Below are 72,089 nucleotides of genomic sequence, written 5' to 3'. Positions count from 1 at the left end.
CAACCATCAATGTCGAAAGAAAGGCAAGCATTTCAAAGGCGAGGCAGATCACCGGAAGAAGCCCGCCATGCGTACCGGTGATCACGTACTTGCTATGGTCAGTGATTTACACGTAATATTTGGAAAGGGTCCCGGCGGACTAGCTGTTCCGAATGACGCTGAGGGACACGCACCCATGTGGAAGAAGAAATCTATATTTTGGGACCTACCCTACTGGAAAGACCTAGAGGTCCGCTCTTCAATCGACGTGATGCACGTGACGAAGAACCTTTGCGTGAACCTGCTAGGCTTCTTGGGCGTGTATGGGAAGACAAAAGATACACCTGAGGCACGGGAGGACCTACAACGTTTGCACGAAAAAGACGGCATGCCTCCGAAGCAGTATGAAGGTCCTGCAAGCTACGCTCTTACGAAAGAAGAGAAAGAAATCTTCTTTGAATGCCTGCTCAGTATGAAGGTCCCGACTGGCTTCTCGTCGAATATAAAGGGAATAATAAATATGCCAGAGAAAAAGTTCCAGAACCTAAAGTCTCATGACTGCCACGTGATTATGACGCAACTGCTTCCGGTTGCGTTGAGGGGGCTTCTACCGGAAAACGTCCGATTAGCCATTTTGAAGCTATGTGCATTCCTCAATGCAATCTCTCAGAAGGTGATCGATCCAGAAATCATACCAAGGCTAAGGAGTGATGTGGCGCAATGTCTTGTCAGTTTCGAGCTGGTGTTCCCACCATCCTTCTTCAATATCATGACGCACGTCCTAGTTCATCTAGTCGACGAGATTGTCATTCTGGGGCCCGTATTTCTACACAATATGTTCCCCTTTGAGAGGTTCATGGGAGTCCTAAAGAAATATGTCCGTAACCGCGCTAGGCCAGAAGGAAGCATCTCCATGGGCCATCAAACAGAGGATGTCATTGGGTTTTGTGTTGACTTCATTCCTGGCCTTAAGAAGATAGGTCTCCCTAAATCGCGGTATGAGGGGAGACTGACTGGAAAAGGCACGCTTGGAGGGGACTCAATAATATGCAGGGACGGCTATTCTTGGTCTCAAGCACACTACACAGTTCTACAGAACTCTACCTTGGTGACCCCGTATGTCGATGAACACAAGAACAATCTGCGCTCCAAACACCCGGAGCAGTGTGACGACTGGATTACATGTGAACACATCAGGACTTTCAGCAGTTGGTTGGAAACACGTCTCAGAGGTGACACCACTGTTTGTGATGAGTTGTACTCGTTGTCCAGGGGACCATCTTCGACTGTATTGACTTACAAAGGATACGAGATAAATGGGAATACATTTTACACGATCGTCCAAGATCAAAAGAGCACCAACCAAAACAGCGGTGTCCGCTTTGATGCAGCAACCGAGAGGGGAAAGGACACATATTATGGTTACATAATGGACATATGGGAACTTGACTACGGACATGATTTTAAGGTCCCTTTGTTTAAGTGCAAATGGGTCAATCTGTCAGGAGGCGGGGTACAGGTAGACCCACAGTACGGAATGACAACAGTGGATCTGAACAATCTTGGGTACACTGACGAACCGTTTGTCCTAGCCAATGATGTGGCACAGGTTATCTATGTGAAGGACATGTCTACCAAACCGAGGAAAAGAAAAGATAAGGAAGCGAATACATCATGCGATGAGCCAAAGCGCCACATAGTTCTTTCAGGAAAAAGGGACATTGTGGGAGTGGAGGGCAAGACAGACATGTCTGAAGATTATGAAAAGTTTCATGAAATTCCTCCCTTCAAAGTCAAGGCTGACCCAAGCATCCTGATAAACGATGAAGATTATCCATGGTTACGGCGCAATAAGCAAATGACACAAGCGAAGAAAAAGTGAAGACTTTCTCCCGCAACTATTATGACGATACCATGCCAACTTTGTAATAGACGAGTATGATACCATTGTCCGTTTTGTACAAGAAGTGCATCTAGTTTTTGCCGTAACCCTCTCAACTAGCGAGGTGGGACTAAACTCACCACCACGCCGCTGTGCAAGGCCATTGGTCCCGGTTGGTGGCACGAACCGGGACCAATTCCACCCTTTGGTCCCTGTTGGTGCCACGAACCGGTACTAATGAGGCTGTGGCCCCACGAGCACCTTTAGTACCGGTTCGTGGCACGAACCGGTACTAGAGTTTCTTACTAAGCAGTTTTTTAGTCCCACCTCGCTAGCTGAGAGGCACTAGGAGCGGTTTATAAGCCCTAAGTGCAGAGACGATGAAGAAGAGGCGCAATGCTCACGTTGCTTAGCTTCAAGCCTTGAGGAATAAGGTAGACTGCATGGAGCTATGTGCAGTGCAGTCTACACTATTCTGAAAGGCTTGAAGTAAATCAACGAGCATTGCGCCTCTTTTTTATTTTTCATAACTTATTACAACTCCGGACTTCTTGTGTTCCGACAAAATAAAATAAACTTTAATAAAATTTATGAAACTAAAATTAACAAAGTATTTTCTGTTCAAAACATTATAAGAAACCTCTATTATTATTGAAACTAAAATCATATAAAATTGATGCAACTAAAATTATCGAAGTATTTTCTGTTCAAAATCATTAAAAGCAAAAAGAATTTTCATAAAGAACTTTTTTTGATAGAAACTTTAATAGAAAAAAGAATTATCATAAAGTAAAATAAATAAGTAATTAGAAACAAAATAAAATAAAATAAATAAGTTTTTGTTGTAAGTAGAAACAAAACAAAATATATAAAGCAAAAAAGAAAACAAAAAAACTAAATACAGCAAAAAGAATTTTCATAAAGAACTTTTTTTGATAGAAACTTTAATAGCAAAAAGAATTATCATAAAGTAAAATAAATAAGTAATTAGAAACAAAATAAAATAAAATAAATAAGTTTTTTGTTGTAAGTAGAAACAAAACAAAATAAATAAAGCAAAAAAGAAAAACAAAAAAACTAAATACAGCAAAAAAAATTGTTGGGGCGCTGCCCGCTGGGACCTCCAACCCTCAGGTTTGCAAATACAGGCCCAGAAGGGCTAGAGGGCTCAACGGGCAGCGCGCCAAAGTTAGGCCCAGAAGCCTGCTATAGAGAGGAGTTCGAGACAGTAGCCGCAGCGGGGCTTATAAACCACTCCGAGCCCCTCTCAACTAGCAAGGTGGGACTAAACTTTTGGCCGCGACGCGGGCAGCAAGAGGCCTTTGGTCCCGGTTGGTGCCACCAACCGGGACTAAAGGGGTGCATTGGTACCGGTTTGTGGCCGGTACCAATGCACCCCTTTAGTCCCGGTTGGTGCCACCAACCGGGACCAAAGGCCGCCGCTTCCCGCCCTTTGCGCTGCTGAAAAGGGACCTTTGGTCCCGGTTGGTGGCACCAACCGGGACTAAAGGGTGGCATTGGTCCCGGTTGGTGCCACGAACCGGGACCAATGCCCTTGCTATATAACCAGGACTTGTGAAAATTTCACATCTCCGTCGCCTCCCTCGCCAGTTGCCCCCGCCGCCAGGCTGCCCAAATCGCTCGCGCGCTCCTCGTCGTCGTCGCCGCCACCGGCCGCCATCCCCGTCTCCCCGTGCCCCTGCCCCGCGCCCGAGCCCACGCCGGCCGCCGCCCCGTGCCCCTGCCCCGTCCCCGAGCACGCACGGCCGCGCCCCTGCGCCCCGGCCCGCCCCCACCATTGTCGTCGTCGCCGGTGCCCGCCCCCACTGCCGCCCCTGCCTCGACGCCACCCCTCCTCCCCGTTCGGTCCGGCTCCGGCGACCCCCTTTCCTCCCTGTCCCCTCGATCCTCTTCATATAATTTTTTTTCATATAATTTTTTTTCATATGCATATGTTGATTATACGGATGGATGGATGATGTATATGTTCATTATATGGATGGATGGATGATGTATGCTTTTTTTCATATAATTTTTTTAGGCAGATTTTTAGAATTTTTTGTGTATGTATGTTATGTTTATATGTATGTATGTATGTATGTTCATATGTATGTATGTTTATATGCAAAGCATATGCAAAGAAAATGTATGAATGGTCATATGCAAAGAAAAATGTATGTATGGTCATATGCAAAGAAAATGTATGTATGTATGTTCATATGAAAGAAAAATGTATGTATGTATGTTCATATGCATATGCAAAGAAAATGTATGTTCATATGCATATGCAAAGAAAATGTATGTTCATATATATGATGATATGTTCATATAAAAAGGAAAATAAGAAGAGGAAGAAAGGAGAAGAAGAGGAGAGGAAGAAGAGGAGAAATAAATAATAAGAGGAAAAAAGAAGAGGAGAAGAAGAAAAAATAGAAAAAATTCTATTTTTTCTTCTTCTCTCCTCTATTCCTTTCTTCTTCTCCTCTTTTTTTTTCTTCGATCTTCTCCTCTATTCCTTTTCTTCTTCTCCTCTTTTTATTTCTTCTTCGTTTTCTTATGTTTTATCGGGTCTGTCGTCGTCGATATACCCCTCTCTCGATAACTTCAACACGAGGGGGGGTCGATATACCCCCTCCCCGCCGATAATATTATTTTCCCATGTACGTATGTCGTCGTTGTCGATATAACCCCCTCCCGATAACTTCAACACGTGGGGGGGTCGATATACCCCCTCCCCGATAACATTATTTTCCCATGTATGTATGTCGTCGTTGTCGATATATATAACTCCCTCCCAGATAACTTCGACATGATGGACGGTCGATATTTATACCCCCTCTCGACCGTGATAACTTATACCACGGGAGCACCCCCCGGCCCTCTCGCTCGACCAAAACTCTCGAGGACACCCAAACCCTAGAAAAAAACAATGTCGGTCTCCTACCCCCTCCCGCCGCGCCCCTACCCTTGAAGCGTTGCCTAGGCCACCCCAAACCCGGAATAAGCTAGGTCTACGTTTGCACTAATATATCCACCTGCTGTCATGTTTGTGTAATAATTGCCATGTTGTAATATTTGCAGAAACAATGGAGCACGGACGAGACGAGCAAGCAGAAGAGGTGTTGGGGGACATAATCTTAGCCGGAGGTGATATCTTATCGTATCTTAACGACAATGATGGTCTGGAAGAACAGGGTGAAGAAGCAGGCTACGGTGATCGAAGAGTGGAGGAGGAAAAACATGATTATGATGGCTCCGGTGACCCAATGCTGGTGCAAGAAGGAGCCCGTGGTGACGGCTCCGATGACCGAACAGAGTCCGGCCAGGTAAATATATTAGTTAAGCCTGTGCTGACTAGCTAATTGATGCATTCATTGTTTTGGTATGTACACATATTAATTAACACTCGTCTTTCTTCTTTTTTCTAGCCCTCCGGATCGAGCATAACTGCGGTAAAGAGACGAGGCCCGAAGAGAAAGTTGCGCTCGGATGAAAGGTTTGAGATCACAGCAATCGCGCGCGACGGCCAACCGATTGAACCCATCCGGACAAAGGATGCATTTGCTGCTCAGTGCGGGGTTCTAGTTAGGGACAAGATCCCGATCAGCATCCACCAATGGTATAAGCCTAAGAAGGAAGACCCTGAGGTGTCTTATGTCAATGATATGCAGAAAGATGATCTTTGGACTGAGCTGAAGGCAAATTTCACCCTACCGCCAGAGGAGGATCCGGAGAAGCCAGTTATAGAGCAATTAATCAAGTCTCATGCTCTTAAGAAGATGGCAGACCTATTCAGGAGGTGGAAGAATGAGCTGAAAACGTTTGTCGACAAAGAAGAGACACCAGAATTCATCGGCCGGTATGAGAAGATCAGAGATCACTGGCCCGCATTTGTGGCCCACAAGACATCGGAAAAGAGTAAGAAGATGTCAGCGACAAACAAGAAGAATGCTGCAAAGAAGAAGCTTCACCATCGCACGGGGTCAGGTGGCTACCTCAAAGCCCGACCTAAGTGGGCCAAGGCTGAGAATGATCTGCTTGAAAAAGGGATCGAACCACAGACAATGAACTGGACAGACCGTTGCCGGACTTGGTTCTTCGGGGCTGGCGGAACCTTGGACCCTGTATCAGGGAGGTGCGTTTGGACGAACGAGCTTTTGAGAATACCAGTCAAGAAGATTCAGCAATATATCGATGCAGCGCAGGAAGGGACGTTCGTTCCAGACAGAGAGAACGACGAGCTCACAATGGCCCTCGGGAATCCTAAGCACCCTGGACGGACACGAGGCACGCCAGGCTTCGTTCCGTGGAAGGCTGGTTTTCCGGACGCGGGCGGTTACAAAAGCCAGGAGAGGAGGAAAAAAGTGGAGCAGATCCAAATTCAGAAGCTGCACGGAAGGGTTCAAGCGCTAGAGGAACGAGACGGCAATCGACATGCCGAAACTGCCCCGAAGCTACACCGCCATCTCAGCGGAGAAGCGGTGTGGCTTCCACCGAGCTGCTTCAGCTGGAGCATGCGGCTCCTGCTAGCTACCCCGTGGATGCTATCACGGAGTCTCAACATTGCCACCTTATGGCGGAATGGCAGAACTTCAAAGTCAAGGCGGCTGTTGGCTCTGTTTTACCTCCTGAACCCGGCGCAACCTACCACTGCCGGCCGATTCCAGAAGGATATGCTAGGTTGATGGTGGATGAAATAACGGAGGGATTTGAGGAGGTCCAGCTTGACCACCCTACGGGTGAAGGGGAGACTCGGCTGGGTTCTGCTCTGAAGACTCCATGCCTATGGCGGAAGGAGCTCATCAAGCTTCCGAACTGGACGGCTCCGGCGAGTAAGGGCACTCCGCCTCCTCCTCCGGCGAGTGATCAGGGCACTCAGCCTCCTTCTCCGGCGCGTGGCGGCACTCCGCCTCCTTCTCCGCCAGCGCCGGCGCGCCAGAGCAGCCAGCCTCCTCCTTCTCCGCCTCGTCAGCAAGGGCAGAAGAGACCCGCCGCCGCTGCGGCTGCTCCGACGCGTCGTAGTCCTTCTCCTCCGCCTCGCAAGCAAGGAAAGAAGACAGCCGCAGCCGCTCCGTCTGCTCTGCCGGCGTCTAGCAGTACAGCTGCCAGAGGTGGGAGGCAATACAGATTCGGTCCTTCTCTGAAGACTCCAGAGAAGTTACCATACGAGAGGACCGAGGAGGAAACCAGGAAGATCGTGCGAGCCGAAGTGACTAACTTCTTTGAAGGGGTGAAAGCAAAGAAACATCCAGCTCCGGAGGAGAAGGTAGATCCGGTGAAAGCAAAGCGCACTCTGGCCGCCCTGACAAAACCACCAAAGTCTCCGCCGAGAGGCAACTATGAGTGCATTCTTGCAAAGACATATGCCGAAGCGGAGCGGTCGGGAAGTACTGTCAGTGATCAAAGGTTAAAAGAACGACGAGCTGGGAAAAAATTGTCCAGCTCGGTGAACAAGCGAACCAATCGTGCCCCCCGCTCAAGGTGTCAAAAGACATCATCGCTAATGATCCGAGTATGGTGCCCGGTTATAGCAATCTTGGAGATTACCTGCCCGACGATGTACATTATGAAATCATGGAGGTGGACGAACACAAATACCATTACGGGAAGCCTCTCGTCAAAGATGAAAGATCTCTAACAACGATGATGCGAAGACTACATGATTGGTACATGAAAACCTGCAGAGAGTCTGATGGGATGGATACTTTGACGCTGAGAGTTAAACCGGAGCATGACCTCGTTGGAATTGATCTGCTGAATGTTCCATTTGAGGATTTCTTCCAGTTTTACAATCAAAAGGCCCTCGATAAAACAACAATCACTTGCTACTGTCTGTAAGTAGTACTACTTCTGTCATTAAGTCTCTCTATATAGGTCAGCTCTTTCATTGCATGTATTTATAATCATCCTCACTATATTATGCAGATTGAAGATCGCCGAATTGAAGAAAAGACAAATCGGTGATATTGGGTTCATTAACACAAATCTCATATATGCATATACGGTTGGAAAACATCCCAAAGAAGCCGAGGCCAACTTGCTACAATCATTGGTATTAAATCAAAACAAAGATCTCTTTCCTTACAACTTCAAGTGAGTGTTACTGTCTTGTGCATATTCGGTTTCCCTTATTAGTCCAGGTTATGGTAATGTAATTGATGACTTATGCATGCATGCGCAGCTTCCACTATATTCTCCTAGAGATTAAGCTTGAGCAGGGAGTAGTAACCGTCTTAGACTCGAGACGAAAAGATCCCCAGGACTATGCGAACATGACTCAAATGCTCGAGAAGTAAGTTAAATCGATCATTATCCACCATATCAGCAACTTTGTTCATTTCCTGATATCAAGTAATTGTTTTCTTTGTCTGGCAGGGTTTGGAGAAGATTCACCTCAAAAGCTCCGGGACTGCCGAAGAAGCTGCAATTTAATCATCCGAAAGTAAGTACTATAGTAGCATGTTCCGCGCATCTCCTAGTGATTCAAGCGCTAGTTTCATCAATACCATTTAGCATGCTTGCTTATCAGTTTGATTGACCTCTATTTCTTGTAAAGTGGTTGTGGCAGGAACCCGAGAATAATTACTGTGGATACTACGTTTGCGAGTCCATCCGCTACACGACCTGTGAGCGGGGCTACACTGAAGAACAATATGAAGTGCGTAAGCAATAATATTCACAATTTTATTTTATTACCATCATTTGTGTTGAGTTTCATTTATTCATATATATATATGTATTGACCCCCTTCTTCAAATTAGATGTTTTGAAAGCGGGATGAACTCCTAGCACCAGATCGTATGCGAGGAATTCAAGAGGAATTGGCGGCATTCTTCCTTGACCACGTGATCGCTGAAAACGGAGAATACTATGTGGACCCTGTGTTCCTACAATTTAATTAGGAGATTGTATTGTAAGAGATAATTATTGTATATATGTAGCCGGTAGTGTCGGATAGATATACGAGAACTTGTTGTTCGACCAATATCTCGGAGAAGGAGAGGTGGTCGATATCACTTCTCTCTGTATGCATATGTTCATGACGATCTTTTTTTCCTTCATTTGATTACTAGCTAGCGTGTCTACTCCTCTCCATACGTATATAGTACGTAGCGTCGACCAAGCACGGAGATAAGAGAGGACACTTCTCTCTATTAATTAGCTAGCTAACACAATATATGAAACACCTAAATTAACCCCCCAAAACCCCTAAACCACCCCCTTTAAAAAAAACAAAAACCTCAGCTCCTGCCAGCTGCTGACGCGTGGATGCCTATTGGTCCCGGTTGGTGACACCAACCGGGACAAAAGGCCCTGCCTATTGGTCCCGGTTGGTGGCAAGGCCCCCCTGCCTGGGCTGGCAGCAGCGGCCACGTGGAGGACCTTCTGTCCCGGTTCGTGTAAGAACCGGGACTAAAGGGTTATGGCTTTAGTAACGACCCTTTAGTCCCGGTTCGAGAACCGGGACAAAAGGCCCTTACAAACCGGGGTAAAAGCCCCTTTTCCTACTAGTGGTGGCCCACCCGTCATGGATCTGCAAGATGAGGCGCCTGAGCGTGAGCCGTCTGGGAAGACTGGATGGCTCACATCACCCCCGAGAGACCCTCGAAACACGTGAGCTGACAACTTATGGCTCGGAGGCCTCTTCGCCCTCGAGCCGCCCTAGTCAGCACTTGTGGTCCACCCATCATGGACCCTCGCTACATGCTATTGCGGGACAGACGGCTCACCGACACCCGGCCCGGCCAGGCTCTTGCATGCGAGCTGGTGTGCGGCGAGCACTGCCAATGATGATGGCCCCGGACAGGCATGCGGTCCACCCGTCATGGACCTTCCAGCCGGATTGCCCATGCACTATCCAGGCAGATCGGACGACGCAGAGCCACCCCAAGAGGCTCGCGCCGCAAGCCACTCGCCAACGAACAACCAGGAGCCTTGCTTCACCCGCGGCCCAGGGAGATGGGTACTCCAACATCTTTTATAGGAGTAACGGTTAGTGGTTGCCTGGTAGAGTTACTGTCACTAGGCACATTATTCTTGGGTTTTATTTGTCGGATCGATTTTTTACGCTGTTGGATTTTGGTTTCTAAGGAAAAAAATATTTGTGTGCATCTTTTGATGAAAATTAGTCACCAGCCCTTCACTAAGTGCCGATCTCTAATAGTCTCACAACATTTGTACATGGGAGGAATACATGGAAGGAGGCTGGCAAGGTGTAGTAAACTACACAAGATTGAGAACGGCATTTTGGAGCTCGGCCTCATGGAGGCTGCTTTTTTTGAAAAATTCGAAATTCATACTTTTGGTTTCAAAAAATCTGAAAAAAATTGTTCAAGTACACAAGGATGTGATGTGTATGCGTGTAAAATTTCGGAATGAAATACCTTGAGATATGATCTGTGCAAAAAGAACAAATTTATGGACTTTTGAGATGAATAATATCATGTGTTAAAGAGCCACATATTTGTCCTTTTGCACAACCTTCATTTCAACGTATTTCGTCCTGAATATTTACACACATGTGTGTTATGCCTCCATATATGTCTGTATTTTTTTCAGGATTTTTTGAAATGTAAAAATATGGATTTTGTAGAATTTTGAATTTTTTAAAAACTGGCCTCTATGGAGGCCGAGCTCCAAAAGCAAATTTCTCAGAAGATTGCATCACATAGTTCCATGGCTTAGGTTGAAACACAGTAGATCAACATTTGACCCGAGTCTCCTCATTTTTTGAAGAAAAAAAAGGAACAAAATCCATCGCGGACCGGGCCTGGCCCAATCGGAGCCCGGGCTGCAAAGCAATCCGTGAGGGTCTCGACCCAACGAGCCATGGCCTGATCCCAGTTCCGACTTCCGACGGGAGGTAGGGTTAGCCTCCCCCCTTTATATACAGAGTCGCCGCCGCCCCCCTCCTCCTACAACAAATCCCAATCTCACTAAACTTGGCGAGGCGAGTGGATTCGGCATCAGGATCACATACGCCGATGGCCGGCAACGAGGGTTTCGCCACCAAGCGCGTGCTGGGGCGGTGCACGGCCGAAGAGATTTCCTCCGATCCCGCGCAGCAGAAGTCAGCCATCGACGGGTTCGGCACGCCGGAGCGATGCGCCACCTTACCTACGGCGGTAACCCGCGAGTATGCTCTTCTGAAAAGGAAGTCCAAGGAGGCAGATCAGGATCATGATGAAGAGCAGGAGCAGGAAAAGGAGATCAATGAGATTCTGGCCACGGCAAAACTCCCCAGACGCGCTGATGTTGTGTCTGTGGCCGCCGCCGAGCCTATGGTGGTCGACCCCTTCCTGGAGCAGGACATCGCTAAGGCAACGGTTTCTGAGCCTCAGGCTGACGCAGAGATTGAGGAGCCTGTTTCTGAGCCTCAGGCTGAGGCAGAGATTAAGGAGCATGTTTCTGAGCCTCAGGCTGATGCGGAGATTGAGGAGCCTGTTTCTGAGCCTCAGGCTGAGGCAGAGATTAAGAAGCCTGTTTCTGAGCCTCAGGCTGAGGCGGAGATTGAGGAGCCTGTTTCTGAGCCTCAGGCTGAGGCAGAGGACCAGGATGTTTATGCTGATGAGGATGCCGATTATGATTATCAAGATGGTGCTGACTATGACGGTTATTATGATGAGGATGAGGATGACTACGAGTCTGAATATGATGATGATTATGACGATGATGATTATGATGATGATGATTATGACTGGGAGTCTGAATTTGCGAAGCACCGGCCAGTGGTCAGGGAGACGTTGTTAAACTTTCCTGAGTCCGCCAATCTGGAACCTCAAGAGCTGGACGCCGCGGTAGAGAGGGTCCTGGAGCAGTCCAAGCCCGAGTACAGGGATGTGGCCGCCCCAGGCAAGGTTCGGCTGTTGAAAAATGACATAAGGCTGATCTTGGCCGAGAAGTGGGAGCCCCACGACATCCACAAGCTTCTGTCCACACTAAGCCCCGCTGAAATGATCAAGAGAAGCGAGGAGCTGGACAAGGAGCTGCCGCCGGGGAACGACAAGGAGGCCGATGACAGGTTTGCAGAGTTGCAGGCCAAGGTCCGCAAGGATCTGATCGAGAAGGGGTATGCCGAGGTTGACGAAGACTTCTATGACAACAGGGGCAAATTTTGGGAGGAGCTGAGGGAAGAGTGGAACAAGATTGACTTCAGCCGCTTCCGCTTCGCCAGCAGCGAGGACGGGATCCTCCGTTATTCCGAAGAACTTGGGGATTTTATATGATGCTGCTGAACCTAGCCGTTCAACATCGTATCTGTCCCATCTATTCAAGCTTGTATGCAGCAAAGTTGGTTGGTTTCTTATTAGCTCGTTGTGCCCATCTGCCTTATTCACCTGTCCATGCTTATTATGTTGATAGTGTGATCCATCTTATGTTGAACCTATGTTATGTGTTCGCCTGGCTCTGGTAAATTCGACGCCTAATATAACTATTGTACAACTCTCTGCTTGTGCATGTGTGTTTGGTTTACTGTTATTTGATCTGGACCACGTTTTAGGGGAATTGGGTATGATTTCCTAGTCGCGGTCGAAGATTAATCTTCTATCTACCATCTGCATCTGTATTTGGGCATATGTAAAACTCATGATCTGTATTGCCGGTTGTAATTTTATTTTTATTGCGGGTGAGCCGGTTGTAATTAAAGAAAACAAAATTTATTACATGTGATTTGACTGATATACATATATATATATATATATATATATATATGAAATATGTCATATTTACTGAACTTTTGAATACTTGGTTGGAGTTTGATCCATGTGTTGTTCTTCATGACTGGATAAGGTTTCGATTAATCTAGCATAGTGTAAAAAACGTTCTTATATTTTGGGACAGAAGGATTAGTTCTTATAGTTGCTCTGTGTACTGTGCTAGTGGTGATCCTCGATTTTTTGGTACTTCAACAACTTTTGGGAAGTTCTGGGGAGGCCTCGGTTGCATGTCGCCCTTCAATCTGTGGCGGCACAATAGTATCGCAGGTCCTGATTGCGCTCTTCTCGGTTGTCCGATTCCTTTCGAACATGCTGACGGCTTTCCTCAGCTGGCTGGTGGGCGGTCCTGTTGACTCCCCCGCCTTTGGTGCTTCGTGCTTCAGTGTTGCGTGGTTTCTTCGTGGAGCCCCTCGCTTGGCTTAGAGCATCTCCAGCCGTTGGCTCCTCATGCGGCGATTTTAAGCGCCCCCTGGGAGCGAGCCGGCGCTAAAATCGGCGTGGGGTGAGCGGGTTTCCAGTCGCTCGCCCCAGGATCGCCCCCCAGGCGCGGGTTTTTATTTTGAAAAAAACAAAATTTGGCAAAGTTCGGCTAAAATTCGGCAAACTCAACATAAATATTGGACATGTTCGGCGTTTACACAAGTTATTTAAAAAAAATAACTAAGGGACGAAGAAGTCGCTGAACACGACGAAGTCGCCTATGTCGCAGTCGTCCTCCTCGTCGGCGGCGGCCTCCTCCTTCTTGATGGCGCGGCCGCCCCTGCTGGACCCCTGCCCGGCGTCTCCAGGGCGGAACGGGGGCGGCGGCACGTCGTCTTCGTCACTGTCGTCGAGGACGACCACGCCTCCCTCGTCTCGACCCCGGCGCCGAGCTTCGAAGGCGAGGCGCTAGCGCTGCAGCTCCGTCTGCGCCCAGTCATCTCGCGCCCACTTCAGGGCCGCGTCGTCGTCGAGCTCCTCCTCCTGGACGCCACCGGCGAGTCTGGGCTCCGTCTTGACGGCGGCGAGCCCCGGCTCCATCTTTGGCTCTACGGAGCGCGGAGGAGCCGAGGAGGGGGCGCGTCTGCCACCCTCGTTGATGACGATGCCGGCGCTGCGGGTGCGCCGGCCGAGCAGCGTCTCCGCGGCGGGCTCGGCCTTGATGCGAAACAGCGCCGGCGAGCCGGAAGAGTGGGAGGAGGAGCGGGAGGACGAGGAGGAAGAGGAGGCGCCGAACCTCCTGGGCGCCCATGGCCCGGCGCTCCGGCGAGGGGGGGGGGGGTGGCGTCCGCGGCCGCGGCGACAGGGTATGCGAGCGGCGGGTCGTTGCCGCCCTCGAGGTACGCCAGCACCTCGTGGAGTGTGCGGCCGGGGACGCCCCACTAGACGCGGCGGCCGTCACTGTTCTTGAGGCCGCCCAGCACCGGCGCCCCGTTGGTGGACGCCAGCCGTTGCGCCTGCCGGCGCTGGAAGTAGTCCGCCCACGCCGCGCGGTTGTCGGCGGCGTACTGGGGGAGGGCGCGCTGCCCGTCCGTCAGGGACGAACGCACGCGGTCGACCTCGGCTGCGAAGATGCCGGGGCGCGCGTCGGCGTCGGGCAACGGGGGGATTGGGATGCCCCCGTTGCTGAGCTTCCACCCCGTTGGCCCGCGCGCGCATGTCCGGCGGTGCCGGGATGTTGGCCTCGATCAGCAGCCACGCCTCCCCCTCCTGGAGCGAGCTCGGCCATGGAGAGGAGGAAAGGGGAAGGGGAGGGAAGGGGAGACGGCAGAGCTCGGCCATGGAGAGGAGGAAAGGGGAAGGGGAGGGAAGGGGAGACGGCAGAGCTCGGCGGCGGACGGGTGGGACGGCGGCTGGTTTGGGCTCGGCGGCTCGGGCCGGTGTGGCCAGCGGCGAGGGGAAGCCTCGGGTTTTATAGCCCCAGGCCGTGTGAACGCGTGGCAGAAGGGAAGGCGTCGCCGCGCCCGCCCGCCCGTGAGGAATCAATGGCAAGGCTGACCGGCGGCAGCTTTGCCATTGATTCCCTGCGGAAAACGAGGCGTTCCAGGAAAGACGAGGCGCGTGCCGCTGACTCGGCGGGCCCGCGGCGCTTTCGCGCCAAAACCGCTCGCCCTGGCACCCCCCGGCGCCCCAGCGCCCCGGGTTCGGCCTAGGACCGTTGGCGCCGATTTCAGCCGCTTCTACATCACCAGCAGTGCCGACGGGATCGCCCGTTACTCCGAAGAACTTGGGGATTATATATGATGCTGAATCTAGCCGTCTATACAAGTTTGTATGCAGCTAAATTAGTTGGTTATATATTGATACTGATACCCATCTGCCTTATTCACTCGTCCATGTTTATTATATATTGATACTGATATATACATCTTATGTTGAACCTACGGTATGTGTTGGCCTTGCTTTTTAAATTCGACGCCTAGTATAACTGTTGTACAACTCTTTGCTTGTGCATTTGTGTTTAGTTTACTGGTATTTGATTTGGACCACGTGTTGGGGGAATTGGGTATGGTTTCCTAGTTGCGGCTGATGATTAATCTTGTTCTACCATCTGCATCTTAAAAATTCGTCGCCATGTGTTGTTTGTGGCTCGTCCCTATTGGCATTCAAGATTTGGGCATCTATAAAACTCATATCGAACGAAATTTATTATGTGATTTGACTGATTTATATAGAACCCCAACACATTGCCATTGTGTCGCGATAGAGTTGAGATGGCTGTAGGACAGTGCAGCAAGGATCATTTTGGTGTCTGTAAGTCGCAATGCTATGACTGGGTATCATTCTTTTCTGCTGAAGTTCACTTGTTCGTTACAGAAAAATCATGAACTTGTCATAATTTTTTTTTGAGGGGAATGAACTTCTCATAATATGTTATGCATGAAAAGTGTCAGATACTATTTGACTTTTGCATACTGTGTCCTTGTGGTTGGAGCTTGATCCATGTGTTGTTCTTCATCACTGAAATAAGTTTTGATTGATCTATAATGAAACATGCAACGACTGTTCACTGATTCTTGTAATTGCTCTGTGTACTGATGCGACTGCAACATGTCAGGTCTCAACACTTGTTGTATAATTGATGGTTGATGCTACTGTAACTAATTCACCTGCCTAATTCTTCCATATTTAACATACTTGCGCCCTTGGCGCAAAAAGCGAGAGCGAACCAAACACTCTCATTACTTCTGAAATGTTATATCACAAAGAACATCTTGAAAATTGTTCAAATCACACAAATATATGTCCGTCTACACACATGGGTATGCTTGTGCACACAAGGGACAGCCACAACATAATTGGAGAGGAATGAGAATACAGTGGGAACAACCTGGAAGAAAGAACATGTTCAAACCTTTAGTCAAGATGTAAGTATCAGGAATAAGAATATAACAAAGTCAGGAGAAGATGAGAAGTGAAATTAGCAAGGTGAGCTAGCTTTTCTATACTTGTTTTTATAGGAGAATTAGAAAAGATCATGACAACCTTAACAAAGTATTGAAACATTCCATATGATGAATGCGCCTTCGGCTGCTGGTTCATCAAACTCACCAACTTCTGCATGGTCCTCCACCTCGGCGGCTAGCAGGCATGCAAACACGAAGGCCGTCATGGATCGGTGCTTCGGCGGGTGCCACGTGAACCTGTTCGGCCCTTGTTTGCCACCTAATTCCATGTGTATCTCAATTATGTTTAGCACCAATGCACAATGCTTTGTTTTGATGAACTCTGTTGCTCAACCGAATTTCAGAATATATCGGGCAATCAAGAAAAAAAATTGTACTCCTATAGCATAAGTATCAGTCTGTTGGATAAAATGAATTTTAGATTTCCAATTCATGGAGCAATTATATTTTCTTGTACCATCTCATGATTGTTTTGTTACCCAAGAAACTCCAGAGTTCCATACTCAAATTGTGATTGTTGTTGTTCCATACTCTATATTGTGTTTGTTGTTGCATTTGGTAACTTGATTTTACATTAGGGGATTATCAAATTTCTTGCCGCCAATTTTTCTTCTTTTGTGTTTTGGTTGTAGCACCTCACCCGGTGTGCTCAGGGATTTATGTAGATTATTGCTGCACGACAACTGAAGTTTATTATCTCCCTGCTGCCTTGCAGAAACTGGTGTGAGTGTACCTCGATAATGACAGAGACTGGGACAGACGCAGCGAACTTTTCAAGAATTGGTTCCCTTCAATAATCGGTTTCGCTTGTTGACATATTCTTCTGGCCGTTAGTATGCTGTATGTACTGATGACCTCATATCATACTGAGAAGTAATTACTTCTGAACGGAGTTATATTTGTTAACGATCTAGTTATTGGACGAACCACTACTATAATTCGTCCTTCTTTTATTTGAGGATCACCTAATCTTTTGTCATAATCAGAATTAGTGTATATAACCCAGCCGTTTATCCTATACTACCCAGACATACCTATTTCATTTCATAAACCAAAAAAAGGGAGCTGGGATTGAATGGTTGTCTTGAAAAATAAATAAAAAGCCTCATGGTTCCTAGTGAGAACAGTCCACCAAAGATTCGAGTAAAAGAAAGGAAAACTACCAAAACCGCATATTAAACATCATGCACACCTGCTAAACAGTGCAGCGGAACAGAGGTTGCAAATCATAAAAATATAAACCAACTCCTTTCCAATCTGCTCAGACAAATTGACAAATAGCCACATTCCTCTGAAGAATTTTGCTATTCCAAATTTTATTCACATTTGCTCAGATGAATACTGTGAGGTTAGTATTGCATTCCCCAAACATGGTACAAACTCCTTAGTTGTAAGTTAAATTATTTGTACCTGTCAATCCAAACATTATATACTGTATTTCCTTTGGTGCATTACGTCCACTATTGAAGACATGCGTCTTCTTGCATTACCAAACTCTGCAAAAACATACACACAAAATCAGAAAGAATTGTCCAAGGATGCAAGGAGACATTTTGTGCTTTGGATATACACGCAATAACTGCAATATTTCTCCTTGAAAACTAAAATAAACAGACTCCTTTTGTTTCATCCTTTCTAGTACATAACCCTGAAACATGCAGCCGAAAAATTCAGATGTGGTTCCCTTTAATAACCTCAAGATGCATGGCTCCTCTGCAGTATAGTAACCTCAAAATTTTCAACATGCGCGGCTCAAAATTCAGATATAGTAAGTATGCCCACAAATAAGAACGGAATCAGCTGACAAAGGAGGGCTTCCGGCGACTGGCGCTGGGCATTGTGATTGCGTGGCCTGCAGCAAGTGTGTCCACCACAAAGCACAGTAACATGGTGCCAAGCTATACACCCGTGCCCAAGGTTAAACCCAATCAGAATCTCTACAACCAAAAGTTGACCAATGCAAAGCAACCATCCAAACACAGCGATCAGATGAGCTTTTACACAAATCCCACACCCGCGATGGCACTTCCGATCAAGGAGCCCTACCAGGATTCTACACTAATCATGCATACATGGAAAAACGACAACGAATTCGAATGTGTGCGATTCAAAGAGGAATGAATGCCCGATGGACTCACCATTGGGCTGCAGTTGCAGAGGCTGAGCACCGCAATGGAGCGCTAGTGGTCGGTGAGCATGGGCATCCCTGCAGTGACGGCCCCATCAAAAGCTGGCACGGGCGCGCAAGGTTGGATCTGACGAATCGTGCGAGGACAACGGCGCCATTGCCGGTGCTCTGCGTCGACTGCAGTGCCTCCCGTCTCCTGATGACCCGCATCTCCACCCCCACCTCAATGTTTGTATTCTCACAGCAGCAGATGACATATTAGATCCAGGAATTTATATATTCATCGGCTAATTAGCAATTGGTATGATCCCAGTGGTAGACGGAGTGGCAGACTCAAGAGTCATGAAAACAACATGTTTAAATTCATAATCAAGGCATAGATTTGCCTAAAGCTGAAAGAGCAAACATAATCAAATTCTTTTTGGGAGTAAAATCATATATAAACTGAGTTGAGCTGCAGATTCTAGAACAAATAATGAAACCGATACAAAAACAGTCAATAGAAAATAAACAAGCTGAGCGAGAAGCTGTGCCTTGTTTTTTATGCCTCTTGCAGCACATGTTTGAAAGGCTTTGCTGGTTACATCTCATTTTCTTACAGGATAACACAAGCAATGAAATGTGTAGTTCTGCATGGCACCTATGAGAATGGTGAAAAGCAATAATCAGGAGAAGGCCATAAGTCGAGTGATATATATAGACGAAACCAAATTTTTTAGGGTAAACAGAGGAGGCTAACCGTAATTTTGGATGAGATAAATGAAGGTAAAATAAACTGCCTTCACACCAACACAAACAAACTTACATAATCTGCACCTTCGTCACTTTTGAATTCTACAAACCCACGGCCCCTCATGTAGATTTGTAACTCCGTCTTTGGGGACAGACATTAACTAAAAGTGAAAGAAGGGATCATTTAGTAACCATCAAACTCACTAGTAATGTATTCAGATAATAATGAAATTTATATTTTATGATATATGAAAAAAGGGACTGGTCAAAGCAAATGGTCCACAGTTCAGCACCAAACATACAAATCGAGTATAACAAGAAGCTGGAAGATAGTTCACAACATGAACCATACTGCTAGACTTACATGTGTCACATGATAACAAAATGTACTAATATAAGATGGATCCTAAAAAAAGAATTCTTCAGAATACACTTATGCCAGAACTGATGTGATCAGCTGTTCACGTAATGCAAGAGATTTCAAAAAATGCACCGGCTTTAGGGAAAGTTCCATCAGTCATCGGTAGAGAGGGTGAGCAGAGCATGTGTAATTGTGTAGTACCTGCCACCTGGCTTCCATGGTGTTGAGGTCGTTGTCAAACGATGAGGACCCTAATCTGGGACAGATTGAACTACCTGGTTGAAGAAATCTCCACCGGCCACATGTTCAGGCTTGCCTTCACGCCATAGAATTACCCGCCAGTCATTCATCGACAGTGACAGTGGCAGAACATCAAGTTAGCCATGGACCAGATGGCAAGGACACAAATCTAAAGCCTAAACAGTTATACAATTTTGGAACACTATGGATTGGAGAATTTACCTATAACTTTGTCAACAAATTGAAGATAATGCTCAGTTTGTTAAGTAAAGGTCCAACCAACAGAACGCGATGACACTTAAAACCGAGCCATGTCTTCCTCACCCACTTCCAGTGCCAGCAATCCCATCCATCTCGGAAAGTGGATCATGCATGCCTATATATTTTGAAGATTAAAAGCATCCTATGCATTTAATTGCATTTCCCAGATCAAATACTTGATGTGCAAATTTCCCTAAATACCAACAAAAAATGGTTAAGCAACAAGAAGATCACACTTGAGTTGTTATAATTACTTAGGAATTCAGATTCTTACTTTTCTTGTAGAGGCCCAATATCCTTAATCACTCAGAGCAAATTTAACTTAAATTAAATATCTAAGAGTAAGCTCCGGTTGATATATTTTACAGAAGTGCAGTTCAGCGAAAGTACCGAAGCAAAGGCCTGAAGCTTTTAGCATTCTAAAGGCCTTATGATTGTGCAAAACTTACAGCTCCAGGAATTATGTAACCACAAACCAACAGGGGATACAAAGTAGCAAAGGCACGATAATTTTTTTTGAAGGCATTCATATTTTAAAGCATTATAACAAGAATTTCAATGCTTTGATTATGTTGATTATGTAAAGCATCAGATCGAGCGCTCAACAGTTCTATTAGCACCGCTCAAACTCTGAGTGTGCAATGTTGTGTATGTAGCTGAAACTTACCCATCAAAGACAATCTGACATTTGATTCATGACCATCGAGCTGAAAGGGACACCGATAAAGTTGAATCACCGTGAAGAGAAGCAACTAATGTGAACCTGAGGTTGTAAAACAAATAGGTTGAGTCGTGTGCTGATTGCATAAATTTATACTTCTAACCAAATGATCATGCTTCATGAATAGATGGCAATATAGCTGTGGGTGTTCATCCTATTACATGGAAATAAACTAGAAAAGGCAGGGAGCACAATGCCATAATCCATATGTGTTTATCCTAACCCATGGATCTATTAGACATCACAATAGAAAACAAACAAATAGTTGTATATCTAGGATGGTGTGGTTCAAGGCTAGGGGTGGGGAGGCAGGTTGAAGATTTTTTGTACCTAGGGACGTGCAGAGTCAGCACGAGGGGGAGCAGCAGCAGGATGAGCCCGCACGACGACGTCCCGGACGGTGAATGAATGGCAGCTGGAAAACAGCACTAAGGGGTTTATACAAAATGATGTATGGAAGGATAGCTGAATGCTTAGAAATTACAATAAACGAAAATTTGAAATTAAACCACATGTAAAAGGTAATTTTGCTTAGCACAACTTTTCATATCACACTGTTTTCACACACATTCATTTACTGTAGCCACCGGAATCACTTCTAAAACATAAATACCGACTATAGCTAACCCCTTGTAACTGTAATGGCGAAATACATAGTGTTTGAACCTTCAAAGGTCTGCTTTGGGTTTCGCTGCAGTGCAAGAAGCAATGTCACGATATCACAAGAAACATTGTACACTAAACCTTCCTTGGACATAATGTCGAGGTGAGCTCACGGCAGATGCCATGGGATGACTAAAGAGAGGAACAGGCAAGAGGCCTCCGGTGGGCTCCAAATGCGAGGTTGGTATGGGCGAGCGTGAGACGCAAGACGTACCCAGGTTCGGGGCTCTCCGGAGAGGTAACACCCCTAGTCCTGCCGAGTGTGGTTTATATGAAGATGGTACAAGCTTGCTCTTAGAGCTGTTTTGGGGAGGGAGGAAGGTAGGCCAGTGCATAGGCTGCTCCTTCTCCGAGTGGGTGGATGTGTGAGCGTGGCTGAAGAGCTAACTCGTGATTGCTTAACCCCTTTGCATGGAGGGGTACCGGGGGGTCTTATAGGCTGGCCCCCCGGGGTTACAATGGTAAAGATACATGGGCGCGGGACCCGGGATGTCAGCGTCTAGGAGCCGGCAGTGGGGGGTCGCCGGGTCTCGTCGGGTCCGTCGGGTGCGGGCCGTACCGGGCCCGCCGGGCGCGGGTACGGCCGACTGTTGGGTACTGTAGGCACGTCTTGCCGCACGTCATGGGACGGCAGCGCCGTCTTGCTACAGGGATGCACCTCCGAGACGCCGCCCGCCCCTGGCGGTGGCTTGGCCGGCACGACAGCCGCGCCCGCCGGGGCCGGCATAAAGGGAAGAGTACAGTGGCCATGCACATTTGTTGACGGAGGTTGGCTTCTTGGGACCAGCCGGCATGCACCATCCGGCTGGCCGAGTCACGGCGCCTAACCGGGTTGCGCTGGGAAGCCGACCAAGGCTGTACAGGATTGAGGGGCATCGCAAGCCCTGATGTTTTTGAAAGGATCCGGGTTCCGTTGCCTACCCGGGGTCTAACCCCCCAACAGTAGTCCCTGAAGCTGTGAAGGCCCGCTGGCTTCAAGTGGGAGGGGGGGGGCCTTCGCAGTTTCACGCCCTTGAGAAGGCGGCCGGGTTGATGAAGCTTGGGGCCGCCGGGTTGTGTGCCGGCTTCCGGAAGCCGGATCGCAGCACCCCGGTACGGGAGGGAAACCGAAGCGTCTACCGAGTCTTTGAAGGGAAAGGGGCGCGCCTACCACCGCCCGATGCAAGCACCACGTGGTGAACAGCAGCCGGAGAAGCCCTGCCAGGCCACGCGCGCGATGGGACGCATCAGCGGGCTGGGCCCCGCCACGCCGCGCCCTCGGCCCATGCGCAGGGATTTATTATGTCTGCCACAGATGGTTGCACTTCCCGGGGTATTCGTGGGGGAAACGTGCCCACATAATGTGGGGGAGTGGGATCATGGGCGCAGCCGATCCCACGCCTCGCCGTGGTTATAAAAGCGGAGGAAGGGGCGACGAAAACGCTCTCGCGCACGCCCCTCATCTTGCTCTCCATCTCCTTCTTCAACTCCCAAGCTCGCCACTTGCTGGAACGCTAGGCGCCGCTCAAAACGTTCACCGACCGCCACACCCCGCACCTTTTGACGAGCTCCGCAGATGGCACCGCCAAAGGGCTCGTGGGAGGGGTCCGAGGTCTCCGCCGCCGATATTCAATACCTCTGCGACACCAGGCGCCTGCCGTCGACGGCGGAGGTGGCCGCGCGCGTGGCCGGAGGGGAGAGGGAGCCACAACCGCAGGAGGGCGAGCGCGTGGTCTTCTTCAGCCACTTCAAGCGCGGGTTTGGCCTCCCCGCGAGCGCCTTCTTCCGCGCCTTTCTTTCCTTCTTCGGGCTGCAGCCGCACCACTTGGGCGCGAACGAGGTGCTGCAACTCTCCGGCTTCGCCACTCTGTGCGAAGGCTACCTGGGAGTGGAGCCAGACGTAGAGCTCTAGAGCCGACTCTTCTTCCTCAAGCAGCAGGGGCCGGAGGCTGGGGCCATGTCCGACTGCAGGGCCACCGTCGTCTCGATCCGGCCGAACAGGGTGTTCCCCAAGATGCCCCTGGAGGACTCTGCCAAGAAGTGGCAGAACTCGTACATGCGCGGCGTCGGCAAAGGAGCGGACGCCATCAACTTGCCCCCGTTCATCAATGAGCAGCCGCTCGCCAAGATAAACTAGGGCTATATGCCCAAGAACCCGCCGCAGGGACTGCTGAACCTATGCAGCCGGATCGCGAAGATGACGGCGCGCGAGGGGCTCAAAGGGACAGATCTTGTCGCCGCCTTCATCGTGCGCCAGGTCCTGCCATTGCAGCGCCGGGATCACCTCATCGATGAGATGACCGGCCTCCAAGACCCCACCCGGATGTCGTCCCGACGGTTGACGCGGGAGCAGATCGCCGACCGGGTCAACAACATCTCGAAGGCCGGGATGGTTGTTGACTGGTAGTTCGGGAAGGAGCCCTACAGCCAAGCGAACCCGGCACCGGCGATGAGTCCCTGGTCCCCGTACTTTGCGATGTGCCATCTTTTACCCCTGTCATGATGCGACGAGGGACGTGCTGCTGAACGCCATCCAGCAAACATGTGATGCGACGAGGGCGCAGGTACTGGCCGTCGAGCAAGCCGGCTCGGAGGGGGCGGAATCCTTCGCCGAGAACACGGAGCCAGCAGATGCGCAGCCGGCCGATACTGAAACCGGCGCGACACGACGCGCGGGCAAGTCCCCGCACCCAGGCCTCTTGCGAGACTGGTCGAACGGCGATGTGGAGATCATGACACACGCTGGTGGTGCCACGCCTGCGAGGAGAGACGGCACCGTCGAGCCCCCACGGCGGCAGAAGAAGACGACCGACGCCGGGTCGTCCCTCGGGCCGATTGCGGCAAGCCGGCCGCACGGGAAGGACGCGGTGCCGCATAAGCCGGCATCAAACGCGCGGCGGAGGTGCCGGCCGCACGTGGCAAGACGGCCACCAAGAGGTTGCGCCGTGTCATCCCGACCACGCCGGCGAGGCAGGCCATCCCGACGGCGATCGGGTGAGTATCTTCATTGATTTCTGATTGCAGCTTGGTTGCATTCTTCGCAATGCGCAGGTCGCCCCTCGACCTGGCGTTGGCGGCTACGACGGCCGCATCCAGGGGTGAGTTCTCATTCCAGAGGACCCGGAGCAGCGCCATCGACCGGGTGGAGGACCCGCCAGAGGAGGGCCTTGGCTTGGACTCAGAGGACACAGAACGCTATGCCTGGAGGGGCCGGAACAAGGCCCTTGAGGAGGAGGCGGCGACCGCCCAAGCGGCGAAGGAAGCGGAGGCCCGGGCATGGGCGAGGGCTGCCGAAGCGAGGGGGCAGACCCCTGCGGAACAGGCCTGGCCGGAGATGCCGGAGGGCACGGCTCCGGGCGAGACCGTCTTCGAGCTCCCGGCGGATGAGGGGCGCAACCCGGACGAACGGGCGGAGATGGCGGTTGACAACCGGGAGGTCGTGGAGATCGATGATGACACCCCGCCCCGGACCGACGTGGTCGAGCAGGTGGAGGTCGAAGGAGGCGGAGGAGGGGGTGAATCCGCCGCGGAAAGAACGCCGCAGGTGACGCCGGTCGGAGCACTGCAGGTGACGCCGGCCGCGGAGGAGCCGGCGGGAGGCGAGCACGCCTTGGTGATCAGGCAGCCGCCAGCCGCGCCAGGGAGCGGCCCTGCTGCCGGGTTGCGGTAGCCCCGAGCCGGAGCCGACGAGGCTGTGGTCCGGCCACGCGCGAAGGAGGAGGCGGCGATGGACGGCGTGCGCCAGCATCTCCGTGGGCGCGAGGGCCGGCTTCAAGCCTTCGTCCAGAGCATCTGGAGCGGATGCGAGAGCTGGAGCTCTCCGTGGTGGTAAGATTTTCTCTTGGTCTTCCTTTGCAGCTGGTCAGTGGGGGCGCACCCATTGGGTGTAGCCCCCGAGATTCGGGCCAACTATGAAATAGTTGGGTCGAATCTTAATGTATTTTTGTGGCCTTCGCTAATTCTTGCTTTCCTGCAGCACCTGGACGGCCTCCGGGTTGGATTCCACAACCGGCTCCTGGAGAAGCACCGCCAGGTCACGGCGCAGCTTGCCGCCCAGGAGGAAGCGCTCCGTCTTGCCGAAGGTATGTCTGCATGCTTTCAGTGGGGGCGAGCGAGCGCGCCCACTAGATGTAGCCCCCGAGATTCGGGCCAACTATGAATTAATGCATTTTTCTCTTTTTCCAGGCATCTGACTTGAAGTTTTCTCTCGCAGCCACCGCGGCCGGTGCCGGAGCTCCAAGCCCGGCTTGCCGAAGCCGGCCAGCAGCGTGACCAGCTGGCCGGTGACAAGAGCCAGCTCAAAGCCGAGGTGGAGCGGCTGAAGGCGGAGGCCGCCAAGGCGGCGGAGGCCCACCAGGCGGAGCTCGTCCGTCTGAAGGATGAGCACGAGAAGGCGGCCGCCGCCAAGGACGACGAGCTAAAGGCGGCCATTGACAAGCGCGCCAAGCTTGAGAAGGCGCTCTAAGCCCACGGCCGCGTCGGAGACTTGGAGCGGCACGGTATGTTGTGCGAGGCGCAGCACCTAGACAGGGTCTTTGCCAGTAAGTACTTCACCTGTCGTGCCGGGTTACAAACCAGCCGAGTTTTTACATGGCTGACTGCTTCCCTTGTACGCTCGCCAGAGTACTTCCCGGAGACGCAGGACACGGCGGACGAAGCCGTGCTCGCCCACCGGTCGATCCAGGCGGATGCGGGTGCTGGAGCTGACCCGCACGCTGCCTGGAGTTTTCCGGAGATCATGCACGCCGCAGAGGCCCGCCTGAAGGCCCTGGACACGCAGACGGCGAGGCTCTTCCGAGACCGGGTTGGGCATGGCGGCGGCCCTCTGGCCGGGTGCGGTTGCGCCCGACACCTTTACGAGGTTGGCACGCTGGCTTGAGGCCGGGCCAGCGCGGCTCCACACGTGGCGCGTCTCCGCGACTCATGTTGGCACAGACTTGGCGCTGCGCTTCGTCATGTCCTGGTATATCCTAGTGAGCCGGTGCAGAGGCCCAGCTGGAGGCGGGGGCGGGCCAGATTGCCGCGCGGGGCAGCTACCTCGCCTTGTTCGCCGCGCATGATGAGTTCCAGGTGGAACGGACGGAGGACGGCGCAGAGGTGCCGCCCGACAACTTTGGCCTGGCGCTCGATGACCTGGCAGGCAGCTCCGAGGAGTCGGGTGCTTACGCGGATGACGAGGTCGGGCTGGACGACACCGGCGCCTCGGCGAACCCAGGGGTCACCGTGGAGGAGCCGGCGGTCGCGCAACCTGACGCGGCCGCTTCTTGAAGTCGTTCTGCTCTTTACCTTTGTTGAATTTTGTTAACCGACAAGTCCACCCACTAGGGGTGTAATGTGAATGTAATGTACTCCGGCCGTGGGCCTTTATTTTTGTAATGTAAATATTTTCGCAAGTGTTTGCGCTTGTGCTTTCCATTCTTAGGCTTTTTCCTGCTTGCTTTTTCTTTGGGCATCCCCCTGCGAGTCGAACTACCAGGTTCCGGTCTGTGACAAGGAGTGCGGCCTTCGGAAGGAGTGCACAGTACTTAGACTTTTTCAAACGTTGAGCACTAGTGAAACACCCACTGGGCCGGCTGGCGGCAGACGACGAAGCCGGCTGGCGCGCAGCCGGTCGTGCGGCAACTTGGTGCGATGGTGCCGGATTGCCCGATCCGGCCGTTCCGGCTTAGAGGGTCTCTGCGTGCCAACGCTTTGGCCCGTGGTTCTTGCCGGCCGAACAGCCGAAGCCGGACTGTGGCTTAGGGCGAAGGGGAGGGGCCTCGGCGACTCGGACACGTTGAGAAGGACTAAGGAGACGGGATGCGGTCAAGCCGGCCAGCCCCCGAGCCGGATGAACCGACCCGGCGGTGGAGGGCGAGAAATCATAAGGGTGTACGAGAGGATGAACCGACCCGGGGGTGGAGGGCGAGAAATCATAAGGGTGAACGAGACACAATAATTTGGTAGGAAAAGGTAGCCCCCGAGTGTCGTTCGGGGGTCCTGCTGTCTTTCATTGAACATCAAAAGGTAGCGATACATACGTGCATACAGCTAACTGTAAAATGGGCGGAGGAGCTCTACATTCCAAGGCCGGCTTGTTTTTCCGTCGGCGGTGTCTCTCTTGCGCTTGTTCTGCTTGCGTGCGTCGATGAGGTAGTAGGCGTTGCGATCACACAAGGCTTTGCTGACAATGAAGGGGCCCTCCCACGGGGAGGCCAACTTGTGCTGGCCGGCTTGCTGCTGGACGAGCCGGAGTACGAGGTCGCCCTCGCGGAATGCGAGGGGCTTGATCTTCTTGCTGTGGTAGTGCCTCAGGCTTTGCTGGTAGATGGCCGGTCGGCTGAGGGCCAATAGGCGCACCTCCTCTAACAGGTTGACGCCGTCTTCGCGGGCTTCTCTGGCTTGTGCTTCTGTATACATTGTGGCTCGTGGCGAGTCGAACTCGATGTCGGTCGGGATGATGGCTTCTGCTCCATAGACGAGGAAGAACGGGGTGAACCCGGTCGACCGGTTTGGCATCGTCCGGAGACTCCAGAGGACGATCGGCAGCTCGTCAAGCCAGCTGCCGGGTGATCGGACGAGAGGCTCGACGACTCGCGGCTTGATGCTGGACAAGAGCTGGCCGTTGGCCCGCTCGACCTGGCCGTTGGACTGAGGATGAGCGAAGAAGGCCAAGTCAAGCCGGATGTCGGAGACGGAGCAGTACTGCGCCAGTGCTCCCTTGGCGAAGTTGGTGCCGTTGTCCGTGATGATGCTGTGCGAGACGCCGTAGCGAACCGCGATGTCCTCAATGAACCGGACGGCCGTCGGCACATTCAGTTTCTTGATCGGCCACGCCTCGATCCACTTGGTGAACTTGTTGACTGCCACCAGCAAGTGCGTCATGCCGCCTCGAGCGATCTTGAAGGGTCCCACCATATCGAGTCCCCAGACTGCAAAGGGCCAGGTGATCGGGATGGTTTGCAGGGCTGAAGCCGGCTGGTGGCTGCGTTTGCTGCAGCGCTGGCAGCCTTCGCACTTGAGGACCAACGACTCGGTGTCCTTGAGGGCCGTGGACCAGTAGAAGCCTTGGCCACCAGAGACCTGGAGGCGGCGTGGTGCCCGCACTCTCCCTGGTGCATGTCGAGGAGGATCTCTATGCCATTGTCTTGCTCGACGCAGCGCTGAAATACGCCGGTCGCGCTACGCTTGACGAGCTCATTGTTGATGATGTTGTAGGCGGACGCACGGCGCTGCACTTGTCGGGCCTCGGTTTCGTCCATGGGGAGCACCCCATCCTCTAGGAAAGCCAGGATTGGCTGGGCCCAAGACGGAGTCGTTACCATAGTGAAGACGGCCACCGGGGCGGTATCCGGGATGGCGGCCCCCGAGCCGGAGCCGGCAGCCCCTGGGCCGGGATCAGCAGCCCCCGAGCCGGGATCAGCAGCCCCCGAGCCGGGTTCAGCAGTTCCCGGGCCAGGATCAGCAGCCCCCGGGTTGGGGAGGGCAGCCCCCGGGACTTGGCCGGGATCTTCGGGGTTGGGCGGGGTAGCCGCGGGGTCGTCCGGGATGAAGATGGATTCGGAATCCGGAGACGGCTTGATGGACGGCTTGCGCAGGTGCTCAAGGGAGACGCCGGACGGGATGGCTTGTCGGGAAGAGCCGATCTTGGCCAGAGCGTTGGCAGATTCGTTCTCCGCGCGCGGCACGTGGAGGAACTCACAGCCTTCGAAGTTGCCGGAAAGCTGCTGCACCAAGAAGCGGTAGCTAGCCATGTTGGCGTCACACGCGTCCCACTCACCGGAAGCCTGCTACACCACCAGATCTGAGTCGCCGTAGCAGAGGACGCGCTGGATGCCGAGTTCTTTGGCTAGCCGGAGGCCATGCACGAGCGCTTCATATCCGGCGACGTTGTTGGAGGCGGCGAAGTGGATCTGCAACGCGTACCGCAGCCTGACGCCCTTGGGCGAGGACAGCACGATGCCGGGCCCCAAGCCAGACCGCATCTTGGAGTCGTCGAAGAGCATGCGCCAGTGCGTCGAGTCGGGTGGCGACGGCAGGTACTGGGTCTTCGTCCAGTCGACGAGGAAGTCGCCTGGGACTTGATGGTGGTGCGGGGCTCGTAGAGGATGGTATGACTTGCGAGCTTGATAGCCCACTTGGCTACCCGGCCGGCGGCATCCCGGCACCCCATGATCTCGCCGATAGGGCCCGTGCTGACCACGGTGATGACATGTTCTTGAAAGTACTGTCTCAGCTTCTTGGTGGTGAAGTACACGCCATAGCACATCTTCTGGTAGTGGGGGTAGTTCTGCTTGGAGGCGGAGAGCACCTCGCTCAGGTAGTACACCGGGCGCTGAACTCGCTGGGTCTTTGGGTTGACTTATACAATGTTATGTATCGAGAAAAGGACACTTTTTTTAGGTCAAGAGACCCTTTTCTGGTCGCTCGACCACCAGCACCGTGCTGACCGACTGCGAGGGTGAGTTCTCGTTCCGGAGGACCCGGAGCAGCGTCATCAACCGGGTGGAGGAACCGCCAGAGGAGGACCTTGGCCTGGACCCGGAGGACACAGAACGCTATGCCTGGAGGGACCGGAACAAGGCCCTTGAGGCGGAGGCGGCGACCGCCCAAGCGGCGGAGGAGGCCTCGGCCCAGGCATGGGCGAGGGCTGCCGAAGCGAGGGGGCAGACCCCCGCGGACCAGATGGCCGCGGAACAGGCCTGGCCGGAGATGCCGGAGGGCACGACGCCGGGCGAGACCGTCTTCGAGCCCCCGGTGGATGCGGGGCGCAACCCGGACAAACGGGCGGAGATGGCGGTTGACAACCGGGAGGTCGTGGAGATCGATGATGACACCCCGCCCCAAACCGACGTGGTCGAGCAGGTGGAGGTCGAAGGAGGCGGAGAGGCGGGTGAATCCACCGCGGAAAGAGCGCCGCAGGCGACGCCGGCCGAAGCGCCGGGGTCGACGCCGGCCGCGGAGGAGCCAGCGGGAGCCCCAAGCCGGAGCCAGCGAGGCCGTGGTCGGGCCACGCGCAAAGGAGGAGGCGGCGATGGACGCCATGCGCCAGCATCTCCGTGGGCGCGAGGGCCGGCTTCAAGCCTTCGTCCAGAGCGAGCTGGAGCTCTCCGTGGTGGTAAGTTTTTCTCTTGGTCTTCCTTTGCAGCTGGTCAGTGGGGGCGCGCTAGCGCACCCACTGGGTGTAGTCCCCGAGATTCGGGCCAACTATGAAATAGTTGGGTCGAATCTTAATGTATTTTTGTGGCCTTCGCTAATTCTTGCTTTCCTGCAGCACCTGGACGACCTCCGGGTTGGCATCCACAACCGGCTCCTGGAGAAGCACCGCCAGGTCACGGCGCAGCTTGCCTCCAAGGAGGAAGCGCTCCGTCTTGCCGAAGGTACGTCTGCATGCTTTCAGTGGGGACGCGCGAGCGCACCCACTAGGTGTAGCCTCCGAGATTCGGGCCAACTATGAAATAGTTGGATCGAATCTTAATGCATTTTTCTCTTTTTCCCGGCATCTGACTTGAATTTTTCTCTCGCGGCCGGGGTGCCGGAGCTCCAAGTCCGGCTTGCCGAAGCCGGTCAGCAACATGGCCAACTGGCAGGTGACAAGTGCCAGCTCCAAGCCGAGGTAGAGCGGCTGAAGGCGGAGGCCGCCAAGGCGGCGAAGGCCCACCAGGCGAAGCTCGTCCTCGTCCGTCTGAAGGACGAGCACGAGAAGGCGGCCGCCGCCAAGGACGACGAGCTAAAGGCGGCCATTGACAAGCGCGCCGAGCTTGAGAAGGCGCTCGAAGCCCGCGGCTGCGTCGGAGACATGGAGCGGCACGGTATGTTATGCGACGCGCAACACCTGGACAAGGTCTTCGCCAGTAAGTACTTCTTCACGTGTCGTGCCGGGTTACAAGCCGGCCGAGTTTTTATATGGCTGACTGCTTCCCTTGTACGCTCGCCAGAGTACTTCCCGGAGACGCAGGACACGGCGGACGAAGCCGTGCTCGCCCACCGGTCGACTCAGGCGGATGCGGGTGCCGGAGCTGACCCACACGCCGCCTGGAGTTTTCCGGAGATCATGCACGCCGCCGAGGCCCGCCTGAAGGCCATAGACACGCAGACGGCAAGGCTCTTCTGATGTCGGGTTGGGCATGGCGGCGGCCCTCTGGCCGGGTGCGGTTGCACCCAACACCTTTACGTGGCTGGCACACTGGCTGGAGGCCGGGCCGGCGGGGCTCCACGCATGGCGCGTCTCCGCGGCTCGTGCCAGCGCGGACTTGGCGTTGCGTTTCGTCATGTCCTGGTATCCAGCCTGAACCTGAACCAGCTAGCGGCCCAACGAGCCGGTGCAGAGGCCCAGCCATCGGGGATGGGGGAGTCGGTGACGTCGAGCACCTCGCTTGGGTACTCGTCAGTGTCGGGCGCGTCAGAAATGTGCAGCGCGTCGAAGGGGGCGATGAGCGGGCTGGCGAAGCCGGCCGGCGCCGCGCCAGGCGCAGGGACCACGCAGTGCATGATGTGCTCGCTAAAGTCGGTGGAGGGCCCCGTCTGGAACGTGTCTCAGGCCGGGACCTCAAGCTGCCTCACAATGGGCGCCAACTGTCGTGGTGAGCTCACGGCAGATGCCACGGGATGGCTAAAGAGAGGAGTAGGCAAGACGCCTCCGATGGGCTCCAGAGGCGAGGTTGGTACGAGCGAGCGTGAGACACAAGACCCGGGTTCGGGGCTCTCCGGAGAGATAACATCCCTAGTCTTGCCGAGTGTGGTTTATATAAAGATGGTACAAGCTTGCTCCTAGAGCTGTTTTGGGGAGGGAGGAAGGTAGGCCAGTGCATAGGCTACTCCTTCGAGTGGGTGGATGTGTGAGCGTGGCTGAAGAGCTAACTCGTGATTGCTTAACCCCTTTGCATGGAGGGGTGCCGGGGGTCTTATAGGCTGGCCCCCCAGGGTTACAATGGTAAAGATACATGAGCGCGGGGCCCGGGATATCAGCGTCGAGGAGCCGGCAGTGGGTCCGTCGGGTGTGGGCCGTACCGGGCCCACCGGGCACGGGTACGGCCGACTGCTGGGGACTGTAGGCACGTCGTGCCGCACGTCATGGGACGGCAGCGCCGTCTTGCTACAGGGATGTGCCTCCGAGACGCCGCCCGCCCCTTGTTGTGGCTTGGTCGGCACGACAGCCACGCCCGCCGGGGCCGGCATAAATGGGAGAGTACCGTGGCGATGCACACTTGTCGACGAAGGTTGGCTTCTTGGGACCAGCCGGCATGGGCCATCCGGCTGGCCGAGTCACGGCGCCTGGCCGGGTTGCGCTGGGAAGCCGGCCAGGGCTGTACTGGATTGTGGGGCGTCACCAGCCCTGATTTTTTTGAAAGGATCCGGGTTTCATTGCCTGCCCGGGGTCTAACCCCCGACACATAAGTTTTACGGATCTCCTTATTTTTCCACGGGCCATTTTTTTTTCTTAATTGAGGAGCCTTCGCCCCCCAATTTCATTTCATTGAAAAGAAATCAATAAAGCGATAGAAATTGTACGGTGGAGTTTTTTAGTTAATAGAGGGTTAATATAGGTGCAGCTATTGAGAATTACATAAACAAATAGGATCAATGTAATTCAAAAATAAAAAAGAAGAAGAAGGAAACAAACCTTGGTTTAAAAGTCGGGTTACAAAATGGAAGAACTTGCAGGAAGGGAACTAATTTCTGAATCTCAGCAAGTAACTCATCTTGGTTGCAATTTTAAGGGCCAGTTCCGTTGGCATTAGATTGTCAGCACCTGCAACATCCCAAGGGATCGAAATTTCAGCTTGTGTAAACCATGTCATACCACTAAACATCAATGTTGAATTTACACAACAGCACCGTCACCAACAAAGGCATGAGTGAAAGAAAAAGAATGTGGCCTATCTAACAAAAGTAGGAAGAGCAAAATAAATCCATGTTATCCCTGAAATGTGATCTATCCAATACTGCTTAACTCTCGCACTCTGAGTATTGCTTCTCCTACCACAGAAAATGGCAGGCATCAGAACACATGGTATTGCTATAAATAAACACTTGAACGACCAAGGAACCAAATGAAAAGAACACCTTTCAGATTCCTCCAAAGGCTTGGCATCATCTATTTCCACATCAGAATCAGCATGATGCTTTTCATCGGGATTCTCTTGATCTTCATCTTGTTGTACCCAACACAAATGCAACTTAGCCAATATATGATGACTGCTAGCCATCCTACTTCTAAAACTACAACTACAGTCAATGAGAATTAGTGATCGCATCTACAGTCGGTAGCAAGACAAATACGATAGCCCCTAGAAATGAACCCACTGGTCTTGGCCCAACCCAACAAATGAACAGAAGAAAAACAATGGTATAAAAATATCCGACAAAGATATATCCAACCTGGCAGGTTTTTAAAGTTGATTTAAACATCACAGATTCATTTTGCAGCAGTATACATGTCAATTACTTCAAAGACGGTCAAACTAAACAAAAGAACAAACTGTGTAAATAGTATTCATGCTGATAATACCCAGTAGGGAGTCAGCGATGCCATCACCATGGTCGATCTGGTCCGAGCCGCCTCCCTAGCTAGCATACGCTCCTCCCTGACTTCTTCGGCGATGACCCCTACTTCCCCTTGGGTCGTCCCTCTGTGTGGCTAGAAGTGATTGAGATGAGGGAGGAGGTGATCGAGGCGGAGTCAGAGTCTGATTTCCTCTCAGATCGAGAGAGAGACCTGGGAGAGAGTGCATGGGAACCGACAGAGCACGGGGCGGCCGCATCTCGGTTACCACGCAGCGCAGATGAGGCGCAGTGGAGACGAGCAGCAAGAAGGCGGTGGTGGTTCTCCTCCTCCCAGTTGGTTCGATCTGGATGGTGGGAGCGCCGAATCGCCTCCATGGTCGTCGAGGCGGCGTGGGAGAAACAGGAATCTGTGCCTTCGTGAGGAAGTTTCCTCTTTTCTCGATCGCTATTTTCGTGAAGGGAGTGTTTCTCGCAATAAGAAAACAGTGTTTCCAATCAGCACAGTAAAAAATCCGACGTGTCATACGCGAGCGAGCGCACCATGTTTCCCTATTGATGAATGTAATAATTATATGTCATATAAGTTCAGTGCATTATATCTTCACCTGCTATTCTACAACCCAAAGTGTCCTGTTACTGCATCCCTAATGAGAGGATTTATTTATGATCTCATCGCTGGTATTATATGGGATACAACTTCAATGCAATATAGCTTCACCGGATACTCTACAAGACAACCTCTACTGTTAAAATTTGAAACAACACATAAGAACATGTACTTTGTATCCTACTAGGTAATTGCCCATGTATTGCAATGGGGGCATAATTTATAGGGAGATGGCCCAAAAATGTGAGTGAGCTTTCGTCAATTTTAATTCAAATATGTGTCAGGAAAGTGCCCATGTGTTGCCATGGAGACCAAACCTTGTACTACTATGCCCACTGATGGTTGCAGTGGCTGAGAACATGGCTGTCAGAAAAAAGCAATGGCACGGCACCCTTATCCAGCTGCAGTGGAAAATACTTCTCAAAATTTAAGAATGATTAATCTGCACATTTGCCTGCACTTGTCATGTGAATCACATGGAAAGACATGTAAGATATGTCACAGGTTCCCCTGAATACTTAAAATACCTTGTCCACATTTCAATTGAAACTTTGCATGTTGCTATGTTGATAAGGTCTAATAGTTTTAAGATAGAGGCTAGATAGAAGTTCCATTTATCCTTAGAAGACGAGAGTTAGAAATTATGCATGAATAAATCTCTTCCTGTACAGTCTTAAACTTTGACTTCTATAACCTGTGTGAACCAGCCAAAAAATATTTTCAAAAATCGGTCTGGCTAACACCAAAGTGAGCTATACAAATAATACAATCAATGTGCTATTAGCACTTTAGCAGTACCTGGTAGTAGGCATCATTAGTCAAAAGACCAGAAGGTCTTGATCCCCCTGCAAAGTAAAATCATCTGAATAATTTCACTCTCAAAGCAACATGATATATTATGGTATTTGTCTACTTGAGCTTTTGGCACAATCAGACCCCACAACTACCTTTTAGTATATCTATAGATGATGCATCTCCCGCTTCATGTCCTGAGAGGATATAAACACAAAGGCTCCCATCAACGAAAAAATCTCTATTAGAAGGATGCATGTATGCCGAAAATATGGGTCTCTGTTTAAATGTATTGATGCTATAAAATTTTGAGTTCATAGTCCTGGTCGGATGACTAAAAGGCACAATTTGCTGAGAAAGGAATTAATTTCACCCTTGAAGAGGGACTGCAACAAGAAAAGGAAGACCGTGACATACATCAAATATGCCAGCTGGGGTAAATCAGTTTATATAGAAAAAATATTTGGTAAAGCTCAAAAAGTTCAGATGGAGACGCATGGAAGGATCACTGAGTTAGATAGACCAAGCAAACTACGTGGCATTGCAATCCCAGCAGAAGGCCACCGCACCAAGACTCGTCAGCAAATCTTGCAGCAGAGTTTTAATTGCAGCGGGGTACCCGCTTGATTCGGACATGGTGGTGCGGGGGGGACTCAGAAGAACAATAGGGGCAGGCAAGGAAGCGGACGAGGCTGGGGCTTTTGGTCGTTTCCTTGACGGTTCACATTCTTGTTGCATTCGGTTTTTTCTGCAGGTGCGAGTGGTGAGGGGCGGAAAAAAAATCAAGTGCGGGAGGAGGGCGGACAAAGGGGGGAGGCAGAACATGGTCAGTTGACAGGAAAAGGAACCTTACTCTTTTTTAAGTAGTAGAGAAGAGATAGAGATTTCCACGTGAAGATCCACACTATATATTCAACTACTACTCTAGAAGCAAATTGAAGTTATGTACCTATCTTATAGGCATGCACCATTTCAAATAAGACATAAAGCAACGCCGCCACATCTCTGTTTTACCATCTTACTTCTGTTTCAGTTAATGGTCACACAAATATATTAATACCAACTAACTTCCCTTTTCACACCGTACCATGCACACCACCACGTCCAGGAGCCTCCAGACTGGGTAAACGAGGTCAAGCTCTATGAACACCACGTCGACAGCCTCTATCGCATGATCGCCTACAAAGAGCCGTGCATTAAATACTATGCCTGATGATGATCTACCAATCAAGCTTGCGGACGGAGATGTTTCCGTCATCTCTCGCCTCATTCTAGGAATTGACAAAAGGCCCACCATCACAACCAACTGGTCAGACATTCCTAAACCCCGTGACGTAATTATGTACATTCTGAACATGTGCTTTTTAGGAATGCTTATCCAGTTCCTTAATGTGCGTCAGTTTTATTTGTATGCTTCAGTCCCTTCTTTGTGCACGCCTGGGAGCCGGTATGCAAGTGCATGTGCGTTGCATGACAAGTTCGACATGGCTTTCCTCTTTGTTCCTGCTGACCCAGGTACCAAGGTTTTCTTCTGCGTATAGATATTCATCATACATGTGTACAAACAGGCACTAAGCACTGCAATATTATGGTATTTAACAGTAATTCACCGTCTAAATAGGCCATGCTGATTAGTACTGACATTGAGCAAGCACTGCTTGGTACATTACTTACAAGTTTCAATTGCAAGATCTATAATGTTGGCTTAATTTTATATGGTTTTACCATTGTCGTGGATCAAAACTATATACTCCCCGCCACCGAAAAGCACCACGACGTATAGGAGAAGAAAACAGTGTCGCACACCCATTGACAAATGGGGACATGTCAACTGGGAGGTTGTGTGGGCACTCCATTTCCAAAGGATGCCATTTTTTTCTCTCTAGAAAGGTTATTTGTTCTGCTACTACTACATATGCATCTTTGGCAATTATGCATGACAATCGATCTTCTGCATGTGCTTGCTTGCTACATTTATTTGCAGGTTTTGTGAATCATTACATTCAATATTTCTTCCTTTCAAAGTATGTCTAGCGTGTATTCATTCTTTAACCGAGGAAGTTCTCTTATTTGTGCAATTTCTTCATGATTTTGTTACAAAATATAGGCCAGTTAATCAGCATCTTGGTCGGTTAATCGCTACTCGGTGGGTTACCAAATAGCCGATTAACTGATTTATCGGCTGATTAACTGGCCGATTCGCCTATTTATCCATACTCAGCACCCGACGCATATGGTACCAGTTACCAATATCCTTGTCTGATCTATGGTCTTCAACCAGAAACTTCGTACTGTTTACTCTAATATGATGTTGGTTATATATGTTATCTATTGGGACACATGCCACCGACAAAATCATGTGTTTGAAATTCAAATTTTATCATGATTGATACTGAACCACTAAAATATATAGTGCTCGTTTGAAACGGACGGGCGCTTACCTAGTACAATTATAGAAGAATAACCATGAAACGATCTAGCCACTGAAGAAAGAAACGGTCATTTCTTTTGTTCACAAAATGTCACCGATTCTGTTCAAATAGACCAACTGAAGAGCAGCGACTACGAAATTGGCCAGGAAATGAGAAGACAAGTCACCTAGTGGGGGTCCGAAGCGGAAGAAGAGGCCTTCTTCTTGCTCCAGGGGAAGAGGCCGAGCAGGTCCTTCCGTTGGCAGGCAGCCGGAGTAGTCCTCTCCGGGAGGAGCCCTCGAAGCAGATGCTGCGCCTCATGAGGGGGAGGAGCGCAGGTGGCGCGGGCTCGGCCATGAGAGGCTCCGAAACCGTGCCTAGGTTTGACTCGCCCTGGCCAGCTTGTTGTCTCTCGCCATGGTCAATGTGGCTCCGTGCTCCTTATCCTCCGGCCAGCGACCATGAACTGGTCGTCGTCGTCGTCGTCGCAGGTGATCGCGGAGAGTCGGGGGAGGCCGCGCTGGAGGCCGCGGCGGCGGCGGCGGCAGAAAATTTAGGGGAGGGAAAGGAGGGGGGCCGCTTCTGGGAGAGGGGGTTTCGCGTGATGGAAAGCTTCTCTCCGAAGGCAAGCGCTACGTTTTTTTTCTTGAGGTGCAAACCTGCCAAACTGGCCCGGTCTTAGCGTGTCGGCCCGTTACACATGTGTCTGGCCCGTCATGGACCGCCCAAATCGAATGCAGAACAGAGATGTAAGTAAAAAATTCCAAACTCATGCCCACTATGCGCTTCTGAACTAACTGAAGCCAGATAACAGCGGGTCCCGAAAAATTTAGAACAACCATAGGCACCCAATAGGATTCGTGCACTGTGAACATTTGAAATATTGCTAACGTAGTGTTTTCCAGAGTTATGGGTTGTCGCCGTGAAGATGGGGAAGTTTATAGATGGTAGGGGTTGGCCTATGGCAGCGAGGACAGAGGAGGAAATGGGCAGAGTAGGCGTACCCATGACCGGGAGTGCCGTAGGCGACGCCAAGGTCACCGATGGGAGTCGCTTGGCGAGATGTTCGTCGTCGTGGCCAATTAGCTCATGGAATCCCTCGTGCACAGCGAATAGCGACGACAGTGGCAGTGTCGTTCCACCCGAAGAGGACAAGGTCGCTCCTAGGGTCGTCGACTGAAGCGCCACGACTGAGGACTCCAGCTCGACCGGTGGGATGCTTAAACATGATGCTTTAATTCATGATGTCAAAACACTTAAGATTAAAGCTTCGCTAAAAGATGAAATGCATGAATCTCTTAAAGTTATCCAAGATGTTCTTGATAGTACTGATAGAATGATTGCCATGCTTAGAGCTAGACGGGAAAGAGAGACTACATGTGCTGAAATTTACGAGAATGGAGGTGTTGAAGAGAAAATACTTTAGGTAGTACCGAACCCCCTTTGGTGGATGAAATTTATAATTTGCTTAGAGGCATTACTTATGTTAATAAAGAAAGTGGGTTTTGAAGAGAGTCAACTTTAAGTAGAAAAGATCCCACAAGTTTGGAGAGAGATCAATCTTGTGTCAATAATAATAGAAGTGAATTTGGAGAGGTCAAAACTCTAGGTAGTATTTATCTCACTGTTATTGACAGTTATGTTTTTAATTATGATGGTTGCTCTCTTACTAAAGTTACTAAAGTCTTGCACACCATTTTCAATTCTCCTAATGTGCGAAAATAGAATAAATATTTTACCCAACATATTGTTGAAGTTGTTGTAAAAGGTAGGGAAGATAAACTTGAACAAAAAGTTTCTACACCTAGAAAATTAGAAGATGGTTGGGGACCCCTATTATTAAAATCACTATTAATAATATTATGAGTATAATGCTTTATGTGATTTAGGAGGTAGTGTTTCCACTACGCCAAAAACTTTATATTTTTTTCGAAACAGAGGCAAAGATTGCCTCATCTATTAATTAAGCAGAAGAGAATTGCCTAGTTAATTACGGAAAACCGGGCAAAAACCGGGCAAAAGCTTTAAATGATGTGCTTGGTTTAAAGCCTATGACTGAATGTTCTTTAAGTTTGCATCTTGTTGATTTTTCTATTAAGAAACCTTTCGGTAGAATAAATGATATTTCTATAATTGCTAATAGAAATTATGACCCGTTTATTTTATTATTGTGGGCATAGAAGGCAAAACTTCATGTCCTATTATATTGGGAAGACTTTTCTTTAGAATTTAGGTGTTGTCATTGACATAAAGGAAGCTAATATTAAATTCCAATTCCCTACGAGGAAAGGGTATGGAACACTTTTCAAGGAAGAAAATCAAATTACCCTATAAATCTATTGTAGAGCTACCTACTCCTTGGAAGCTATTGATGAGAAAACGTGAATTTTCCTTTATGCCTAGCTAAAAAGACGTTAAAGAAAGACGCTTGTTGGGAGGCAAACATTTTTCTTTCCCTTTGTGTGTCTACATGATTAATGCTACTGTAATAATTGTGTTTTGTATATTTTCTTTCAATAAAGTGCCAAGTTCAGCCTCTACCATGCTCAATTTACAAGTTTATGAGTTGTGTGTAAGAACAGAAAGTTTTATGTTATGTCTTGAATATTCAAAATCTAAAATTTTGACACAATAAGCATTTATAAGTTATATGTTATGTGGTAATATTGTAGAATTTTTGGAGCTACATAAGTACAAAAAATTATTCTTGCTTTTACAGGTTGTTCTCTTTTGACATATTATTATCATTGCATTATTTGCTTATGTCTGCTCCTTTAATATTTCTATTAGGTGGTGGAAGTATTAAAAATGTGTAGAAGTTTTGTGTTTAATGTTAAATTATAATCTTGATGATTTGCTGCAGTAGAGAATGTTAAAGTTTTGGATCTGATTTATACTAACATATCTCACAAGTTTTCATGTTAAGTTTTGTGTGCATGAAGTTTTAAGACCCAGGGGAGAGACTCTTAAACCTTGAAAACTTTAACTGTGCTTCATTTTCACTTTGGAGTTAGCACTTTGAAAAGCATGCTTACTTTTCACGTCACAAGTGAAATGATACATGATTTTGATATCGGTGATTAAGCATGCATGCCTACAATCATGTTAGGAAACGAAAGGGACATCATGATTATTAAAAACAAAGAGAAAGCAACAAGTCTTAAAAAATATTTAAACATTTCGAGAGCCCCTCGCAACTTGTTCGATCGAATCCCGGATGTTTTTTCACATGAGATTTTATTCTTTCGCTTAGCAATCGGTTCGCTAAAGGTGTGGAAGCCTATCTAGTAATCTTATTAGTACAAGTATGTGAGTACTTAACTTTTAAAGAGAAAACAAAGACAAATGGATAAGCTATTAAGTAGGAGGATCCAAGTATTTATTTTCATGCTAGATTAAACTTTGACACAAGGCATATAATTTTTTGTTGAAGTTCTAGTGGTATGGATATATATCAAATTACATCACCTAACTAAGTGTGTATTGTCTTATAAAATTATGCTCTATCTTGCTTATAGCTTGCGGAGAAAACAAGGAGACACCTACGGGCAACAATATTTACTGATGAGCTAGATGTATAACTTCCGTTTATCAACCTTCTTGCTTGAGGACTAGCAAGGTTTAAGCTTGAGGAAGTTGATGAGTGAATTTTTGCACACCTTTTAGAGTATCGATCTTAATGCCAAAATATCGCATATCATATCCATCTGGCGCATTTTCATGTCCACAATGCATAGTTCCGATCTTTACTAATTTTTCAAGTTCATTGCACAACTTTTAGTTTTTAATTGTTTTCTTTGTTTTCTGGTCTTTTGTAGGTGTATTGGCATGTTCACATACTTAGCACATCAAGAAGGACAAAGTCGGGGTCAAACCAGAAAAGTTCCAGGCATCATATTCGGGCCCAATGATACGTCTCCAACGTATCTATAATTTATGAAGTCTTCATGCTATTATATTATCAATCTTAGATGTTTTATATGCATTTATATGCTATTTTATATGATTTTTGGGACTAACCTATTAACCTAGAGCCCAGTGCCAGTTTTTGTTTTCTCCTTGTTTTTGAGTTTTACAGAAAAGGAATATCAAACGGAGTCCAGTTGACGTGCCAATTTTGACGATTTTTTATGGACCAAAAGAAGACCCAGGAGTAAAAGAGTTGGGCCAGGAGAGTCCCGGGGCGTCCACGAGGGTGGGGGCGCCCCCCGGCGCGTGGGCCTGCCTCGTGGACACCTCGGGCACCTCCTTGACGTGAGACCGACGCCAAAAATTCCTATAAATACAGAAACCTCGGAAAATTAACTTAGATCGGGAGTTCCGCCGCCAGAAGCCTCTGTAGCCACGAGAAATCAATCTAGGCCCTCTCCGGCACCCTGCCAGAGGGGGCCTTCATCACCGGTGGCCATGGAGGAGTATCCCGGAGAGGCCATCATCGCCATGAAGTCCAAGGATCAGAGGGAGAACCTTTCCCCATCTAGGGGGAAGGCCATGGAGGAGGAAGCACAAGGGGGAGAACCTCTCCTCCTCTCTCTTGGTGGCACCGGAGTGCCATTGAGAGGGGAATCATCGCCGTGGTGATCGTCTTCATCAACATCACCATCCTCATCTCTTTTACGCGGTCCACTCTCCCGCACCCCGTTGTAATCCCTACTTGAACATGGTGCTTTATGCCACATATTATGATCCAATGATGTGTTGCCATCCTATGATGTTTTGAGTAGATATCTTTTGTCTTTGGGTTGATTGATGATCTAGATTGGTATGAGTTGTATGTTTTACTTTGATGCTGTCCTATGGTGCCCTCCGTGTCACGCAAGCGTGAGGGGTTCCCGCTGTAGGGTGTTGCAATACGTTCATGATTCGCTTATAGTGGGTTGGTGAGTGACTGAAACACAAACCCGAGTAAGGGGGTTGTTGCGTATGGGGATAAAGAGGACTTGATGCTTTAATGCTATGGTTGAGTTTTACCTTAATGATCTTTAGTAGTTGTGGATGCTTGCTAGAGTTCCAATCATAAGTGCATATGATCCAAGTAGAGAGAGTATGTTAGCTTATGCCTCTCCCTCATATGAAACTACAATAGTGATTACCGGTCTTGTTAACGATTGCCTAGGACAATTCCGCACACTGATCCACCATTATTCCACACTCGCATTTATAATATTTAGTAATATATTCTAACTTTATGATAACATCACCTACTTTTATATTTTAGCTCTCCGATATCATACAAAGTTATCCTCTTCATACCCACAACATAGTTTTATTTCTCGTTGCTAGTTGGAAGCAAACGTTCGGTGTACGTAGAGTCGTATCAGTGGCAGATAGGGCTTGAGAGAATATTGATCTTACCTTTAGCTCCTTGTGGGTTCGACACTCCATACTTACCACTTCCACCTTTGGAAATTGCTATGATGATTCCTTGCACTTGGGGATTATCACCCAATAGAGCGTTTGTAATGTTAGAGCGTTTGATGTTTGGACATTTCCAAATTGACAAAATTGAAGTTCCAGCACCATATGTGCATCGACGTCGTTCATACGAATCCAACGAGCCGAATAATGTCAAAATCGGAGTTTGTATGAAGAAATGGTGGCCAAAATAGTAAACTAGCCTTAGCCTCCCGTAGTCTAGAACAAAATACGGACTCCCGTAGGACTAGGCCCGGTCGTACAACCCCCCATGATTGAAAGTAACGGCTCATCAGCGTGCTACTACAAATGGTTCGCCATCATGGTGTCGGTGACAACGGAGAAGCAGCCGCAAGCTAGAGGGGGCATCACAAGGTGGCATCAGCGGAGAAGTAGTGTCGCGAGGATCCGCATGCACCCTTTGAGGTTGTGGTGGCTTTTGGCCACGTGCAACACCAGCATCACCCACAAACGCATATACATACATAACATTGATAACCCACAAGTATAGGGGATCAATTGTAGCCTCTTTCGATAAGTAAGAGTGTCGAGCCCAATGAGGAGCTAAAGGTAGAACATATATTCCTTCAAGTTCTATCGACCACCGATACAACTCTGCACACGCTTAGCGTTTGCTTTACCTAGAACAAGTATGAAACTAGAAGTACTTTGTAGGTGTTGTTGGATAGGTTTGCAAGATAATAAAGAGCACGTAAATAAAAACTAGGGGCTGTTTAGATAAAACACAATAAAGTAAATATAGAGAGTGTGGAAAAGTGGTGGTAGGAGTTGTGAAATTTTCCCTAAGCAATTGACTACTTTACTAGACCGAAAGCAAGTTTTATGTGGGAGAGGCCACTGCTAGCATGTCATCCCTGACTTGGAATTCTATGCACTTATGATTGGAACTATTAGCAAGCATCCGCAACTACTAACGTTCATTAAGGTAAAACCCAACCATAGCATTAAGATATATTGGTCCCCCTTCAATCCCGTATGCATCAATTTCTATGCTAGGTTGAAACTTCTGTCACTCTTGCCCTCCAATACATAGTCCTATCAACATACAACTAACCCTATGGTGTGATCCACGCGCGCGATCATATGATGGGCACCAAAGGACAGCAACATAACCACAAGCAAATTAAATCAATCATAGCAATTCATCAACCACCGATAGGACCACGAAAATCTACTCAGACATCATAGGATGGCAACACATCATTGGATAATAATATGAAGCATAAAGCACCATGTTCAAGTAGAGGGTACAGCGGGTTGCGGGAGAGTGGACCGCTGTAGACAGAGGGGGGAAGGTGATGGAGATGTTGGTGAAGATGGCGGAGGTGTTGGTGAAGATCGTGGTGATGACGATGGTGGCCACGGCAGCGTTCCGGCGCCACCGGAAGAGAGGGGGAGAGGGGCCCCCTTCTTCTTCTTCCTTGACCTCCTCCCTGGATGGGAGAAGGGTTTCCCCTCTGGTCCTTGGCCTCCATGGCATGGGAGGGGCGAGAGCCCCTCCGAGATTGGATCTGTCTCTCTGTCTCTCTCTGTTTCCGCGTTCTGTTATTCTGCCCTTTCGCCACTTCTTATATATCCGGAGATTCGTAACTCCGATTGGATTGAAACCTTCGCCAAGATTTTTTTTCCGAAAATTAGCTTTCTTGCGGCCAAAGAAGAGCAGCAACCGCCTTACGAGGGGCCCACGAGGGTCAGGGCCGCACCCAGGGGGGCAGGCGCGCCCCCCTGCCTCGTGGCCACCTCGGGCACCGTCTCGCGTTGATTCTTCTTCCCATATTTTCCAAATATTCCAAAAATATTCTCCGTTCGTTTTTATCCCATTTGGATTTTGTTTGATATGGGGTTTCTGCGAAACATAAAACATGCAACAAACAGGAACTGGCACTGGGCACTGGATCAATATGTTAGTCCCAAAAATAGTATAAAAAGTTGCCAAAAGTATATGGAAGTTGTATAATATTGGCATGGAACAATAAAAAATTATAGATACGACGGAGACGTATCAGCATCCCCAAGCTTAATTCCTACTCGTCCTCAAGTAGGTAAATGATAAAAAAGATAATTTTTGATGTGGAATGCTACCTAGCATAATCTTGTGTTGGGGAACGCAGTAATTTCAAAAATTTCCTACGCACACGCAAGATCATGGTGATGCATAGCAACGAGAGGGGAGAGTGTGTCCACGTACCCTGGTAGACCGAAAGCGGAAGCGTTAGCACAACACGGTTGATGTAGTCGTACGTCTTCACGATCCGACCGATCCAAGTACCGAACACACGGCACCTCCGAGTTTAGCACACGTTCAGCTCGATGACGTCCCACGAACTCCGATCCAGCAGAGCTTCGAGGGAGAGTTCCGTCAGCGCGACGGCGTGATGACGGTGATGATGTTGCTACTGACGCAGGGCTTCGCCTAAGCACCGCTACGATATGATCGAGGTGGATTATGGTGGAGGGGGGCACTGCACACGGCTGGAAGATCAACAGATCAACTTGTGTGTTCAAGGGTGCCCCTGCCCCCGTATATAAAGGAGCAAGGGGGGAGGCCGGCCGGCCCCTGTAGGGCGCGCCAGGAGGAGTCCTCCTCCTAGTAGGAGGACTCCCCTTTCCTACTCCTACTAGGAGGAGGAAAGGAAGGAGGAGAAGGAGAAGGAAGGAGAGGGAAGAAAAGGAGGAAAGGGGGGCTGCCCCCTAGTCCAATTCGGTTTGGTCTAGGGGGGCCGCGCGCCCTGCCTCCTCTCTTCCACCATTCGGCCCATGAGGCCCATTACTTCTTCCTCGTATTCCCGTAACTCCCCGGTACCCCCGAAAATACCCGAATCACTCGGAACCTTTCCGATGTCCGAATATAGTCGTCCAATATATCGATCTTTACGTCTCGACCATTTTGAGACTCCTCGTCATGTCCCCGATCTCATCCAGAACTCCGAACTACCTTTGGTACATCAAATCACATAAACTCATGCGATCGTCATTGAACTTTAAGCGTGCGGACCCTACGGGTTCGAGAACTATGTGGACATGACCGAGACATGTCTCCGGTCAATAACCAATAGCGGAACCTGGATGCTTATATTGGCTCCCACATATTCTACGAAGATCTTTATCGGTCAAACCGCATAACAACATACGTTGTTCTCTTTGTCATCGGTATGTTACTTGCCCGAGATTTGATCGTCGGTATCTCAATACCTAGTTCAATCTCGTTACCGGCAAGTCTCTTTACTCGTTCTGTAATACATCATCCCGCAACTAACTCATTAGTTATAATGCTTACAAGGCTTATAGTGATGTGCATTACCGAGTGGGCCCAGAGATACCTCTCCGACAATCGGAATGACAAATCTCAATCTCGAAATACGCCAACTCAACAAGTACCTTTGGAGACACCTGTAGAGCACCTTTATAATCACCCAGTTACGTTGTGACATTTGATAGCACACAAAGTGTTCCTCCGATAAACGGGAGTTGCATAATCTCATAGTCATAGGAACATGTATAAGTCATGAAGAAAGCAATAGCAACATACTAAACGATCAAGTGCTAAGCTAACAGAATGGGTCAAATCAATCACATCATTCTCCTAATGATGTGATCCCATTAATCAAATGACAACTCATGTCTATGGCTAGGAAACATAACCATCTTTGATCAACGAGCTAGTCAAGTAGAGGCATACTAGTGACACTGTGTTTGTCTATGTATTCACACATGTATCATGTTTCCGGTTAATACAATTCTAGCATGAATAATAAACATTTATCATGATATAAGGAAATAAATAATAACTTTTATTATTGCCTCTAGGGCATATTTCCTTCAGTCTCCCACTTGCACTAGAGTCAATAATCTAGTTCACATCGCCATGTGATTTAACATCAATGGTTCACATCTTTATGTGGTTAACACCCATAGTTCACATCGACATGTGACCAACACCCAAAGGGTTTACTAGAGTCAATAATCTAGTTCACATTGTTAAAATAGGTCTAGCGTGTCATGTACACGTACCCTGTATGTATGTAACTGTATGCTGATTGTTATATATATATATATATATATAGAAAGACGTGGAGAGGCTTTGCCCCACGGAAAACCCTAAACCCTATTCTCTAACTTGGTATCCGAGCCTACCCTAGCCGCCACCGCCTCTCCTCCCGCCGCCGCAGATTCCTCGCGGCCTCCGCGATGTCCACCGCGCCGGCACCCACGATGACCCCTTCCTCTGCGCTCACGCTCACCACCCCCTCCGCGCTCGTCCCGATCACCCCCGTCATCGCCCCACCCGCCGCGACGGCTCCCACCCCCGTCCTTCCGCCCATCGCGGTCTCGCTTGACCGCAGCAACTTCATGCTCTGGAGGGCTCTTGCCCTCCCCAACTTCGCCGGAGTTCGCCTCCACGGCTTCCTCGATGGCTCGGCCACCGCGCCGGCGCCGACCGTGACGACAGGCACCGGCGAGGCCGCCCGCACCGTGTCCAGCCCCGACTACGAGCAATGGTGGACGCTGGATCAGAAGGTTCTCGGGCATCTCCTTGGTTCGATGAGCGTGGAGATCTCCGTGCAGCTCATTGGCTGCAGGTCGGCCGCCGCCGCCTGGGCGGCCGTGCACACCATGTTAGCCGCCAAGAACAGCGCCGGCGTGCGCAACCTCCGGCGCCAGATTCAGGCGCTGCGCAAGGGAGATCGTCCCGCCGGCGAGTATATGCAGAAGGTCAAGGCCCTCGCTGACTTGATGGCCGCCGCCGGCTCTCCTCTTCACGATGATGAGATCATCGACTACATGCTGACCGGGCTCGGCTCGGCGTTCAACCCCATCGCCGCCTCCATGAACTTCGCGGGCGTGCCAATCACGTTCCCCGTGTTCTACTCCAGCGTTCTCCACTACGAGGCCCTTCAGCAGCAGTAGTCCGAGCACGAGGATTGGCAGTCCTCCACCAACGCCGCGTCTCGGCCGGTCTACAACAACACTTCCGGCCGAGCCTCCGATTCTGGCCGCCCGAGCGGTGGCCGCCCCTCCGCCGGTTCCATCCCGCCCAGCTCGGGCGGCTATGGCAACAGCCAGGGCAACCCCTCTGGTCGTATAAACAACAACGGCGGCAATAGCCGCAATGGAGGAGGAAACGGAGGTGGCAATGGGGGTGGTCGCAACCGCCGCTGGCGTCAAGAATTGGGGTCATGAGGCCGGCGACTATCGCAACCGCTATGATCATGACCACCGCGCCGCCAACTCCGCGTCCACATCCTCCTCCCATGAGCCGCCGCACTGGATTCTGGACACCGGTGCGACGGACCACCTGACGAATGATCTTGATCGTCTGCACTTCCATGAGCGCTACGGCGGGAAGGATCAAGTGCAAGTGGCAAATGGTGCAGGTTTGTCTATTTCGCATATTGGTCATTCCACTATACCCGGTTCATCCCTTCATTTACGCAATATTCTTCGTCTACCACACATTCATCAACATCTTCTCTCCATTTATCGCCTCGTCCTTGATAATGATGTTTTTGTGGAATTTCATCGTTTCTTTTTCCTTGTCAAGGACACGGCCACGAAGAAAATCCTTCTTCACGGTAGATGTCATGGTGGACTCTACCCCATCCCGTTCGGTCGCGCGTCGTCATCCTCCACCCGCCAAGTGTCCCTCAGCGTCAAGACCACCCCGTCCCAGTGGCACCAGCGTCTCGGTCATACCTCGAATAATATTGTTCACAACATTGTTAGGAATAATGATTTAGTGTGTTCTTCTGAACGTCAGACTTCCGTGTGTGATGCTTGTCAGCGTGCTAAAAGTCAACAATTGCCTTATCATTTATCACATCATGTTTCCACTATGCCTCTTGAGTTAATTCATTCTGATGTTTGGGGGCCAGCTATTGCTTCTTCTGGAGGTTATAAATATTATGTGAGCTTTGTTGACGATTACTCTTGCTTCTCTTGGATTTATCTCCTTAAGCATAAGTCTGACATTGGGCAAGTATTTTATGCCTTTCAGGCTCATGTTGAGCATCTTCTCCACACTAAAATCATAGCTGTTCAGTCCGACTGGGGTGGTGAGTATCACCGGTTGCATCGTTATTTCCAACGCACTGGCATCTCTCATCGTGTGTCTTGCTCGCACACGTCTCAGCAGAACGGCATTGCTGAACGCAAACACTGTCATCTTGTTGAAACAGGCCTTGCTTTGCTGGCTCATTCTTCTCTCCCATTGCGTTTTTGGGATGAGGCATTCCTTATGGCATGCTATCTCATTAATCGCATGCCTACACCTGTTCTTCAACAAGATACACCCATATATCGTCTCCTTAAGGTGCACCCCGATTATAAGTTTCTTCGCACTTTTGGGTGCGCCTGCTGGCCTAGTTTGCGCAAATATAATGCACACAAACTTGCTTTCCGATCCACCATGTGTGTTTTCTTGGGCTATAGTCCGAGGCATAAGGGATACAAGTGTCTTGATCGTTCCACGGGACGTATCTACATCTCCCGTGATGTTGTTTTCGACGAGTCTGTTTTTCCCTATGCCACTCCTGGGGTCACTGTCGATGTCTCTTCTTTGGCTGATGTTCTCTCTTTTCCTCCCACTGAACTGGCTACGGGTGACCATATGCGCAAATACGACTTGTCCTATTTGTCTACTGACACGCCTGTCCCAGGCCCTGTTGCTTATGTGCAGGATTCTTCGGCTCCGCCCTCTCCGGCGCTCAATGTGCATGGCGCATGCACACCCTCTGCCCGCCGCCCCCACGTGGCCGTCGCGCAGCCCTCCTTGGCGATCGACGTGCATGGGACATGCACGTCTCCCCGCTCGGCTCCCGCGTCGCCCGGCTCGGTCGTCGCCTCGCCCGGCCTGGCTGGTCCATCGGCTACCGCCTCGCCCGGCTCGACCGGCCCGTCCATGGACCCAGCCGCTTCGCTCGGCCCCTCCGCGGCCTCCTTGCCGCGCGGTGACGCGGTGTCCCCCGCCCCGGTACTCGAGGATGCTGCTCCGCCATCGCCACCGCAGCTTGTGTCGCCCTCTGTCGAGGGAAGTCCAGCTCCCTCGACCACGACGCCCCCAGCTGCTCCTGCACACACCATGGTTACCCGCACCCGCGATCATACTCGCCGTGCTCTTGTTCCTACTGATGGGACTATCCGCTATGATCCCCGTCCCCGTGTGTTTCTTGCGGTGCCTGTCTCTCATCGTGATGCTCTTCGTGAGACTGTCTGGCGTACCGCGATGATTGATGAGCTCACTGCTCTGCATCACAACAAGACTTGGGTTCTTGTGCCTCGGCCGCGCGGTGTCAATGTTGTTGGGAGCAAATGGATCTTCAAGACCAAGCACCGTCCAGATGGCTCTGTTGATAAGTACAAAGCACGTCTGGTCGCCCGTGGTTTCACACAACAGCTTGGCATTGACTATGGGATACCTTCAGTCCGGTTGTCAAGCCGGCCACCGTTCGTTTGGTTCTTGCCTTGGCTGTTTCTCGCGGTTGGAGTCTTCGGTAGATTGATGTCAGCAATGCTTTCCTTCATGGGTATCTCTCCGAGGACGTCTATATGCAGCAGCCACCTGGTTTCGAGGATGCTCGTTTTCCCTCGCATGTGTGCAAGCTTCAGCGCGCACTTTATGGACTCAAGCAGTCCCCTTGTGCATGGTACGCTCGCCTCAGTGCTCGTCTTCTCGCTTTGGGTTTTGCCTCCTCCAAAAGCAGATACATCTCTGTTTTTCTTCCGCTATCGTGATGTTCAGATCTATATGCTTGTCTATGTGGATGACATTGTCATTGCCGGATCTTCTCCACGTGCGGTTGATGGTCTTGTTCATGCCCTTGCCGCCAGTTTTCCTATCAAGGACCTTGGGCCGTTGGAGTATTTTCTTGGTCTGGAAGCGTCCTATAATTCAGGGGGGTGACATTGACTCAACGGAAGTATGCCTTGGATCTTTTACACCGTGTGAGCATGGAGAATTGTAAGCCTACTTCCACACCGCTGTCTACTTCCGAGCAGCTTGCACGAGTGTCTGGACGGCCTCTCAGTACCGATGATTCTTTCCGGTATCGCAATGTTGTTGGGGACTGCAGTATTTAACACTCACCCGTCCGGATATTTCATTTGTAGTGAACAAGGTGTGTCAGTTTCTCTCACAGCCCACTGATGCTCATTGGGAAGCTGTTAAGCGGATTTTACGCTATGTGAAAGGAACGTTGCACACAGGGCTGAAATTTTGCAAGGCTGTATTTACTAGCATTAGTATCTTCACTGATGTAGATTGGGCAGGTTGTCCGGATGATCGTCGATCGACTGGAGGTTTCGCCATATTCGTTGGACCGAACCTCATTTCCTGGAGTTCGAAGAAACAACCAACAGTGTCGAGGTCGAGCACAGAGGCCGAGTACAAAGCCTTGGAGAATGGAGCTGCTGAAGCCATCTGGGTAGAGTCACTACTCAAAGAGCTTGGAGTGTCTCAGCAGCGTGTTCCGGTTCTCTGGTGTGATAACTTAGGGGCCACATATCTGACTGCCAACCCAGTTTTCCATGCACGTACCAAGCACATCGAGATTGATTTTCACTTTGTGCATGAGCGTGTTGCTTCTGGAGCTCTTGAGGTCAGATTCATTTCTTCTAACGATCAGCTAGCTGATGTGTTTACTAAACCAGCCACCAGACAGATGCTAGACCGTTTTAGTACCAATCTAAACCTTGTACAGAGTAGAAGTTCAGATTGAGGGGGAGTGTTAAAATAGGTCTAGCGTGTCATGTACACGTACCCTGTACGTATGTAATTGTATGCTGATTGTTATTTATATATATATATATATATATAGAAAGACGTGGAGAGGCTTTGCCCCACGGAAAACCCTAAACCCTATTCTCTAACTCACATCGCTATGTGATTAACACCCAAAGAGTACAGGTGTGATCATGTTTTGCTTGTGAGATAATTTTAGTCAACGGGTCTGTCACATTCAGATCCGTAAGTATTTTGCAAATTTCTATGTTTACAATGCTCTGCACGGAGCTACTCTAGCTAATAGCTCCCACTTTCAATATGTATCTAGATCGAGACTTAGAGTCATCCAGATTGGTGTCAAAGCTTGCATCGACGTAACCGTTTACGACAAACCTTTTGTCACCTCCATAATGGAGAAACATATCCTTATTCCACTAAGGATAATTTTGACCGTTGTTCAACGATCTACTCCCAGATCACTATTGTACTCCCTTGCCAAACTTAGTGTAGGGTATACAATAGATCTGGTACACAGCATGACATACTTTATAGAACCTATGGCTGAGGCATAGGGAATGACTTTCATTCTCTTTCTATCTTCTGCCGTGGTCGGGCTTTGAGTCTTACTCAATTTCACACCTTGTAACACAGGCAAGAACTCTTTCTTTGACTGTTCCATTTTGAACTACTTCAAAATCTTGTCAAGGTATGTACTCATCGAAAAAACTTATCAAGCGTCTTGATCTATCTCTATAGATCTTGATGCTCAATATGTAAGCAGCTTCACCGAGGTCTTTCTTTGAAAAACTCCTTTCAAACACTCCTTTATGCTTTGCAGAATAATTCTACATTATTTCCGATCAACAATATGTCATTCACATATACTTATCAGAAATGCTGTAGTGCTCCCACTCACTTTCTTGTAAATACGGGCTTCACCGCAAGTCTGTATAAAACTATATGCTTTGATCAACTTATCAAAGCGTATATTCCAACTCCGAGATGCTTGCACTAGTCCATAGATGGATTGCTGGAGCTTACATATTTTGTTAGCACCTTTAGGATTGACAAAATCTTCTAGTTGCATCATATACAACTCTTCTTTTATAAATCCATTAAGGAATGTAGTTTTGTTTATCCATTTGCCAGATTTCATAAAATGCGGCAATTGCTAACATGATTCGGACAGACTTAAGCATAGATACGAGTGAGAAACTCTCATCGTAGTCAACACCTTGAACTTGTCGAAAAGCTTTTGCGACAATTCTAGCTTTGTAGATAGTAACACTACTATCAGCGTCCGTCTTCCTCTTGAAGATCCATTTAATCTCAATGGCTTGCCGATCATTGGGCAAGTCAATCAAAGTCCATACATTGTTCTCATACATGGACCCCATCTCACATTTCATGGCCTCAAGCCATTTTGCGGAATCTGGGCTCATCATCGCTTCCTCATAGTTCGTAGGTTCGTCATGGTCAAGTAACATGATCTCCAGAATAGGATTACCGTACCACTCTGGTGCGGATCTTACTCTGGTTGACCTACGAGGTTCGGTAGTAACTTGATCTGAAGTTACATGATCATCATCATTAGCTTCCTCACTAATTGGTGTAGGAGTCACAGGAACAGATTTCTGTGATGAACTACTTTCTAATAAGGGAGCAGGTACAGTTACCTCATCAACTTCTACTTTCCTCCCACTCACTTCTTTCGAGAGAAACTCCTTCTCTAGAAAGGATCCATTCTTAGCAATGAATGTCTTGCCTTCGGATCTGTGATAGAAGGTGTACCAACAGTCTCCTTTGGGTATCCTATGAAGACACATTTTTCTGATTTGGGTTTGAGCTTATCAAGATGAAACTTTTTCGCATAAGCATCGCAACCCCAAACTTTAAGAAACGACAACTTTGGTTTCTTACCAAACCACAGTTCATATGGTGTCGTCTCAACGGATTTAGATGGTGCCCTATTTAACGTGAATGCAGTTGTCTCTAATGCATAACCCCAAAACGATAGTGGTAGATTGGTAAGAAACATCATAGATTGCACTATATCTTATAAAGTACGGTTATGACGTTCGGACACACCATTATGTTGTGGTGTTCCCGGTGGTCCGAATTTGTGAAACTATTCCACATTGTTTTAACTGAAGGCCAAACTCGTAACTCAAGTATTTTACCTCTGCGATCATATCGTAGAAACTTTTATTTTCTTGTTTACGATGATTCTCACCTTCACTCTGAAATTCTTTGAACTTTTCAAATGTTTCAGACTTATGTTTCATCAAGTAGATATACCCATATCTGCTCAAATCATCTGTGAAGTTCAGAAATAACGATATCCGCTGCGAGCCTCATCACTCATCGGATCGCATACATCAGTATGTATTATTTCCAATAAGTCAGTTGCTCGCTCCATGGTTCCGGAGAACGGAGTCTTAGTCATCTTGCCCATGAGGCATGGTTCGCAAGCATCAAGTGATTCCAAAAACCCATCAGCATGGAGTTTCTTCATGCGCTTTACACCAATATGACCTAAACGGCAGTGCCACAAATAAGTTGCACTATCATTATTAACTTTGCATCTTTTAGCTTCAATATTATGAATATGTGTATCACTATAATCGAGATCCAACAAACCATTTTCATTGGGTGTATGACCATAGAAGGTTTTATTCATGTAAACAGAACAACAATTATTCTTTAATTTAAATGAATAACCATATTGCAATAAACATGATTAAATCATATTCATGCTCAACGCAAACACCAAAAGACATTTATTTAGGTTCAACACTAATCTCGAAAGTATAGGGAGTGTGCAATGATGATCATATCGATCTTGGAACTGCTTCCAACACACATCGTCACTTCACTCTTAACTAGTTTCTGTTCATTCTGTAACTCCCGTTTCGAGTTACTACTCTTAGCAATTGAACTAGTATCAAATATCGCGGGGGTTGCTATAAACACTAGTAAAATACACATCAATAACATGTATATCAAATATACCTTTGTTCATTTTGCCATCTTTCTTATCCGCCAAATACTTGGGGCAGTTCCGCTTCCAGTGACTAGTCCCTTTGCAGTAGAAGCACTTAGTCTCAGGCTTAGGTCCAGACTTGGGCTTCTTCACTTGAGCAGCAACTTGCTTGCCGTTCTTCTTGAAGTTCCCCTTCTTCCCTTTGCCCTTTTCTTGAAACTAGTGGTCTTATTAACCATCAACACTTGATGTTTTTCTTGATTTCTACCTTCGTCGATTTCAGCATCACGAAGAGCTTGGGAATCGTTTCCGTTATCCCTTGCATATTATAGTTCATCACGAAGTTCTAGCAACTTGGTGATAGTGAGTAGAGAACTTTGTCAATCACTATCTTATCTGGAAGATTAACTCCCACTTGATTCAAGTTATTGTAGTACTCAGACAATCTGAGCACATGCTTACTGGTTGAGCTATTCTCCTCCATCTTGTAGGCAAAGTAATTTCAGAGGTCTCATACCTCTCGACACGGGCATGAGTATGAAATACCAATTTCAACTCTTGGAACATCTTATTTGCTCCGTGGCGTTCAAAACATTTTTGAAGTCCCGGTTCTAAGCCGTAAAGCAAGGTGCACTAAACTATCAAGTAGTTATCATACCGAGCTTTTGTGAAAACGTTCAAAATGTCTGCATCTGCTCCTGCAATAGTTCTGTCACCTAGCGGTGCATCAAGGACATAATACTTCTGTGCAGCAATGAGGATAATCCTCAGATCACGGAGCTAGTCCGCATCTTTGTTACTAACATCTTTCAACTTATTTTTCTCTAGGAACATATAAAAAATAAAAAGGGGAGCTAAACGCGAGCTATTGATCTACAACATAGACATGCTAATACTACCAGGACTAAGTTCATGATAAATTAAAGTTCAATTAATCATATTACTTAAGAACTCCCACTTAGATAGACATCCCTCTAATCATCTAAGTGATCACGTGATCCATATCAACTAAACCATGTCCGATCATCATGTGAGATGGAGTAGTTTTCAATGGTGAACATCACTATGTTGATCATATTACGATTCACGCTCGACCTTTCGGTCTCAGTGTTCTGAGGCCATATCTGCATATGCTAGGCTTGTCAAGTTTAACCTGAGTATTCCGCGTGTGCAACTATTTTGCACCCGTTGTATTTGAACGTAGAGCTTATCACACCCAATCATCACGTGGTGTCTCAGCACGAAGAACTTTCGCAACGGTGCATACTCAGGGAGAACACTTATACCTTAAAATTTAGTGAGAGATCATCTTATAATGCTACCGTCGATCTAAGCAAAATAAGATGCATAAAAGATAAACATCACATGCAATCAATATAAGTGATATGATATGGCCATCATCATCTTGTGCTTGTGATCTCCATCTCCGAAGCACCGTCATGATCACCATCATCACCGGCGCGACACCTTGATCTCCATCGTAGCATCGTTGTCGTCTCGCCAACTATTGCTTCTACGACTATCGCTACCGCTTCGTGATCAAGTAAAGCAATTACAGGGCGATTGCATTGCATACAATAAAGTGACAACCATATGGCTCCTGCCAGTTGCCGATAACTCGGTTACAAAACATGATCATCTCATACAATAAATATAGCATCATGCCTTGACCATATCACATCACAACATGCCCTGCAAAAATAAGTTAGACGTCCTCTACTTTGTTGTTGCAAGTTTTACGTGGCTGCTACGGGCTGAGCAAGAACCGTTCTTACCTACGCATCAAAACCACAATGATAGTTCATCAAGTTAGTGCTGTTTTAACCTTCTCAAGGACCGGGCGTAGCCACACTCGGTTCAACTAAAGTTGGAGAAACTGACACCCGCCAGCCACCTATGTGCAAAGCACGTCGGTAAAACCAGTCTCGCGTAAGCGTACGCGTAATGTCGGTCCGGGCCGCTTCATCCAACAATACCGCCGAACCAAAGTGTGGCATGCTGGTAAGCAGTATGACTTGTATCGCCCACAACTCACTTGTGCTCTACTCGTGCATATAACATCTACGCATAAAACCTGGCTCGGATGCCACTTTGGGGAACACAGTAATTTCAAAATTTTCCTACGCACACGCAAGATCATGGTGATGCATACGAGAGGGGAGAGTGTATCCATGTACCCTCGTAGACCGAAAGCGGAAGCGTTAGCACAACGCGGTTGATGTAGTCGTACGTCTTCACGATCCGACCGATCCAAGTACCGAATGGACGGCACCTCCAAGTTCAGCACACGTTCAGCTCGATGACGTCCCACGAACTTCGATCCAGCAGAGCTTCGAGGGAGAGTTCCATCAGCACGACGGCATGGTGACGGTGATGATGTTGCTACCGACGCAGGGCTTCGCCTAAGCACCGTACGATATGATCGAGGTGGATTATGGTGGCGGGGGGCACCGCACACGGCTGGGAGAGATCAACGAATCAACTTGTGTGTTCTAGGGTGCCCCCTGCCCCCGTATATAAAGGAGCAAGGGGGGAGGCCGGCCGGCCCCTGTAGGGCGCGCCAGGAGGAGGAGTCCTCCTCCTAGTAGGAGTAGGACTCCCCTTTCCTACTCCTACTCTTACTAGGAGGAAAGGAAGGAGGAGAAGGAGAAGGAAGGAGAGGGAGGAAAAGGAGGAAAGGGGGGCTGGCCCCCTAGTCCAATTCGGTTTGGGCTAGGGGGGCCGCGCGCCCTGCCTCCTCTCTTCCACCACTTGGCCCATGAGGCCCATTACTTCTTCCTCGTATTCCCGTAACTCCCCGATACCCCCGAAAATAACTGAATCACTCGGAACCTTTCCGATGTCTGAATATAGTCGTCCAATATATCGATCTTTACGTCTCGACCATTTCGAGACTCCTCTTCATGTCCCCGATCTCATCCGGGACTCCGAACTACCTTTGGTACATCAAATCACATAAACTCATAATACCGATCGTCACCGAACTTTAAGCGTGCGGACCCTACGGGTTCGAGAACTATGTAGACATGACCGAGACATGTCTCCGGTCAATAACCAATAGCGGAACCTGGATGCTCATATTGGCTCCCACATATTCTACGAAGATCTTTATCGGTCAAACCGCATAACAACATACGTTGTTCCCTTCGTCATCGGTATGTTACTTGCCCGAGATTTGATCGTCGGTATCTCAATACCTAGTTCAATCTCGTTACCGGCAAGTCTCTTTACTCATTCTGTAATACATCATCCCGCAACTAACTCATTAGTTACAATGCTTGCAAGGCTCATAGTGATGTGCATTACCGAGTGGGCCCAGAGATACCTCTCCGACAATCGGAGTGACAAATCCCAATCTCGAAATACGCTAACTCAACAAGTACCTTTGGAGACACCTGTAGAGCACCTTTATAATCACCCAGTTACGTTGTGACGTTTGATAGCACACAAAGTGTTCCTCCGGTAAACGGGAGTTGCATAATCTCATAGTCATAGGAACATGTATAAGTCATGAAGAAAGCACTAGCAACATACTAAACGATCAAGTGCTAAGCTAACGGAATGGGTCAAGTCAATCACATCATTCTCCTAATGATGTGATCCCATTAATCAAATGACAACTCATGTCTATGGCTAGGAAACATAACCATCTTTGATCAACGAGCTAGTCAAGTAGAGGCATACTAGTGGCACTCTGTTTGTCTATGTATTCACACATGCATCATGTTTCCGGTTAATACAATTCTAGCATGAATAATAAACATTTATCATGATGTAAGGAAATAAATAATAACTTTTATTATTGCCTCTAGGGCATATTTCCTTCATCTTGATCATGTAATGTAATCATGGCATGAATATTAAGACACGAGTGATTCAAAGCAATAGTCTATCATTTGACATTAAGACAATAATACTTCAAGCATACCAACCAAGCAATTATGTCTTATCGAAACATAGCCAAAGAAAGCTCATCCCTACAAAATCAGATAGTCTGGCTATGCTCCATCTTCACCACACAAAGCGTTCAAATCATGCACAACCCCGATGACAAGCCGAGCAATTGGTTCATACTTTTTAACGCGCTTCAGCCTTTTCAACCCTCACGCAATACATGAGCGCAATCCATGGACATAGCACTATAGGTGGAATATCATATGATGATGGATGTTGTGTGGAGAAGACAAAAAAGGGGAAAGTCTCACATTGACGCGGCTAATCAACGGGCTATGGAGATGCCCATCAATTGATGTCAATGTGAGGAGTAGGGATTGCCATGCAACGGATGCACTAAGAGCTATAAGTGTATGAAAGCTCAAACTGGAAACTAAGTGGGTGTGCATCCAACTTGCTTGCTCATGAAGACCTCGGGCATTTGAGGAAGCCCATCATCGGAATATACAAGCCAAGTTCTATAATGAAAATTTCCACTAGTATATGAAAAGTGATAACTCAAGAGACTCTCTATATGAAGAACATGGTGCTACTCTGAAGCACAAGTGTGGTAAAAGGATAGTAACATTGCCCCTTCTCTCTTTTTCTCTTTTTTTTTATTTTCTCTTTTTCCTTTTTTTCTTCTGGTGGGCTTCTTTGGCCTCTTTTTTATTTGGGCTTCTTTGGCCTCTTTTATTTATTTTTAAAATCCGGAGTCTCATCCCGACTTGTGGGGGAATCATAGTCTCCATTATCCTTTCCTCACTGGGGCAATGCTCTAATAATGATGATCATCACACTTTTATTTACTTACAACTCAATATTACAACTCGATACTAGAACAAAGATATGACTCTATATGTATGCCTCCGACGGTGTATCGGGATGTGCAATGATCTAGCGTAGCAATGACATCAAAAAAGGACAAGCCATGAAAACATCATGCTAGCTATCTTACGATCATGGAAAACAATATGACAATAAATGCTCAAGTCATGTATATGATGATGATGGAAGTTGCATGGCAATATATCTCGGAATGGCTATGGAAATGCCATGATAGGTAGGTATGGTGGCTGTTTTTAGGAAGATATAATGAGGCCTATGTGTGACAGAGCATATCATATCACGGGGTTTGGATGCACCGGTGAAGTTTGCACCAACTCTCGAGGTGAGAAAGGGTAATGCACGGTACCGAAGAGGCTAGCAATGATGGAAGGGTGAGAGTGCGTATAATCCATGGACTCACATTAGTCATAAAGAACTCATATACTTATTGCAAAAGTTTATTAGCCCTCGAAGCAAAGTACTACTACGCATGCCCCTAGGGGATAGATTGGTAGGAAAATACCATTGCTCGTCCCCGACCGCCACTCATAAGGAAGACAATCAATAAATACCTCATGCTCCAACTTCGTTACATAACGGTTCACCATACGTGCACGCTACGTGACTTGCAAACCTCAACACAAGTATTTCTCAATTTCACAATTACTCAACTAGCACGACTCTAATATCACCACCTTTATATCGCAAAACTATTGCAAGGAATCAAACATATCATATTCAGTGATCTACAAGTTTTATGTAGGATTTTATGACTAACCATGTGAATAACCAGTTCCTGTCATCTCTCTAAATAGATATAAGTGAAGCAAGAGAGTTTAATTCTTTCTACAAAATATATGCCCACGCTCTAACAAATATAAGTGAAGCAAAAGAGCATTCTACAAATGGCGGTTTTCTATGTGAAGAGAAACAGACAATCCAAACTTCAAATGATATAAGTGAAGCACATGAAGCATTCTATAAAGCCATACTCAAAAGATATAAGTGAAGTGCAAAGAGCATTCTGTAAATCAACCAAGGACTTTCTCATACCAGCATGGTGCATAAAAGAAAAGTGAAAACTAAATGCAAAAGACGCTCCAAGATTTGCACATATCGCATGAACGAAACGAATCCGAAAACATACCGATAGTTGTTGAAGAAAGAGGGGATGCCTTCCGGAGCATCCCCAAGCTTAGACGCTTGAGTCTCCTTGAATATTTACTTGGAGTTCCTTGGGCATCCCCAAGCTTGAGCTCTTGCCTCTCCTTCTTCTCCTCACATCGAGACCTTCTCGATCTTCGAACACTTCATCCACACAAAACTTCAACAGAAAAATCGGTAAGATCCGTTAGTATAATAAAGCAAAAGACTACTCTAAGTACTGTTGCAAACCAATTCATATTTTTTTTTGCATTATAGCTACTGTAATATAACTTTTCCATGGCTTAATCCACTGATAGGAATTGATAGTTTCATCAAAACAAGCAAACTATGCATCAAAACAGAATCTGTCTAAAACAGAACAGTCTGTAATAATCTGAACATTCACCATACTTATGATACTTGAAAAATTCTGCCAAAATTAGGAAAAAAATAATTTGTATAGAAAGTCGGTGCAAAGGGGATCAGAACCGTTTGACGTTCCAGTAAAAAATTAAAAATCGCGCACTACAGCCAAAGTTTCTGTCCTGCACCGCACAAACCAACAAGCATTGTAAACATCCTAAAGGCAAATCTTGGCACATTATTTTTATAATACAATGGAATTGTACAAGGGGATAATTATTTTTGTTGAAAAGTTGCTGTAATCAAGATTCACAAAGTTTCCGTGAGCATGAACAAAGTTCAAGGCTAGCTCCCACTTTAACAATGCTTGTCTTTCTCACTTTCACTTTCCTTTTTTGAAAAAGTTTTAGGTTCCCCTCTTTATTTTTTTTGTTTTTAAACTAAATGAAACCACTCAACAGAAATAAATGACTCTCTAAAACTTCCGGGTTGTCTCCATGGCAGCGCTTGCTTTAAAGCCATTAAGCTAGGCATATAATGCTCAAGTAGCGAATCCACCCGCATCCCAAGGTATATCAAAGCCAATTTTAATTAGCAATGATTTGGCATTTAGTAGTGAGCACAAAGTAACATATATCAAGCAATAACGAAGTCTAACTCTCTTCCTATGCATCGGCATGTCATAAAAGAACAATTCATGCACACCTAGTAAAGGCCAATGCATAGTATAAACAGTTTCTTGCAATTTTGTCATGTTGGAAACATAGAGGGGTGGAGATATAGTTCCTCTCTCATAATAATTGCAAGTAGGAGTAGCAAGCACATGCATATTATATCTATCAAAATCATCATGTGCAATGGTAAAAGGCAACCCATCAATATAATCCTTAATAAGGGCAAACTTCTCCGATATAGTATAATCGGGAGAATTCAAAAAGATAATAGGACTATCATGCGTGGGTGCAATAGCAACAATTTCATGTTTAACATAAGGAAATATAGCAAGTTCCTCTCCATATGCATAATTCATATTGGCATCTTGGCCACAAGCATAGCAAGCATCATCAAAAAGGGATATTTCAAGAGAATCAACGGGGTCATAACAATCATCATTGCAATCATCCTTCGGTGAGCATGAAGGGAAATTAAACAATGTATGAGTTGAAGAGTTACTCTCATTAGAAGGTGGGCACGGGTAGCTAATCCGCTCTTCCTCCTTTTGTTCTTCGCTCTCCTCATCATCTTTTTCATCCAATGAGCTCATAGTTTCATCAATTTCTTCCTCCATAGACTACTGCAAAATATTAGTCTCTTCTTGGACAGCGGAGGAGTCCTCACTATATGGTTTAACATAGGCATTAGAAGCATAATTATCATAACAATATTCAAGTATGGCAAAATTTTCAGACTTGTAAAGAGTAGAATCATACTTTTCAATCAAAGAAGCAATTTCATAAGCACCCTTTAAAGCAACAAATTCTTCGATTTGTTGAACATCATAGTAATTATAAACACCCTTAGCATACGAAGATACGATTCCATTATCACTAAACTCACATTGATAGGGAAGGTGTTTCTTAGGGTTTTCAGAACAACAAGTGAAATCATATATTTCACATAAATTCCAAGCATAGCATTGCAAACGATGAATTTGATCTAGTAAAAGTTTCCCTTTTTCAGATATGTGGTGTCGCACATAACAAGCATGCTCATCTAAAGATTTGCCCTCAACTAAGCTAGTTGGGGTTTCAGCACGAGCACATAGGGATCGAAGATGATCCAAGTAAAAAGCTTCAGGAGTGTGATAGATTTTGAGTGGTTCTTCAACCATTGGTTCAGTAAGTACAACTATTTTTTTGGTATTTTGCGTTTCCTACCCATAACTAAAGATAGAAAACAAGAGCACAAAATAAAAACTACTTAGTGATAAAGCAAACAAGCACACACGAGAATATTCACCCCACGCTATGACTCCCCGGCAACGGCGCCAGAAAAAGGTCTTGATAACCCACAAGTATAGGGGATCAATTGTAGCCTCTTTTGATAAGTAAGAGTGTCGAACCCAATGAGGAGCTAAAGGTAGAACAAATATTCCCTCAAGTTCTATCGACCACCGATACAACTCTACGCATGCTTGGCATTTGCTTTACCTAGAACAAGTATGAAACTAGAAGTACTTTGTAGGTGTTGTTGGATAGGTTTGCAAGATAATAAAGAGCACGTAAATAAAAACTAGGGGCTATTTAGATAAAATCACAATAAAGTAAATATAGCGAGTGTGGAAAAGTGGTGGTAGGAGTTGCGAAATTGTCCGTAAGCAATTGACTGCTTTACTAGACCGATAGCAAGTTTTATGTGGGAGAGGCCACTGCTAGCATGTCATCCCTGACTTGGAATTCTATGCACTTATGATTGGAACTATTAGCCAGCATCCGCAACTACTAACGTTCATTAAGGTAAAACCCAACCATAGCATTAAGATATATTGGTCCCCCTTCAATCCCACATGCATCAATTTCTATGCTAGGTTGAAGCTTCTGTCACTCTTGCCCTCCAATACATAGTCATATCAACATAAAACTAACCCTATGGTGTGATCCACGCGCGCGCTCATATGATGGGAACCAAAGGACAACAACATAACCACAAGCAAATTAAATCAATCATAGCAATTCATCAACCACCGATAGAACCACGAAAATCTACTCAGACATCATAGGATGGCAACACATCATTGGATAATAATATGAAGCATAAAGCACCATGTTCAAGTAGAGGGTACAACGGGTTGCGGGAGAGTGGACCGCTGTAGATAGAGGGGGTGATACGTCTCCATCGTATCTACTTTTCCAAACACTTTTGCCCTTGTTTTGGACTCTAACTTGCATGATTTGAATGGAACTAACCCGGACTGACACTGTTTTTAGCAGACTTTCCATGATGTTATTTATGTGTAGAAACAAAAGTTCTCGGAATGACCTGAAACTCCACGGAACATCTTTTTGGAAAATATTAAAAATACTGGAAGAAGATCCACGTCAGGAGGCCCACACCCTGTCCACGAGGGTGGGGGGCGCGCCCCCTGCCTCGTGGGCCCCCTGACGCTCTACCGACCTCAACTCCAACTCCATATATTCACTTTCGGGGAGGAAAAAATCAGAGAGAAGGATTCATCGCGTTTTATGATACGGAGCCGCCGCCAAGCCCTAAAACCTCTTGGGAGGGCTGATCTGGAGTCCGTTCGGGGCTCCGGAGAGGGGAATCCGTCGTCGTCGTCATCATCAACCATCCTCCATCACCAATTTCATGACGCTCACCGCCGTGCATGAGTAATTCCATCGTAGGCTTGCTGGACGGTGATGGGTTGGATGAGATCTATCATGTAATCGAGTTAGTTTTGTTAGGGTTTGATCCCTAATATCCACTATGTTCGGAGATTGATGTTGCTATGACTTTGCTATGCTTAATGCTTGTCACTAGGGCCCGAGTTCCATGATTTTAGATCTGAACCTATTATGTTTTCATGAATATATGTGAGTTCTTGATCCTATCTTGCAATTCTATAGTCACCTACTATGTGTTATGATCCGGCAACCCCGAAGTGACAATAATCGGGACCACTCCCGGTGATGACCGTAGTTTGAGGAGTTCATGTATTCACTATGTGTTAATGCTTTGTTCCGGTACTCTATTAAAAGGAGGCCTTAATATCCCTTAGTTTCCATTAGGACCCCGCTGCCATGGGAGGGTAGGACAAAAGATGTCATGCAAGTTCTTTTCCATAAGCATGTATGACTATATTCGGAATACATGCCTACATTACATTGATGAATTGGAGCTAGTTCTGTGTCACCCTATGTTATGACTGTTACATGATGAACCGCATCCGGCATAATTCTCCATCACCGATCCAATGCCTACGAGCTTTTCACATATTGTTCTTCGCTTATTTACTTTTCCGTTGCTACTGTTACAATCACTACAAAACCCAAAAATATTACTTTTGCTACCGTTACCGTTACTTCCATATTACTTTGCTACTAAACACTTTGCTGCAGATACTAAGTTATCCAGGTGTGGTTGAATTGACAACTCAACTGCTAATACTTGAGAATATTCTTTGGCTCCCCTTGTGTCGAATCAATAAATTTGGGTTGAATACTCTACCCTCGAAAGCTGTTGCGATCCCCTATACTTGTGGGTTATCAAGACTATTTTCTGGTGCCGTTGCCGGGGAGCATAGCTCTATTCTTTGACTTACTTGGGATTTATATCTGCTGGTCACTATGAAGAACTTGAAAGACGCTAAGACAAAAATTTATCCCTCAACTACGAGGGGAGGTAAGGAACTGCCATCTAGCTCCGCACTTGATCCACCTTCTGTTTTGAGTAAGCTTGCGACACCTAAACCTGCTTCTGCTATTCGTTCTGATATGTCGCATGTTATTGATGATGCTACTTCTGCAATGCATGATACTTATGATGAAACTACTTCTATGCTTGATACCACTGTGCCACTTGGTGAATTTCTTGATGAACAACTTGCTAGGGTTAGAGAGAATGAAATTATTGAAACTGATAATATTGATGAAAGTGATGATGAAGACTCTCCCCCTAATAAATATGAATCGCTTGTTATTCCTGAGGGTTATGTTTTGGAAAAAGAAGCTGCTTTAGCTATTTTAGCTTGCAAAGATAGATACGAGCTCAAGAGGTTATTAGCTAAATGGAAGCAGCAATCTCTTAATGCTAGAATGAAACCTGACCCAGCTTTTGCTACTTCACCTATCTGTGTTACTGATAAGGATTATGAATTCTCTGTTGATCCTGATATAATTACTTTGGTTGAATCTGATCCTTTTCATGGCTATGAATCTGAAACTGTTGTGGCACATCTTACTAAATTAAATGATATAGCCACCCTATTCACTAATGATGAGAAATCTCGCTACCTATATATCCTTAAAATATTTCTGTTCTCATTAAAGGGCGATGCTAAGATATGGTTTAATTCTCTTGATCTTGGTTGTGTGCGTAGTCCCCAGGATATGATTTATTACTTCTCTGCTAAATATTTCCCTGCTCATAAGAAACAAGCTGCTTTAAGGGACATATATAGTTTTGTGCAAATTGAAGAAGAGAGTCTCCCACAAGCTTGGGGGAGGGTTCTCCAATTACTTAATGCTTTGCCTGATCATCCTCTTAAGAAAAATGAAATACTTGATATCTTTTATAATGGACTAACCGATGCTTCCAGAGATTACTTGGATAGTTGTGCTGGTTCTGTTTTCAGGGAAAGAACACCGGATGAAGCTGAAATTCTATTGAATAATATGTTGACAAATGGAAATAATTGGACACTTCCGGAGCCAGCTCCTGAGCCAACTCCTGAGCCTATTCTTAAACCAACTCTGAAGAAAAGAGGTGTTCTATTTCTCAGTCCTGAAGATATGCAAGAGGCAAAGAAATCTATGAAAGAAAAAGGTATAAAAGCTGAAGATGTTAAGAATTTACCTCCTATTGAAGAAATACATGGTCTTAATTTACCGCCTGTTGAAGAAACATGTGATACTAATCCATTACCTATTGAAGAAGCTCATGGTCTTGATAACCCGACACAGGTAGTAAAGGTAAATTCTCTCTATAGATTTGATGAAGGTGATATTCCTCACTATAAGTCTGCTAGACAATGCTTAGAAGAGTTTGATAATTTTATTGTCAAACAAGAAAACTTCAATGCACTCCGATACGCTTGAACACTTGAGTAATTACATGGCTAATGCTAAAGGTGAACTTAAACTCATTACTAAACATGCTTCTATGGTTACCACTCAAGTAGAACAAGTACTTAAAGCTCAGAATGATTTGCTCAATGAATTGAATAGTAAGAATAATGATTATGCTGTTAGAGTGGCTACTAGAACTGGTAAAATGACTCAGGAACCTTTGTATCCTGAAGGCCACCCTAAGAGAATTGAACAAGATTTTCAGAGAAATAATATTGATGCACCTAGTCCTTCTAAAAATAAGAAAAAGAAAAATGTAGGACTTTGCATGCTTCTAGTGAACCTATTGCTGAACCACCTGAGAATCCAAATGATATTTCTATTTCTGATGCTGAAACACAATCTGGTAATGAACATGAACCTAGTGATAACATTAATGAAGATGTTTGTAAGGGCATTTTTATCCCTAAGAGGTTTTGGTGATTGATGACAATGCTTTTGCGGACTAATCGTGTGCATTGAGTTTTTCAGAGATTCATCCTTTGGCACGAGACGATTCCCTCCCCTCGGAGTTTGAAGCAAAGATGGTGTAGTCCTTTCGAATTAGTTTGGTGGACTAGTTTCGTAGGGATCACCGTACTATCAAGAGGGGGTCCGCTTTGGAAAGGCTAGGGTGGAATCATCACGTACACTTCCTTTGCACACCCTCCGAGCCTTTCTGCTTCGATGATGAGCTCGTTCCCCTCTCTCTGTGTGCCCTCTCTGGTCCCAGCGGTAGTACTGCGGGCCGGAGCGGTAGTACCGCTTGGGTGCTACAAGCGGCAGTACCGTCCACAGCGGTAGTACCGCTTGTAGCCCCCAGCCGTAGTACTGCTGCGGCTTCGTGCTAGTACCGCCTCGATTCGAGGGGTCTTTTTCTGTGTCGGGTTTTACGGTACTAGCCGCGGTAGTGGAGGCGGTAGTACCGCTCGCGTGCGGTAGTACCGCCCTGACCACCGCGGTAGTACCGCTCTGGGCCCAGCGGCAGTACCGCGAGGGGGAGCGGTAGTACCGCTCTCTGTGGGGCTGAAGTGGGGGTAACGGTTGGATTGCTCCCCCCACTATAAAAGGGGGTCTTATTCCCCGAAGTTGACCTACCTCTTCCCCCAAAAGCTCCATTGTTGCTCCAAGCTCCATTTTCGCCCGATCTCTCTCCCTAGCCAATCAAACTTGTTGATTTGCTCGGGATTGGTTGAGAAGGCCCCGATCTACACTTCCACCAAGAGAAATTTGAATCCCCCCACTAATCCCTAGCGGATCTTGTTACTCTTGGGTGTTTGAGCACCCTAGACGTTTGAAGTCACCGCGGAGCCATAGTCCATTGTGGTGAAGCTTTGTGGTGTTGTTGGGAGCCTCCAATTAAGTCGTGGAGATTGCCCCAACCTTGTTTGTAAAGGTTCGGTTGCCGCCTTCAAGGGCACCAATAGTGGAATCACGACATCTCGCATTGTGTGAGGGCGTGAGGAGAATACGGTGGCCCTAGTGGCTTCTTGGGGAGCATTGTGCCTCCACACCGCTCTAACGGAGACATACTTCCCCTCAAAAGGAAGGAACTTCGGTAACACATCCTTGTCTCCACCGACTCCACTCTTGGTTATCTCTTACCTTTACTTGTGCACGCTTATATTGTGCTGTATCCCTTTCTTGCTTGTGCGCTTGTTGTTGTTGCATCATATAGGTTGCTCACCTAGTTGCATATCTAGACAACCTACTTTAATGCAAAGTTTAAATTGGTAAAGAAAAGCTAAAAATTGTTAGTTGCCTATTCACCCCCCCTCTAGTCAACTATATCGATCCTTTCAATTGGTATCAGAGCCTCGTCTCTTTATTAAGGACTTTGCCGTCCGAAAAGTATGGTTGACTCCGTAGACGGTGGGGAGGAGCACTCCGGTGCGAATCCGGTCTCGTCTACGGCTGATGGGGGAACCGCGGTCTCTCGTGAGGAATTCAATGTGGCTTTAGACACATTGAAAACCTCCATGACGACCGAGGTTGAAAGCATGTCTGACAAATTCATTGAAGGGCTTAAACTATCTACCGCACCGTTGAAAGTGGGTGATCCCACTAACAAGGTGACGGATGCTAACTTCGACAAGGGGGAAGCTACTAGTGAAAAAGCTCCTTCTACTAGTGGTAAGAATGGCACCGACATCTTTGCCCATGTGGAACCTCCACCTGTTTATGGTGGACCGCTTCCTTCTACTCATTTGAATCATGCCGGTCCTCCCCCTAAGATTGTGAAAAATGAGGATTCTGATTCTTGGCTCTATCGCTTTAAACGCCATTTGAATCATGTTAATACTAATCTTTGGAGAATCATTGAAGAAGGTTTCTATCCGCATGACCAAAGCAACTTCACGCCTAGAGAAGCCGTGGACCATCAATTCAATGAGAATGCTCTCTTCATCATCCAAGATGCAATTCCACCCGAAGATCTTCCTTACCTCCGGCCCTACACCGTGGCCAAAGACGCTTGGCGCCAAGTCGTTTCCCTCTACCGCGGAAGCGCAAGCATACAACGCTCCAACTATGAAGTGGTGAAAGATGAAGCCGATGAGTTTGCCATGAAAGAAGATGAAGAACCTCGTGAGCTTTATCGAAGAGTAACCAAACTCGCGGTCTCTCTCCGAGATCATGGGAGCAAGGACACGGATGACAATTGGATCAAGCGCAAATTTCTCAAGGCAATGATGCCTTACCACAAGGCCATGTCCTTCGTCATTCGTCAACGGCCGGACTTCCACACTTTGTCCTCAAGTGAAGTGTTGGATGAGTTTGTGGCTATGAGCATCTTGGACAAGACCGCCGATAATGCGGTGCTTCGCTCCCAAAGAGCAAAGAAACCCAACCTTGCGTTGAAGGCCAAGGTTATTGCGGAGGAAGAGGAAGAAGAGGAAGAAGAGGAGAGAAACCTCGAAGATACAAAGTATGCCTATCATGAACACATGGCTCTTGCTTCAAGGCAATTTTGGAGCAAGAAGAACTCAAGGCCCAATTTCAACAAGAACAATTCGAGTGGGGCCAAGGGCAAGCAATGGTTGAGGACTTGCTTTAATTGTGGAAATGTGAGCCATTTTGTTGCGGAGTGCCCTTATGAGAAGAGGGAAGACAATGGTGGCAAGCTCATCCGAAAGGACAAGGTCAAATCCTTCCCCAACAAGAACAACTTCACCAAGAAGACTCCTCCTAGGGCGTTGGTGGTACAAGAAGAGTACAATGAGGATGATGATGATGATGAAGATGGTGAGTCGGTTGCCATGGCCTCCATTGCCATTGCTTCAACTCCACGGGCGTCTCTCTTTGACTCACCCAATGAGATCATCTCCGCCAAGTGCCTCATGGCTAAAGCCACCAATAAGCTATTTGCTTCCGGTGGGGGATCATGGTTGCTCGACAGTGGAGCTACAAATCATATGATCGGAAGCAAGGACTTGGTGGTGGACGTGCACAAGATTCCATCTATGCCCACCAACGTCGAGTGGGGTGATGCCTCGTACTCTAAGGTATTGGGACTTGGCAAGGTTGTCATTTCTCATGATCTCACGATCGAGAAGGTCATGCTTGTTGAGTCCCTTGCATACAATTTACTTTTCGTTCGTCAACTTGCAATCATGGGCTTTGCCACTTTCTTTGATATTGATACCGTGGCCCTCTTGTGGAGCAAGACTCTTAAAGTAGCCTTTGTTGGGCATGTCGAGAACGATCTCTATGTGATTAACTTTTCGGAGCGACCCACTAAGACTGCGACATGCCTAATGGCTAAAGTTGACGTGGGATGGCTTTGGCATCGCTGTTTAGCCCATGTCAATATGAGATCTTTGCAAAGTCTTCTCAAGGGGGACCATGTCTGTGGACTAACGAATGTTAGTTTTGCTAAAGATCGTGCTTGCAGTGCTTGTATCGAAGGAAAGCTACATGAGACGGCTCACCCTCCCACAACTATCATTTACTCGAAGAGGCCTTTGGAGCTCCTTCATTTGGATCTCTTTGGGCCTCCATCCTTTGATAGTATTGGGGGTAGGAAGTATTGCTTGGTGATTGTGGATGACTATTCAAGATACACTTGGGTGTACTTCTTCAAGAGGAAGAGCGAGACCCAACAAACCGTCATTGACTTTGCGAATGAAGCCCAACGTCAACACAATACAAAGATCTTGACAATAAGGAGTGACAACGGCACCGAGTTCAGGAACTACACCTTGGATGAGTTCCTTAGTGATGAGGGGATCAAGCATCAATATTCCGCACCTTACACCCCTCAACAAAATGGTGTTGCGGAGAGAAAGAACCGGACGTTGATGGATGCGGCAAGGACCATGATGGCGGAGTTCAAGTCTCCATACAACTTTTGGGCCGAAGCCATCAACACCGCGTGTCATGCTTCAAATCGGCTCTATCTCCGCAAAGGCTTGAACAAGACTCCATATGAGATACTCACCGGTAACAAGCCCAACCTCAAGTACTTTCGGGTGTTCGGGTGTAAGTGTTTCATTCTCAAGAAAGGTGTTCGTTTGTCTAAATTTGAGGCTAGAGCTCATGAGGGCATATTTGTTGGTTATGCTACAAACTCCCATGCTTACCGTGTTCTCAGTAAGTCCACGGGACTTATTGAGGAGACGTGTAATGTGGAGTTTGATGAGAATAACGGCTCCCAAGTGGAGCAAAGTGGTACTTGTGATGTAGGTGATGAAATTCCTCCCCAAGCCATAAGAAGAATGGGTGCTGGTTATATCCTACCCATTGAGGAACCCCTTGTGGCCGAAGGAGAAGGACAATGCTCCACTCAAGTGGAGCCATCACCAACCCAAGACCCACACGCTTCCGAACAACAAAGTGAAGGCCCTCAACCCCATGAACAAGATCAAGGGCAAGATCAACCTCAAGATGGTGGTGATCCACCAAATGATGTCCAAGGTTGTGTTCTCCCCCCCGAGCAAGTTCAAGATCACAAGCAAGCTCTAGATCAAGAACAAGCTCAAGACGACGCTCAAGATGATCAAGTAACCCCTCCTCGTTTCACTTCCGAGGAGGAATTGGAGCGTCGTGCAGCTAAGATCGCTTCCAAGCTCACCACCAAAGGTCATCTCATGGATAATGTGGTTGGAAGCCTAAGAAAGGGGGTAAGCACTCGTAGACAATTAGCAAACTATTGTGAACATCATGCGTTTGTTTCTTGTGTCGAACCCCAAAAGGTGTATGAAGCGCTCGAGGACCCGGATTGGCTCAATGCCATGCATGAAGAACTCAACAACTTCGAGCATAACCAAGTGTGGAAATTAGTGCCAAGGCCAACCGGGAACCATAATGTCATTGGAACCAAGTGGATATTCAAGAACAAGCAAGATGCTCATGGGATCATTGTTCACAACAAGGCTCGTTTGGTGGCACAAGGCTACTCCCAAGTCGAGGGTATCGACTACGGTGAAACCTTTGCTCCCGTCGCTCGCCTTGAATCTATTCGCTTGTTGATTGCTTATGCTTCTCATCATAATTTCACGTTGCAACAAATGGATGTGAAGAGTGCCTTTCTTAATGGTCCCATAAATGAGTTGGTGTATGTCAAACAACCC

At 47.9% G+C, this 72,089-nt stretch overlaps 1 long non-coding RNA gene across 9 annotated transcripts; it reads right to left on the bottom strand.

The window, feature by feature from the left end:
- Positions 1 to 15,546: 15,546 nt before the first annotated feature.
- Positions 15,547 to 37,932, bottom strand: LOC120966216 (uncharacterized). Of its 9 annotated transcripts, XR_006665102.1 has the most exons (15): positions 37,534 to 37,932; positions 35,091 to 35,132; positions 34,942 to 34,988; positions 33,748 to 34,837; positions 33,096 to 33,661; positions 32,653 to 33,008; positions 20,739 to 20,823; positions 20,355 to 20,450; positions 19,649 to 19,802; positions 19,388 to 19,502; positions 18,899 to 18,986; positions 18,104 to 18,733; positions 17,376 to 17,461; positions 16,045 to 16,224; positions 15,547 to 15,889 (listed from the first exon to the last, which is right to left on the bottom strand). It is a non-coding gene; the product is annotated as an uncharacterized lncRNA (long non-coding RNA). The 9 variants fall into 9 exon arrangements; XR_005759516.2 differs by having other exon boundaries at positions 19,649 to 19,880; positions 33,096 to 34,837; XR_006665100.1 differs by having other exon boundaries at positions 18,833 to 18,986; positions 33,096 to 34,837.
- Between the last annotated feature and the right edge of the window lie 34,157 nt (positions 37,933 to 72,089).

Source organism: Aegilops tauschii, chromosome 6, assembly GCF_002575655.3.
Source record: "Aegilops tauschii subsp. strangulata cultivar AL8/78 chromosome 6, Aet v6.0, whole genome shotgun sequence".
NCBI classification, from domain to species: Eukaryota; Viridiplantae; Streptophyta; class Magnoliopsida; order Poales; family Poaceae; genus Aegilops; species Aegilops tauschii.
The sequence above is the reverse complement of the archived record's forward strand: the minus strand, read 5'-3'. Positions and strand labels throughout refer to the sequence as shown.